Consider the following 72,089-nt stretch of genomic DNA (forward strand, 5'->3'; position numbering starts at 1 on the left):
CTTCCTGCCAAACCTCGAGGAAAACCATGGGATTCTCCCCTCAATGCGAGATGAGGCCCTTTCCCAATGCAGCGTCTCAAGAGAAATCCCACGTTCCCTCTTGAAACTCAAAACGGTACTCCACACCCTTTTAGAAACTCAAGAAGTTCCCCGACATACCCGTCCCCACTTGAGAGGAACACCGAGTTTCCCGACACTCCTCAATCTGAGCCCCTTTGCCCCTCCTCATCTTGAGATGAGGGTCGATTGCCCTGCTTTGTCTGGATAGGAATCCCGACGTTCCCGTCGCAACTCAAGAGGAGGCCGGTCTCACCTTGACATTCGACAGGAAACCTCGTGGGTTCTGTCACAATCCCAAAGACACCCATTTCCCCATCCACTCGAGATAAGGCCTGATTCAAATGGAACCCCGAGTACTGAGTTGCAACACCAAGGGGCACTGACACCCCGGTTGCATCCTCCATAAAAAGCTGCAGGTTGCAAATCCAACTCGACAAGAGGCTTGACACCCCATTCCCAACTCGAGAGGCAAGCCAAATTCCATGCCTCAACACAAGACGAGGCCTGCCTCCCCAGTTCAAACTCCACTGAAACCCTAGTTCGATGTCATAATTGGAGAGGAACCCTGAGGTTCTGGCCTCAACTTGAGATGAGGCACTATGCTCCTGCACCAACTGGAGAGGAATCCCGAGAGGCCCCTTGCAACTCTAATGGAGACTTGACTTTCCTAAGGCAACACGAGTGGGTTTCAGGTCACCTTCGCAACTCGAGAGGAATCCCAAGATTTCTGCCGCGACTCAAGAAACCCCAGGATATTCTCCCCTCAACGCGAGATGAGGCCCCTTTCCACTGCAGCATCTCAAGAGAAATCCCACCTTCCCTCTTGAGCCCCTGAAGGGCACTTGACATGCTTTAGGCAACGCAAGAAGTTCCCCCAACAAACACATGTCCACTCGAGAGGAACACTGAGCTTCCCGCCACAACTCAAGATGAGCCCCGGTTTCCCCTCCTCATCACAAGATGAGGGTCCATTCCCCTGCTTCGTCTGCAAAGGAATCCCGATGTTCCCGTCGCAACTCAGGAGGAGGCCAGTCTCACCTTGAAACTCCAGAGGAACTCCAGGGGTCATGCTGCCATTCAAAAAGACCCCGATGTCCCCATCCACTCGACATAAGGCCTCATTCCCCTGCAATGACTTGAATGTCACCCAGAGTATCAACTCATGACAGGAAGGGAGGACTGTGAACCCCGTGGCAACTCTAAAAATAGACCCTGATCCCTACCTCAACTCTACAGGTGGCCTGACACCTCTTTTCCACCTCGAGCGGGAAGCGGAATTCCATGTCACAACAAGAAAAGATGTCTGACTCCCCAGTGGAATCTCCATAGGGACCTCGAGATCCCTGTCAGAGCTGGAGAGGAACCCTGAGTTTCCCGCCTCAAATCGAGATAAGGCCCTAGTCGCCTGCACCAACTCAAGAGGAATCACGAGAGGCAACTCACACGAGAGGCAACTCACAACTCGAAAGGATTCCTGATTTCCCAGAGACAACATGAGAGGCTCCCTCAGGTCCCCATGGCAACTCGCGGGAACCCACACTTCCTGCCGCAATTCGAGAAACACCTTGGGATTCACTCTTCCATGTGAATTGAGGCCTGATCCCCCTGCCATGACTCCAGAGCACTTCTGCGCTTGCCCCTGCAACTCGAATGTAGACTTGACTTCCCTGAGGCAACACAAGAGGCTGCCTGAGTTCCCCATTGTACATGGAGAGGAATCCCAAGCCTCCTGCTGCAACTTGAGACACACCATGAGATTCTCCAACCAATGCGAGATGAGGCCCTTTTTTCCTGCATCACTTCGAGAGCAATCCCGAATTCCCTCTCAAAACTCTAGAGGAGGTTTGACTCCCTTCATGCAACTCAAGGGGGCCCAGAGATTCCTGTGACAACTCGCGATGAAAACCGAGTTTCCCACCAAAACTCGAGAAGAGCCCCGTGTGTCCCATCTCATCTGGAAATGAGGGCCCATTCCCTGCTTCAACACAAGAGGAATCCCAACTTCCCCTCGCACCACAAGAGGAGGCCTGTGTCAGCAACTGAGTCTTGAGTGGAACCCCGTGGATCCTGCTGCAAGGAAAAAGATGCCAAGTTCCCCTCAGTTCTAGATAAGTCCTGATTCCCCTGCACCGGCTCCAATGGAACACTGAATCTCCGCTCACGACAGGATGGGAGGCCTGTTGGCCCTGCCTATCCTATTGAAAAAGCCCAAATTCCCCTCCTGAGCTCGACCGGAGGCCTGGCACCCCTTTGACAACCCGAGAGGAATGCAGAGTTCCATGCTTCAACACCAGACGAGGCCGGACTCCCTAGTTGAACCTTGATAGGAAGCCCGAGATCCCTGTTGCCACCATAGAGGAACACTGAGTTTCCCGACTGAACTCTAGACACAGCCCTATTGGCGGGCAGCAACTCGAGAGGAATCCTGACGTGCCCCTCGCAACTCCAAAGAGACCTGACTTCGCTGAAGCAACACGAGCGGCTCCCTGAGGTCCCTGTTGCAACTTGAGAGGAACCCGATGCTTCCCGCCTCAACTCGAGAAAAACCACGAGATTCCCCTCAACGCAAGATGAAGCCCTTTTCCAGAGCAGTGTCTCTAGAAAAATCCCACGATCCCTCTTGAAACGCGAAAGGGAACTTGACACCCTTGATGCAACTCAGGAAGGTCCCCGAGATACCCGTCCCCACTCGAGAGGAACACCAAGTTTCACACCACAACTCAAGAAGACTCCGTTTTCCTCCTCCTCAACTCGAGATGAGGGTCGATACCCCTGCTTCATCAGGAAAGGAATCCCAGCATTGCCGTTTCCCATCAAGAGGAGGCCAGTCTCACCTTGAAACTCGAGCACATCCCCGGGAGTCATGCCTCAATTCAAAAAGACCCCGATTTCCCCAGGCACTCCAGATAAGCCTGATTCCCCTGCACTGACTCGACTGGAACCCCGAGGATCGACTCAGAACACAAGGGAGGTGTGACAGCCCCGTGGCACCTCGAGAAAAAGCCCCAGACCCCTAGGTCCACTCGACAGGAAGCCTGACACCTCTTTGAAACCTCGAGAGGGAAGTGGAGTTCCATGTCTCCACATGAGAAGAGCCCTGACTCCCATGTTGAAACTCCATAAGAATCCTGAGATCCATGCCAGAACTGGAGAGGAACCCTGAGGTTCTGGCTTCAACTCGAGATGAGGCCCTAGGCCCCTGCACCGAATGAAGAGGAATCCCGAGAGGCCCCTCACAACTCAAATGGAGACTTGACTTTCCTGAGGCAACACAAGTGGGTTTGAGGTCCACGTGGCAACTCGAGAGGAACCCCAAGGTTCCTCCGCAACTCGAGAAACCCCAGGAGATTCTCCCTTCAAGGCGAGATGAGGCCCCTTTCCACTGCAGCATCTCGACAGAAATCCCACCTTCACTCTTGAGCCTCAAAAGGGTACTTGACACCCTTTAGGCAACTCAATAAGTTCCCCGACATACCTGTCTCCACTCGAGAGGAACACCAACTTCCCGCCACAACTGAAGAAAAGCCCCGGTTTCCCCTCCACATCTCGAGATGAGGGTCCAATCCCCTGCTTCGTCTTCAAAGGAATCCCGACGTTCCCGTCGCACCTCAGGAGGAGGCCTTGAAACTCGAGAGGAACTCCAGGGGCCGTGCCACAGTTCGTATAGACCCCAATGATCCTGTCAGCACGAGATAAGGCCTCATTCCATGCAACGACGTGAATGTCACCCAGAGTTTCAACTCACGACACGAAGGCAGGACTGAGAGCCCCATGGTGCCTCTAGAAATATCCCCTGATCCCAACCTCAACTTGACAGGAGGCCTGAAACCCCTTTTCCTCCGGAGTTCCATGCCCCAACCACATCTGACTCCTCAGTGGAATCTCCATAGGGACACCGAGGTCCCTGTCAGAGCTGAGGAGGAACCCTTAGTATCACACCTCAACTCGAAATGAGGCCCTAGTTGCCTGCACCAACTCGAGAGGAATCCCCAGAGGCTCCTCACGACTGGAAAGGATTCCTGACTTCCCAGAGACAACATGAGAGGCTCCCTCAGGTCCCCGTTGGACCTCGAGGGAATGCACACTTCCTGCCACACTCGAGAAACACCTTGAGATTCCCCCTTCCATACGAATTGAAACCTGATACCCTGCCTTGACTCCAGAGCACTCCCACGCTCGCCCTCGCAACTCAAATGGAAACTTGACTCCCTGAAGAAACACGAGAGGATGCCTGAGTTCCCCATGGTACTTGAAGAGGAATCCCAAGCCTCCTGCCCAACTCCAGAGAAACCACAAGATTCCCCCGTCAACGCGAGATGAGGCCCTTTTCTCCTGCAGCACCTCGAGAGCAATCCCGAGTTCCTGTCAAAACTCGAGAGGAGGCTTCACTCCCTTCATGCAACTCAAGGGGGCCCAGAGATCCAAGTCACAACTCGAGATGAAAGCCAAGTTTCCCGCCACAACTCGAGAAGAGCCCCGTGTGTCCCACCTAATCTGGAGATGAAGGCCCATTTCCTCCTTCAACACAAGAGGAAACCCAACTTGCCCTCATACCACAAGAGGAGGCCTGTGTCAGCAACTGAGTCTTGAGTGGAACCCTGCGGATCCTGCCGCAAGGAAAAAGGACACCAAGTTCCCCCTCAGCTCCAGATTGTCGGGGTCCAGCCCCGGTGGATCCAGGGAATTCGAAGCGGGGACGGCGTCGGCGAGGATCAGGAAACAATTGTTTAATTAAACGTTAATTAAGGATCTAAAGAGTAATAGAATGAGGATAGCTCAGTGAGGAAATTCAGTGGAGAAAAGAGGCTGAATAATTCAGCCAGAAGGTAAGAGAAAGAACGACATGGTGAGACCAAGTTTCGGTGAACAAGGCCCCGCACTTTATTTTCCAAAGTAGTTTTTATACCTTAAGTTATGCATAGAGGATAATGGGGGAAGGGGTAGAGTCATGCAGTAAGCCAGGCTTTCTTCCTGCAAACTTATCATATGCAAAAGTTTAGGTGATTTGCATCATCTTCTGGCCCGGAGGCCTTTTTCTCTAAAGGTGATTATTCTAAAGTCAGGCGCCAGCCTCCAAAAAGCATTAGATAAAGTTGCATTCCTACAGAGCAAAGGTGTGGTGGACTATAACAAGAAAAAGAATTAACTCAAGGGTCCCAGGTTACAAACATTAAAGCTACTACTTACACCAATTATATTAATCAATACACTGCCAGGGACACAGCAGATAAGGGATATGGAAACTTAGCAGCAAACATTGGCCCAACAAGTGAAAATCCCTTCACCAATACAATTTCTAATCAATCTTTTAACTGCTCAAAGGAATCTGTATTTAGACAGTTTAGAACACCTCATGCCTCTCAGTTTGGAGGCTCTGAGCAATCACATGTGGCCAGAAAAACCTATTCAGGCAGGCTAGAGGACTTCCAAGGGAGTTTGTAGGTTGAAACACTGTTACACCCAGGAATTATTAACTGGAGCTGTAAGCTAACTCTTTTTTCAGAGAGAGGTAGTGGGGGACAGCCCCCCGTAAAGTCAGAGGTGTAGGTGAAAGCACAAAGCAGAAAGTAGGCAGACTCTGGTTTGGGGGGTAGATTGCTCGAGAATTTCCAGGGAGACTCCTGAGGCTTGATCCCGCCTTTGCGTATGCCAAGCCTCCTTCCTCATGACCTTTGCCAGGGGCGGAGCTCGCTCCCCACATCTCCCTCTTTTTTATTTCTTAAAACAGCCAGATGCAGCTCAGTCACGAGCTTTTGAATGTTCTGCCGAAGAATCCTGACAATACAAGGAAGAATGATTATGAGAAGCAAAATTAGAACTAAAGATATTAGACAGAATGTTTTTTCCAGAAGTAAAGTTAGAGAAGGTGTGAAATAAGTCATTAGCTGCTCCAGCGGTGGTAAAATCCAGTCGACAGTGTTCCAGGGTCTGTATTTGATTATGAAATTTCCCTAAGTCCAGGCCAATGTCAGAGCTGTTGCAAACACCTGAGATATATTTTTTGATTTTTTCCCATTCATAATCTGTCTCGTTTACCTTTAAAGATGTCACTCATATCCACCGGTAATCAGCGTGGCATGACAGAGCCATTTTCACTTTTAAAGCCTGGAACTCAGTCCCAATATGCATTATTGCCTCTTCTAAGGCATCTACTCTCATCTCCAATTTTCTATCTATAACTTCCTGTGTTGCTAGAGTTAAAGAGACATTTTTAGACATAGCATCAACATATTGGGCAGTATGCACTTGTTGAGTCAATGATATTGCTGCCACAGTAACAGACATAATTGCTGCTATTAAAGCTGATATTGCTAAAATAAGTACCCACAAATTGCCACGATCACATTAAATCTTGTAGTTGTTGTAACACAGCAAGACTATAGTTATATCAATAAGTGGTTACATCATAAGATAAGGTGGACATTGTAACACTACCAAAGAGCAAACATTATATTGAGGGTTTAAACAAGATGAGAGCATGCATTGTTCACAAGTCACTGCATTGGGTCCACCAGTGAAAGTCACATGTACATTAAGTTTTCCAGAATCGTTGGTAAAGAGAAAAACATAAGGAGAGGGTAGACAAGCCAAAACAGAATAAAGTAGAATTATTTTCTGGTTGGAGTTCGAGCTGCAGCAGCCCCGCCGGTCGTGCCAGGATCTCGATGTTTATCTTGCCTCCCCTTCCGGCGGGCTCCTCTTTTGTGATCGAAGCAATGGGGGAACTGGATGTCTGGGGGTCTGCAACATGGCGAATCAACCTGTCTTGGATCTAAATTGGAGAATCTGCATCCTGTGGAAAAATGCAAGCACATCCTCGACCGCTAGTTAATAATGGGTCAGGACCCTTCCATTGTCCGGAGAGGAGGTCCTTCCATTTAACTAATGGTTTTGCATTCAATTGCTCCAGGCACCAATGACGAAGCATTGCAGTAGTTCCAGCCAGATCAGTATTTAGAATATTTATTACGAAAAGAGCAAATATTTATTACGAAAAGAGCATGTTGCAAGATTTGATGGGGACAGCTATACTTAAACTCCCCTTCTTTTAGTTTTTGAATTTGGATTTTTAATGTTTGATGTGCTCTTTCCACAATGGCTTGTCCCTGGGGATTATAAGGGATGCCTGTATTATGTTTAATTTGAAACTTTATACAAAATTCCTGAAAAGACTTAGAAGTATAAGCAGGAGCATTGTCAGTTTTCAAGGCTTTTGGTAGGCCCAAATATGAAAAACAAGTAAAGAGATGTTGTATTACATCTTTAACTGCCTCTCCGGTATGAGCAGTTGCAATAATAAAATGAGAAAAGGTATCTACAGTTACATGAACAAAGGACAGTTTTCCAAATGAAGAGACATGAGTTACATCCATTTGCCAGAGTACATTAGGTTTGAGACTGCGAGGATTAACTCCCATAGGTAGACTATTATAAACAGTGGGGCAGTGTAGGCAAGAATGCACAATCTCTCGAGCAGTCTCTCTGGGAATTTGGAATTGATATCTTAAAGCAGTAGCATATTGATGATGAAGTGAGTGAGAGGCTCTGGCCTCCTCAATCACAGTAGCCACTGTATTTCTGGTTAACAAGTTAGCCAAATCATTAAAGGCATTTTAAGGGCCGGGCAATCTGGAATGAGCCCGAATGTGTCCAATGAAAAATATTTTATTTCTTTTCCAATTTGTTGCTGTAATTTACTTAACAAGTGAAATATGGTAGTTTTACTTTCAGGCAAAACCGCAGTTTTAATGTGTGGAAACAACCTGACAATATACTGAGAATCCGAATAAAGGTTAAATTCCTCATCTGCAAACATAGCAAAAGCCTCTATGACTGCTGTTATTTCAGCTCTTTGAGGTGAAGTTTCCCGTGTTTCTAAAACCTTTTGGTGATTTTTAGTAACTATGGAGCTTTACTGTTTGCTGCCTGTCAGTAAAGGTTATCTGTGCATTTAGAATAGGAGAATAGCATCTGACAGGAAAAGTAACTGGATGTTTGGACATAAAATTCAACAAAACATGTGAGGGTAAATGATGCAAAAATTGACCACAATAATTTCCTATGGCAATCTGCCAATCCTCATCAAACATTAGAAGAGCATCAAGTTGTTCCTTATTATATGGAATTACAATCTCTGCTGGCTCTTTGCCGAATAGTTCAATGCTCCGCTTTTTTCCTTTAATATCAAAGTAGCTATCAATCCCGGATAAGAAGCCACTACATTTTTAGTTTGAGCGGGAAGATGGACCCACTCTAGGGGGCCGTTTTGTTATAAAACCAATTTTTTGTCTGGTTACCCCAATTACACCTATGGGGGTTTTATGGCAAAGGAATTATCAAGCAGTTGTCAATTTAATTTTTAAAATTTACATTTTAACAATATAAATTTAGAGATATGTTAATTTAGGTCTAATGTTTAGTTTAGGTCTCTATAAATTTAAATAATAAATGTATAACCTCCTTATCTCATTTTGATATACAGATATACCTAAATGCAAAATGTATTTATATATGGCAACAAGTATAGACTTATTGACATAATATACTTGAATTAATCTTTATAATTAATGTTAATTAATATATATTACAGCAATACAACACATACACAGCTAATACCAACCAACACAAACCAATGTACTGTAATAATACATGTCACACATATATAATATAATTATACAGTATACAGAACATATATCATCACAGCACATCAATCTATACCAATTAATATCAGCCACACACATTATATTACTGCAATATATATTTAATTATACAGTATATATATAATATGCATATATAGTATACATACTAATTTATATACAAATTAATTAAGTATAGATCTATAAATAGAATTAGGTATACCTTTATTATATTTTATTTATACCCATATCTAATTAGGCAAACTGTAATTAGGCAAATATATTTATATTACGTATTTATAACAATATATAAAGTATTGTTAATTGTACCTCCTGTTGATAACTAAGAAATTGAGAAAACCCTTCTCTGAGTATCTCCTATTTGAGACAGCACGTCCCTCCCCCATAGGGTAAAGGGGAGCATAGGAACTACATAGGCTTGGAAAGTTCCACAGGTATCCTCAAACTGCCAATCTAACATTTTTGAACTTTTAACTACTGTGGGGGCTTGAGGGCAAATGAAACAAAATTTGACCCCTGAAATCTATCAGGGCAACTTGCCAATCATCACTACTTTGTAAAAGACTTGCAGTTGATCCTTATTGAGTGAAATTACTATATTTGCTACTTCTTTTCTAAAAAGTTCCACACTCTTTTTTTCCTCCTTTTATAATTAATTGTGCCACCAAGCGGGGATAAGATAAAACTGTATTTCTTGGGGTCACTGGTAGATGGAACCAATAGGCCTTTTTGTCACAATCACCCTGTAGGTGTGTTTTATGGCAAGAATAATTTAATTTCATCTTTTTATAATATTAATCCTAATTAACTGATCATTTAAAGTCTCATCTACTTTAACAAGAGCCAACTCTGTCTCATTAGTCAACTTAGAACTGGAATTAGGGTCGCTTTTTAAGCAATTAAACAAAGGCTTTAAATCTGCAGTAGTCAGTTTTAAATGAGGGCGTATCCAATTAATGTCCCCTAATAATTTTTGGAAATCATTTAAAGTTAGTAAACGATCTCTCCACAGCTTCAAAGGGGCATTATCAGTTTTTAAAACTTTTGGCAGACCTAAATATGAGAAGCAAGTAAAGAGGTGTTGCACAACATGTTTATAAGCTTCTCCAGTTATCGTTTTGTAATCTAAATCTGGTCTATAGCCTTTTAGATGACAAGCAACCATCTAATCTTTGCTTGAATACTTCCAGCAATGGGGAACTCACTACTCGTCAAGGTTTTAAACTCTCCCTCACCCTTTTCTCTACAGCATTCCCACCCCGCATACCACTTTTTCTAGTCTCAACTCATTTTCAGTAGTATGTGTTGGCCAGGAGTTGGGTCAGTCTTTCCCAGCAATGTTAAGAGACGTCTGTTCCTGTGTCTAATAGCCCTGACATTTTATTTTCTTGAATTAAAAGATCTTTTAAAGGCCTTGGAGCTGTAATTTCCTGCACCCAAAAGGCTAGATCACTAGATCTAAACACTCTGTGGCTCTTAGCTTGAGAAATCAAGTTTTTTCTTGTCTGATAAGGTAAAAGCAAAAGCTGTGTTATTCTTTGACCTTTATTAATTTGCACAGTTTTGGTAGGCGGCGGGATCAAAACTTTAATTTCTCCAATATAATCATAATCTACTACACCATACACCACCCAAATTCCTTGAAAAGAAAGCGAGCTACATCCTAGCACAAGGCCTACAATGCCCTCAGGCAGGGGGCCAGCTACTCCCATTGGAATCGGAGCAACCGCAAGTCAGGGGTTAAAATTGTTGCTAAATCCCCTTACCGGTCCGCTTTTTTCTTAGCCTGGGTGAGACCGCCCCCCCACTCCACCCCCGAGGGGGTTTTCTCCAAGGAGCACTGCATATTGTGCAAGCAGTCTGTTTTAAAATCTCCACTGTTCAAAAAACTTTTTATCTTCCTCAGGCTTAGGCAACACTTTGAGAGGCTTTGGGGGCAAAGTGGGGAACTCTTGGGCCCTGGAAGGCGCAAACGGAGGCGGCAGCAATCGCCTTAAATCAGAAAGTGGTGGATAAGTTTTTTTTTGTTTGTTTGTTTGTTTGTTTTTTTAAAGGTTTGCGCAGAGGGGAGGGAGCTCGCCAGGGCGCGGGGTCCCAGCGTCTCTTACTGTCTCTCTCTCTCTCTCTCTCCTTCTCTTCCTGCCTTTCTCACTTTTCTCTCCCCCTTGCTTTTTTGCTACCCTTCTCTTTCCTTAGTTTCTTTCCCTTTACCCTCTTTCTCTCTTTTTCTTCCCTCCTCCCTTCTTTTTCTCTCTGTATCTCTTTTTCTAACTTCCTTTCTTCCTTTCTCAATCTTGCTGCGTTCCCTGATTCCTTCCTTCTCTGTTCCTCTCCTTTTCACTCTTTAGCTCTTTCTCTATCTTTAGATCTTTCTCGATTTTCTTTCCTTTTTTCTTTTTCAGTTTTCTTTTTTTTTTTTTTTTTTGCTTTTTTTTGCTTGGGTGAGGCCCCCCTGAGGGGGTTTTTCTGCAATGAGCAGGCTCTGTATATTGTGTATTCTTTAAAAGCTCCTTTGTTTAAAAGAAATCTTTTTTATCTTTTTCAGCTTTAGGCAATGCTCTGGGAGACTTTGGATGTAAACTGGGGAATTCTTAGGCCCTGGGAGGTGCAAGCGGAGGTGGAGTAGTCACCTTAAATCAGAAATTGTTGGATAAATTTTTAAAGGTTTGTGTAGAGGGGGAGGGGGGTTCGCCCGGGCGCCCGGCTGCAGCGTCCTGTAAGCCCTCTCCTTCCTCCAGAGGTACAGCACAGTCTCCCTCCTTTTCTTCGTCAATGGCAGAAAATATGATCTGCGCAGAAGGTGGAGACCCACTACCATCCACCGCTATAGCCTCTCCCATAGGCTACCCCACAGCCTCATGATGAGGGTCCAGAACATTTTAAATCATATTTATAGGATAAGTTTTTAGTTGTTTTTTACCTTCACCCAAGTATCTAAATTAACAGTAGCCTCTTTAACAGTTTCAAGATTACTTGTATAAAGAGTTGCCATTCTTAGTTTCAGTGTTACCCATGTCAGAAAATTAAGTATAATAGAAGATAAAGCTTTTAGCTTTTAAAAGATCAGGCTTTTCTTTGGCCTTTTAACTCTAGAAACCGGGTTTTCTCTCAAACCCCTTTGACACTTTCAATAAAAACCGGGTTTTCTCTCAAACCCCTTTAACACTTTCAATAAAAACCGGGTTTTCTCTCAAACCCCTTTAACACTTCCTACCACTACTCGCCCTGTCTGTCCTACAGGGGGGTCCGCGGCACCCTGGGTGGGGGCCTATCCGTCCCATAAATTCAACACTTTCTCAACACTTTTTCAATTCAACACTTTCTCAACACTTTTTCAATTAACACTTTCTCAACACTTTTTCTGAGGTACCTACCTTCGAATCAGCCTGTTCGGGCGCCACTTCCAGCCCCGGTGGATCCAGGGAATTCGAAGCGGGGACGGCGTCGGCGAGGATCAGGAAACAATTGCTTAATTAAACGTTAATTAAGGATCTAAAGAGTAATAGAATGAGGATAGCTCAGTGAGGAAATTCAGTGGAGAAAAGAGGCTGAATAATTCAGCCAGAAGGTAAGAGAAAGAACGACATGGTGAGACCAAGTTTCGGTGAACAAGGCCCCGCACTTTATTTTCCAAAGTAGTTTTTATACCTTAAGTTATGCATAGAGGATAATGGGGGAAGGGGTAGAGTCATGCAGTAAGCCAGGCTTTCTTCCTGCAAACTTATCATATGCAAAAGTTTAGGTGATTTGCATCATCTTCTGGCCCGGAGGCCTTTTTCTCTAAAGGTGATTATTCTAAAGTCAGGCGCCAGCCTCCAAAAAGCATTAGATAAAGTTGCATTCCTACAGAGCAAAGGTGTGGTGGACTATAACAAGAAAAAGAATTAACTCAAGGGTCCCAGGTTACAAACATTAAAGCTACTACTTACACCAATTAATCAATACACTGCCAGGGACACAGCAGATAAGGGATATGGAAACTTAGCAGCAAACATTGGCCCAACAAGTGAAAATCCCTTCACCAATACAATTTCTAATCAATCTTTTAACTGCTCAAAGGAATCTGTATTTAGACAGTTTAGAACACCTCATGCCTCTCAGTTTGGAGGCTCTGAGCAATCACATGTGGCCGGAAAAACCTATTCAGGCAGGCTAGAGGACTTCCAAGGGAGTTTGTAGGTTGAAACACTGTCACACCCAGGAATTATTAACTGGAGCTGTAAGCTAACTCTTTTTTCAGAGAGAGGTAGTGGGGGACAGCCCCCCGTAAAGTCAGAGGTGTAGGTGAAAGTACAAAGCAGAAAGTAGGCAGACTCTGGTTTTGGGGGTAGATTGCTCGAGAATTTCCAGGGAGACTCCTGAGGCTTGATCCCACCTTTGCGTATGCCAAGCCTCCTTCCTCATGACCTTTGCCAGGGGCGGAGCTCGCTCCCCGCACCAGATAAGTCCTGATTTCCCTGCACCGGCTCCAATGGAACACCGAGTATCCTCTCACGACAGGATGGGAGGCCTGTTGGCCTTGCGTATCCTATTGAAAAAGCCCAAATTCCCTGCCTGAACTCGACCGGAGGCCTGACACCCCTTTGACAACTCGAGAGGAATGCAGAGTTCCGTGCTTCAACACCAGACAAGGCCTAACTCCCTAGTTGAACCTTGATAGGAAGCCTGAGATCCCGGTCGCTGCCAGAGAGAAAAACTGAGTTTCCCTACTGAACTCTAGACACGGCCCTATTCGCATGCAGCGGCTTGAGAAGAATCCCGACGTGCCCCTCACAACTCGAAAAGAGACCTGACTTTGATGATGCAACACGAGCGGGTCCCTGAGGTACCCGTCACAACTCGAGAGGAAGCCCAAGTTTCTGGCCACTACTCGAGAAAAACAACGAGATTCTCCCCTCAATGTCAGATGAGGCCCTTTTCCAGAGCAGTGTCTCGAGAAAAATCCCACGATCCCTCTTGAAACGTGAAAGGGAACTTGACACCCTTGATGCAACTCAGGAAGGTCCCCAAGATACCCATCCCCACTTGAGAGGAACACCGAGTTTCATGCCACAACTCAAGAAGATCCCCGTTTTCCCCCTCCTCAACTAGAGATTAGGGTTGATTCCCCTGCTCCGTCAGGAAAGGAATCCCAACGTTGCCGTTTCCCATCAAGAGGAGGCCGGTCTCATCTTGAAACTCGAGCTCATATCTGGGAGTCATGCCTCAATTCAAAAAGACCCCGATTTCCCCAGCCACTCCAGATAAGCCTGATTCCCCTGCACTGACTCGACTGGAACCCCGAGGATCGACTCAAAACATGAAGGAAGGTGTGACACCCCATGGCACCTTGAGAAAAAGCCCCAGACCCCTATTTCCACTCGACAGGAAGCCTGACACCTCTTTGAAACCTCAAGAGGGAAGCAGAGTTCCATGTGTCCACACGAGACGAGGCCTGACTCCCCTGTTGAGACTCCATAGGAACCCCGAGATCCATGTCAGAACTCGAGAGGAACCCTAAGGTTCTGGTATCAACTCGAGATGAGGCCATATGCCTCTGCACCGACTGGAGAGGAATCCCAAGAGGCCCCTCGCAAATCGAATGGAGACATGACTTTCCTGAGGCAACATGAGAGGTTTTGAGGTCCCCGTCACAACTCGAGAGGATCCCTAAGTTTCCTGCTGTGACTCGAGAAACCACAGGAACTTCTCCCCTCAACGTGAGATGAGGCCCCTTTTCACTGCAGCGTCTCGAGAGAAATCCCACCTTCCCTCTTGAGCCTTGAAAGGGTACTTGACACCCTTTAGGCAACTCAAGAAGTTCCCCGACACACCCGTCTCCACTAGAGAGGAACACCGAGCTTCCCGCCACAATTCAAGAAGAGCCCAGGTTTCCCCTCCTCATCTCGACATGAGGGCCCATTCCCTTGCTTTGTCTGAAAAGGAATTCCGACGTTGAAATCGCACTTCAGGAGGAGGCCGGTCTCACCTTGAAACTCAAGAGGAACTCCAGGGGTCGTGCCACCGATCGAAAAAATCCCGATGTCCTCATCCACTCAAGATATGGCCTCATTCCCTTGCAACGACACGAATGTCACCCTGAGTATCAACTCACGACACAACGGGATGACTGAGAGCCCCGTGGCACCTCTAGAAATGATCCCTACCTCAACTCGACAGGAGGCCTGACACCCCTATTCCAACTAGAGTGGGAAGGGGAATTCCACGCCCCAACATGAGACGACGTTTGACTCCCCAGTGGACTCTCCATAGGGACCCCGAGGTCACTGTCAGAACTGGAGAGGAACCCTGAGTTTCCTGTCTCATCTCGAGACAAGGCCCTAGTCGCCTGCACCAGCTCGAGAGGAATTCCGAGAGGCCCCTCACAACTTGAAAGGATTCCTGACTTCCCAGAGATGACATGAGAGGCTCCCTAAGGTCCCTGTGGCAACTCGAGGGAATGCACACTTCCTGCCACAACTCAGAAACACCTTGAGATTCCCCCTTCCGTGTGAATTGAGGCCTGATTCCCCTGCCGTGACTCCAGAGCACCCGGGCGCTTACCCTCGCAACTCGAATGGAGACTTGCTTCCCAGAGGCAACACGAGAGGCTGCCTGAGTTACCCATGGTACCTGGAGAAGAATCCCAAGCCTCCCACCGCAACTCGAGACAAACCACGAGATTCCCCCGTCAACGCGAGATGAGGCCCTTTTCTCCTGCAGTGCCTCGAGAGCAAGCCCGAGTTCCTTCTCAAAACTCGAGAGGAGGCTTGAATCCCTTCATGCAACTCTAGGGGGCCCAGAGATCTCCGTCACAACTCAAGATGAAAGCCGAGTTTCCCGCCACAACTGGAGAAGAGCCCTGTGTGTCCCACCTCATCTGGAGATGAGGGCCAATTCCCTGCTTCAACTCAAGAGGAATCCCAACTTCCCCTCGCACCACAAGAGGAGGCCTGTGTAACCAATTGAGTCTCGAGTGGAACCCCGCAGATCCTGCCGGAAGGAAAAAGGATGCTGAGTTCCTCCATATTCCAGATAAGTCCCGATTCCCCCGCAACGGATCCAACGGAACATCGAGTATCCTCTCACGACAGGATGGGTGGCCTGTCGGCCCTCTCTATCCTCTTGAAAAAGCCCAAATTCCCCACCTGAACTCCACTGGAGGCCTGACACCACTTTGACAACTCGAGAGGAATGCAGAGTTCCATGCTTCAACACCAGAGGAGGCCTGACTCCCTAAATGAACCTTGATAGGAAGCCCGAGATCCCTGTCGCAGCCAGAGAGGAACACTGAGTTTCCCGACTGAAATCTAGACACGGCCTATTCGCGGGCAGTGTCTCAAGAGGAATCATGACGTGCCCCTTGCAACTCGAAAAGAGACCTGATTTCGATGAGGAATCATGAGCGGGTCCCTAAGGTCCCTGTCACAACTTGAGAGGAACCCCAGGCTTCCCACCGCAACTCGAGAAAAACCACAAGATTCTCCAGTCAACTCAAGATGAGGCCCTTTTCCAGAGCAGTGTCTCGAGAGAAACCCCACGTTCCCTCTTGAAACGTGAAAGGGTACTTGACACCCTTGACACAACTCAGGAAGGTCCCTGAGATACCAGTCCCCACTCGCAAGGAACACCGAGTTTCATGCCACAACTCAAGAAGAGCCCCGTTTTCCCCCTCCTCAACTCGAGATGAGGGTCGATGCTTCTGCTTCGTCGGGAAAGGTATCCCAACATTGCCGTTGCCCCTCAAGATGAAGCTGGTCTCACCTTGAAACTCGAGAGCATCCCCGGGAGACGTGCCTCAATTTGAAAAGACCCCGATTTCCCATTACTCCAGATAAGCCTGATTCCCCTGCACTGACTTGACTGGAACCCCAAGGATCGGCTCAAAACACGAAGGGAGGTGTGACAGCCCCGTGGCACCTCGAGAAAAAGCCCCAGACCCTTAGGTCCACTCGACAGGAAGTCTGACACCTCTTTGAAACCTCGAGAGGGAAGCGGAGTTCCATGTATCCACACAAGACGAGGCCTGACTCCCCTGTTGACACTCCATAGGAATCCCAAGATCCATGTCAGAACTGGAGAGGAACCCTGAGGTTCTGGCCTCAACCCGAGATGAGGCCATATACCGCTGAACCGACTGGAGAGGAATCCCGAGAGGCCCCTCTCAACTTGAATGGAGAATTGACTTTCCTGAGGCAACGCAAGCGGGTTTGAAGTCCACGTCACAACTCGAGAGGAACCCTGAGTTTCCTGCCGCAACTCGGGAAATCCCAGGAGATTCTCCCCTCAAAGCGAGATGAGGCCTTTTCCCACTGCAGCATCTTGAGAGAACTCCCACGTTCTCTCTTGAGGCTCGAAATGGTACTCAACACCCTTTATGCAACTCAAGAAGTTCCCTGACATACCTCACTCAAGAGGAACACCGATTATCTCGGCCCAACTCAATCTGAGCCCCTTTGCCCCTCCTCATCTTGAGATGAGGGTCGATTCCCCTGCTTCATCTGGAGAGGAATGCCGACGTCCCCGTCGCCCCTCAAGAGGAGGCTGGTCTCAACTTGAAACTAGAGAGGAACACGGTGGTCTTGCCACAATTCGAAAGACACGGATTTCCCTATCCACTCGAGATAAGGCCTGATTCCCTTGCACCGATTCGAATGGAACCCCAAGCATCAACTCACAACATGAAGGGAGGACTGATACCCTGGTTACAAATTTGAGAAAAGCCCTAGGCCCCCAATTCAACTTGACTGGAGGCCTGAAACCTCTTTTACAGCTCGAGAGAAAAGCAGAGTTTCATGCCTCAACACAAGTCGAGACATGACTCCCTGTTTGAAACTGCAGACACACCCCGAGATTCACGTCAGAACAGGAGAGGAACCCTGAGGTTCCCGCCTCAACTGGAGATGAGGCCCTCTTCCATTGCACCCACCCCAGAGGAATCCCGAGAGGCCCCTCACAACTCGAAAGGATTCCTGACTTTCCATAGGCACCATGAGAAGCTCCCTGAGGTCACCGTCGCAACTCGAGGGAACCCAAAGTTTCCTCCTGCAAATCGGGAAAGACCTCGAGATTCCCCCTTCAACGCAAATTGAGGCCCGATTCCCCTGCCGTTACTTGAGAAGAATCCCGTGCTCCCCCTCGCAACTCGAAGGGAGATTGGACTTCCCTGGGGCAACACAAGAGGTTCCCTGATTTCCCTGTCATAACTCGATAGAAACCCCAAACTTCTCACCACAACTCGAGAAAAACCACGAGATTCCCCAGTCATCGCCAGATGAGGCCCTTCTTCTCCTGCAGGGCCTAAAGAGCAATCCTTAGTTCCCTCTCAAAGCTCCATAGGAGGCTTGACTTCCTTTAGGTCACTCAAAGGGCTCCAGGAGTACTGGTTGCAACTGGAGAGGAGAGCATAGTGCTTAGCTTCAACTCGAGATGAGGCCTGACTCCCCAGGTGAACCTTGAATGCAATCCCGAGATCCCTGTCACCACTGGAGAGGAACATGGAGTTTCTGGACACAAGTCTAGACAAGGCCTATTTCCCCTGCAGTGACTTGTGTGGAATCCCGTGGTGCCTGTCACAACTTGAAATGAGACCTGACTTCTCTGAGGTAATATGAGCGGGACCCTGAGGTCCACGTCGCAACTTGATAGGAACCCCAAACTTCCAACCAATCCTCGAGGAAAACCACAGGATTCTCCCCTCAATGCGAGATGAGGCCCTTTCCCACTGCAGCATCTCAAGAGAAGTCCCATGTTCCCTTTTGAAACTCAAAACGGTACTCGACACGCTTTATGAAACTCAGGAAGTTTCCCGACATACCCATTCCCACTCAAGAGGAACACCGATTTTCCCGGCACACCTCAATCTGAGCCCCTTTGCCCCTCCTCATCTCGAGATGAGGGTCGATTCCTTTGCTTTGTCTGGAAAGGAATCCCGACATTCCCATTGCACCTCAAGAGGAGGCCGGTCTCACAGTGAAACTTGACAGGAACGCTCGCGGGTCATGCCACAATGCCAAAGACACTGATTTCCCCATCCACTCGAGATAAGGCTTATGCCCCTGCACCAATTGCAGTGGATCCCCAAGTATCATGAATAAACATTAAAACCATTTTCAGTGAAAAACATCCATATAGAAAAGGCCACACAGATCCCATATTCACGTCTGCTTTAAATACATCAAGTTTGCCCAAATCACTGAAAATTTCAGTTACACTCTTAAAAAGAAAAAAAAAAAAAAAAGGATGGGAAGAAAAGATATATTCATACAATTGAACAATTGCTGAAATATGAGTGGGGCTGTGGATTACATTATACTGTAGAAACGATATATTTTCCTGATTTTGGAGATTATGTGCAGGTTTTGCTGGAGCATGCACCCATTTTGGATAAAATACATAGAGTATTTCAGATGATGTGGCAAATGTGAGCACTTTTTCCCATTGCTAGGTGTTTTCTGTACAGTTTAAATTCCCAGAAAGTAAATTATGTCTCAAAACAAACAAGTCAATATCGTAAAAGAAAATCAGATTAGAAAGGCATGAAACTTTCCTATAGAGGTCAAGACTTACCCAGACAAAGTTCAAGGGAAGCTGTGATGCTCACTGCCCTTGAAGGAGTCCACATGGAATGAAGAAGTACTGTGGGAAGTCTACTAGTAACCACCATGCCTTGGGTCCTCTGGATGACCTATTGCAGGAGAAACAGATTTTACAAATAAAAGTTTCCCCATAACTTCACAAAAAGTTGTTAGATTACATTCAGTAAAGTTGAATAACTTCCAATGAATTTACAATCATATAAAATACTACAACGTACAATCCCAGTCAATATACAAAAATCATTTGTGTTTCTATAAATTAATAACAATCAGAAACAAAAATTAAGAAAATCCCACTTATAATTGCATCCAAAAGAATAAAACATCTAGCAACAAACTTAATCAAGGACATAAAAGACCAGTAGTCAGAAAGCTAGAAAGCACTGATAAGAAACCAAAGAAAACACAAATAAACAGAAAACTATTTCACGCTCATGCACTGGAACAATGAGGAATTAAAATGTCCATTCCAACCAAAGCCATCAACAAATACACTGACTGCAATCACAAAATAATATTCAATGGCCTTTTTCACAGAAATAGAAATATTCCAAATATTAGGCTCCTAATATTGAACAGGACCTTAAATGGCCAAGAAGACTCTGAGAAAGAAGAACACAGCTGGAGACATCTTCCTCTCCAACTTCAAACTACATCACAGACCTGTAGTAACCACCACAGTGAGGAACTGGCAGGAACACAGACACATGGACTCCAGGAAAGAATAGAGAGCCCAGGAATGAACCTACACGTACGTGGTCAGTTCATGAAAATCAAACCAGGAACAAGTGAAGAGGAAAGGACAGTCTTCTTAAGAAACAGTGACAGGAAAACTGGCCACCTATTCGGAAGAACATCAGTGAAGGTCATCCTCTAGATCATCTGACAGAAATAAAACTGAAAACCTGCCATTTTGCACATGGAGCTCTTTCCCCGACTGAGTCCTGAGATGGCCCTCCAGTCAGCGCTCCGCTGGACACAGGAAACATTTACTTTATCGTCATTTTTCCCTCTTGCAGCGCCGCCCTGCTGGCAGGCACTGAGGCAACCCCGCTCCTCTCAGCCAGGACGCAGCCCCGTTACCCAGAAGCCTGAGCCCTGAGGGCCCTGAGGAGACAAAACTGCCGCCAGCTGGTCACCGAGCCCAGTCTGAAGGCAAAGCATCCTGCGCCCGCGGGTCAGAGGGGGTTTTGTCGCCCCCTGTGGGCCGCCAGAGAAGAGCTGGCAGCCCTGCCCTCACAGATCTCAGAAGGCTCACCCAGAAGCAGCTCTGCTGTGAGCACTGAGACTGGAAGCCCAAACTGAAATGGAGCAGAATAGCTCCATGACCCTCCTCAAAACATGGCTAAAGTACGATCAGAGCCTGTATGGAATGCAGCGATAAAAAGGAACAAATTTGAGTCAGTTCTAATGAAGGGGATGAACCTAGAGCGTATTAAACAGGGAAGTCAGTCAGAAAGAGAAAAACATGGAATCGAAAAGGATGGGTCTGACGAATCTGTTCACATAGCAGCAACGGAGATGCAGACATAGAGAACAGACTTACTAACAAGGGTAGGGAACAAGAGGGAGAGGGTGAGATGAATGGACAGAGCAGCATGGATGCATGTACACCAACATTTGTAAACAGACAACGAGTGGGGATTTGCTGTATGACTCAGGAAACTCAAACTGGGGCTCTATAATAACCTAGAGAGGTGTGGATGGATGGGATGTGGGAGGGATATTCAAGAGTGAGGGGACACACGTACACCTATGGTTAATTCATGTGGATGTATGACAAATCAAACCAATGTTGTAAAGCAGCAATCAATCAACTAAAAATAAATAACTGTTAAAAAAAAAAGTGAAATGAACAGAAACACAAACTTTGCAACTAACACTGTAATTCAATTTAAAAAATATACAATTTTAGAAAACAACAAAGGATCTACATGACCTTTGGTCGGGTGATGAGTTATAACACACAACAAAAAAGTCAACTTACCAAATTAGGAATATAAATTATTTAAAACACTGACTTGTACAATTTTATACATTTACTCTGTGAAGGACCTTATTCAAGAGAACCAAAAGACAAACTGTTAAATGAACCACTGACCATCCACCCTTGCCAGGCAACAGAGAAGAGAAAACACTTGCAGGAGTCATCTTACAATAGGAGGTCCTGGTAAGGAACAAGGAACTAACAAGCTACCACCAACCAGGATTCTGGAGAGGTCAAAAAGAGATGGGAGACTGCAGTCTAGAGGTCCTACCAACTTCCCAGGATCCTCCTCGTTGGAATCAATTTCAGCTGAGTGATGCGTGTGCCCCCAGGAAGGATCCTGATTCAGAATGACTGGCAAGAGACAAACCAGAAACTAACCCAATGACCATAAATCCTTGACAGTGAGCCACGTGGCAGAGCAGTCCTCTCCGTTTCCCTCACCCTCCTGTCTTCTGCCCCAACAGCCCTTCCCAGTGAAGTCTCTCGCTTGGACGGCACTCCTCTTCTCAAACAATTTGTTTGCAAGTGTCAGACAAGAATCCATTCTCAAGCCCTGGAAGGATCCCCCTTCCTTCATCAAAACCACAATCAGGAGAAAATATCTTCCAAATGCTACCTTGTAGAGAAGGCAATGGCACCCCTCCAGTATTCTGGCCTCAGAAATCCCAGGGACAGGGAAGCTTGGCAGGCTACAGTCCAACAGCAGGGCATTTCTGAGGGGAGGAAACAGTCCCAAGGAAGCTGAGGCGCTTGCCAAAGGCCCCAGAGCTTTGGATGGCACAGCCAGAACTGTGGCTGAGGACTCCCAGTGGCCAGGCCTCTTGATCCTGGCCTCTCTCACCAGGTACATGTGTGGAAAACTAGAATCAAAAATATGAGTGAGGGCTTCCCTGGTAGCTCCGTGGTAAAGAATCTGCTTGCCAGTGCTGGAGATGCAGGTGTGATCCCTGCTATGGGAAGATCCCACATGCTATGGAGCCCGTGTGCCACAACTGCTGAGCCTATGCTCTAGGTCCTGGAAGACACAATGCCGAGCTCACATACTGCAACCACTGAAGCCCGTGAGCCTGTGCCCCACAACAAGAGAAGCCACTGTAGTGAGAAGCCCCCACACCACTAGTTATGGCCCATGCTCACCCGAACTAGGGAAAAGCCCACACACGAAGACCCAACACAGCCAAAAATAAATACAATTGTTTTCCTTAAAAATGCATATCTGACAAAGAATCTGTACTCAAATTGTCCAAGAACACTAGAACAAGCAAGCCCATTCATAATTGGTAAAGATTGAAATAGACACCTGGCCATGGAGGGTATACTGATAGTAAACTATCCTACAGAAACATACTCAAGATACTGGTGGGATGCATGCACAGACCCCTTTGGAAGACAGTCTGACAGTTTTTTCAGTAACCACATGGGACTAGCACTGAATTCTATACATGACAAGTGGTGGAAGCCAGGTGTCTTACCATTGGAATGGGAAGTTATAGAGAAACGAAAGGAAAGGTTCCAAGATCCATGGAGACATCATCACAAATCACCTTTAACTGAATATGTTCAAACGTAAGCTGGAATACATGTATATATTTCCGAGTATGGTCAGCTGAGCATATTTAGCTGCTACATGTATGTTTTGCATATCATTCTCTAATGAAAGGGAACAGAAAATGTCCCTGGTGGTCCGATGGTAAAGGATCTACCTACCAATGCAGGAAACATGGGTTCACTCCCTGGTGCTAGAAGATTCCACATGCCCAGGGACAACTAAGCCCCCATACAACTATTGAAGTACTTGGATGCTCCAGAGCTCAAGTTCTGCAACCAGAGAAACTGCTGCAATGAGAAGCCAGGTCATGGCCACTAGAGGGCAGGCTCTGTTCACTACAACTAGACATCTAGCAACAAAGACCTAGCATAATCAAAAATAATTCAATGTTAAAAAAAAAAAATAAAAGGACAGAAGTTCTTTGAATAAATGACTGAGATTAGGGGTAAGGCAGTACATATATGAGCCAGGATAATCTTAAAGTATGAGAAAGTAAAGAAAGTAAAGACAACTATCAAGCTGTCCAAACTGATACAAATGAATGATTACAGTTTTATCTGTATACACTAGCAAATAATAATCTGAAAAGGAATTAAAAAAAAAAAAAAACAATTCCCTTTCAATAATGTCAACATTAATAAAATACTTTGCGATGGATGTAACGAGGATGACAAGACTGGCACACCGGAAATTATACACAATTGCTGAAAAAATATCCTGAATACATGTACAGATATCCCATAGCGATGGAAAGACTTAAGATGGCAATACCATGGAATGCATCTTCAACCAGAAATGAAGATCCAATATGACTTGATCACTCAGAGCTTTTGTGTCATAAAGTTTTATTAAAGTATAAAAGAGAGAAAGCTGCTGATATAGACTTCAGATGGGTGCAGAATACCCCCTGCTGGTCTTTAGCCAGATATTATACAGCCACTGCTAAGTCACTTCCGTCGTGTCTGACTCTGTGCGACCCCATAGACGGCAGCCCACCAGGCTTCCCCGTCCCTGGGATTCTCCAGGCAAGAACACTGGAGTGGGTTGCCACTTCCTTCTCCAATGCATGAAAGTGAAAAGTGAAAGTGAAACCACTCAGTCGTGTCCCACTCTAGTGGTCCCATGGACTGCAGCCTACCAGACTCCTCCATCCATGGGATTTTCTAGGCAAAAGTACTGGAGTGGGGTGCCATTGCCTTCTCCGATACACCACTAGCAGTCTGCTAAGGAAAGAAAGGCAATGTCTCAGAGAATGACACCATGCCCCTCACCCACAACATGCATTGAGATAACATTGGCAGCAGGTGAGTCATCCTGGGCCATAAAATGATTGACATGAATCTTGAAGAAAGGCAGGTTCCCAGGCAAATATATTGTTTCATTAACATAGATTAGGAGAACAAGTTATGAGTAAGACATACTGGTTTGTCAAGTCTGTTCTGAGCCTTTAGGGGGAACCAACCTGAAGACAGAGTCTAGCGGAAATACATAGTATATTAACATAGCTTAAGACAAACATTTCCTTATGAAAAAAATGCGTTGCTTAGCTCAAGATTTGAGAAAAGTTAAGTTCAGGTGGAGCCAGGAATCGTCACGGCAACACAGAATTTTCAGAGAAACCTCCTTTTAAATTTGTATGGAGAAGGGGGAAAAATGTAACACTAGTTTGTTTCCTCCGGCTGCTTAAGAGAGAGAGAAAAAAATGTCTGACACTTGCAGCCTATTCCCTCTGTCTGGAGACCCCCAGCCTTCCTGCTTGTTACCCTCTCGGGGCCTTTAGGAAGCAATACACAAGCTGACCCTAACATACACATGGAATGACAAGGGACTCCAAAGAGCCAGAATTATCATATGAGTCTGCAATTCTAAGGTCCTCTGGTATGCTGTGCTAAAAGTCACTTCAGTCACGTCTGACTGTCAGAGCCGCCAGGCTCCTCTGTCCATGGGAATTTTCCAGGCAAGAATACTGGAGTGGGTTGCCCTGCCCTCCTCCAGGGGATCTTCCCAACCCAGGGACCAGATTCCTGCATTGGCAGGGAGGGTCTTTACCACGAGCACCACCTGGGGCAAAAGTGCCTAAATGGAGATCAGGGAAACCCAGTTAGAAGGGACTCAGAGGAAAGGAAGTGAGGGAAGGAGACTCTTAGTCACACTCAGAGAAGCCCAGTAGGTAGTTCTGCAGGTGGAAGAGAGGAGGAAGCAGGCTGAAGCTGTGTAGAAGATGAAAGAGGGAACTAAAGCAGGGGCCCCCAACCTCGAGGATCTAATGCCTGGTGATCTGAGGTGGAGCCGATGAAATAATACTAGAAATAAGTGTTCGGTCACTCAGCGGTGTCCAACCCTTTGTAGCCCACCAGGCTCCTCAGTCCATTGAATTCTTCAGGCAAGAATACTGGAGTGGTCTGTCATTTCCTTCTCCAGGAGATCTTCCCGACCCAGGGACTGAACCTGGGTCTCCTGCACTGTGGGCAGACTCTTTACCAACGGAGCCACCAGGGAATAAAAATAGAAATAGAGTGCACAATAAGTGGACTGCACTTGAAACATCCCAAAACCTTCCCCCGCCTCTGTCTGTCAAAAAATTGTCTTCCAAAAAAAAACTCCCGAGGTCAAGGAAGGAACTTCAAGTGTACTCGACTGTCCCAGGTTGCTGGCTTAGGGAGATGCTGAAGCAGAGGTGTCCCAAGAGGTAGAACCTCCCTTGTGTGGGTTCCTCAACAGACATCCGATAGCCTTGGTGATGATGGGAAAGATTTGGTTCATTTTTTTTAAATATCCTTGTGGGATAAACTTAAAACTTAGCAATTCTCTTAGAGTCTTCCTAATAAAACGTTTTCTTTCTTTACTGATCTGTGAAGTACCAACTGTGACAATCATTGTTCTAATATACCTCATAGTGTTGCTGACACTATGGATATAATTATGTGAAATTGAACTTATTCAATAAAAATGATGAAGCATCTGCCCTGTGCCCAGCACTTTCCAAGGGTTGGGGAGTACAATGAAAATACTCCATGAGATGCACGGCTGGTAGGCACATTATTTAAAAAAGCCTTTTACATTTCCACCAATAGTTTATTCTCAATGTCAACACTTGTCAATTAATGACCATGCTGGGTGGGAAGCTCATTAAAAACTCAGGAACCAGGGTTCCTGGAAGGATATCCTATTCTCCCTTGTACAGTCCTCCACCCTCTCTGGCTCTCAGTTTCCTCATCTGCAAAATCATGGACAACTGACTATAATTCATCCCTGGAACCCAAGTCTATTGAGGGGAAGGGGGAAATATTACTCCAAGGCCTGGGTGAGAGACCAGATTGAAAGAAAATGTGTCATTGCTGGTTTTCAGTCAAACAGACAGATACAATGAAGGAAGGAGCCCCTGGCTCTGCGGGATTTGCCTAGGGGTCTAGTCTGGGAAATTCTTACACATCAGGAGATGGCTCTGAGCTGGATTTCCACCAACAAGAACATCCATACAAAGGACAAGCCTGCATAGCTCTGTGCCCATCAGCCACAGGAAGAGACTCCTCCAGACAGTCAGCAGTATTTACAAGTGACCTCCTAAGGCCTTCACCAAACTATAGGGGCACTTCTGAGTTTTCTGTTTCCCTCACTTTTCTGACTCTTTTCTTAAAAAAAACACACATTTCTTCATAGAATGCCACAATGAAAGGAAAATAGGCTTTCAATTTTTAGACCTCAATTTGCAAAGAATTTGGAGCTTGTTTTTTTTTTTGTTTTTTTTTTTTAATTAAAGCACCACATAATTTAAAAATTTTACACGTTCTAATTATTCATTTCCCAAACCCCAAACTTATTGCACAGGGTCCCCATGGAAAGGTCCCCTCTCAGCAGGACATTCACAGATTTCACCATGAAAGGGCAGCAAGGTGCCCTCCTCCCTTCTTTTCTGCCTGGGTGGCCACCAGATGTTTAAATCCATCGACCCTAAACAATTTCTAGGGTGCAACTGGTGGACCCTTCCGTTTCCCATCCCAGAAGGTGGTCAAGGGCCTGCTGGGCTGCAAAGTGGCAGAAGCAGGGCTGGGCCAGCCAGCCAGAGTAAGGGTTATGAAGTCCCCGCAGGTGAAATCACCAGGAAGGATAAATCCCTAGGACTTCCAGAAGGCACTAGGCTGCTTGGGAAAACCCACACGGGTCTGAGCTTTATGCGAAGGGGTAAAGCAGTAAAGGCCTTGGCCCCAAAGGCGAGGCCTTTCCACGACCGCCAAGTTAGGGGGCTCCGAGACTGTGCCAACAGAGAGGGCGGAATACGTGGTTCCCTGCTCCACTGAGTCCCAGTTCCCTTAACCTGTGGTTCGCACCCCTCTGCTCCGCTCACTGGATGCCGATCCCTGGGGACCCAGGAGTGCACAAAATGAGTGCTCCCAGCTGCAGTGGTGACCCCTGAGAGCACAACTGGAACCCCCTGCCCCAGACATGCTCCCGGTGCGCCTCACCCCACCCCAACACGTGCTCCCGGTGCACCCCGCCCCCACGCCCACTTTCAGGAGAGGCCCGCGGGCCTTGCTACTGCCCCAGATGAAACACAAGTACAAGCAAAGCAAATCCACCCAACAGAGACAATCCAAGCTTTTTATCAGCTGATCTGTCTATGATTCAGGGATAAAACTACGGCTACAGAAAGGAAAGATGACCTGACCTAGGACAGCCATGATATTCTATAGAACCAGACAAAATTGGTTACAAGGAAACTTCTTTTTTTCTTGGAAACCATAAAGCTGGTTCTTTTGCATATGCAATTAAAAACAATTAGCTTGTTACAAAGGCCTGCCTAGGGCAACACTTGAAGTTAATCCTTGCCACAGAATTCAACAACTTCCCTGGTGGCTCAGACGGTAAAGTGTCTGCCTGTAATGCGGGAGACCAGGGTCCAATCCCTGGGTCGGTACGATCTCCTGGAGAAGGGAATGGCAACCCACTCCAGTGTTCTTGCCACCACCTGCCTCCCCCCACCCTCACCCCCCCAAAAAAAAGCGGCTCAAAGAAATTTTTTAAATCTCAGGTGGAAAACTAGAAGATTCCTTGTCTGTCTGTCTGGATTTATGTATGTCTCAGTGTGAGTCTTCTGTTTTTTGATAATATTGCTCAAGTTCTGAGTTCTTATTTAAATGGAAGCCCTTACAAATCAAACAGTTGGAAATATAAGAAAACATTGACCTAAATGAATTTCAGATTCACATGAACTGGGAAATTGTCAGTATTAAATATCTAGTATTTTTTTTTTTCGCTACTCTACTATAGACATATCTAAGAGTCATTAACATTAAGCACAAAATTTTCATAGTGCCTAGGTTTAGTATAAGTTAAAAATTGCTATATTGTTGCATCTGTCACAAGCTTGTCAACAATAAGGTACCTCTAAACAACAACAAAAAATCAAAAAAATGTAAATATGATATGAGCTTTTAGATAAAATATTAATAATTATACTCTAAAATTTATATTTTTATAAATATATTATTATATTCTAAAATTTTTTCTCAACATTGAAACTCTGGTATCTAACACAGCAGCTGCCTCATGGCAGTCACTCAACAGTCACTTGCTAAAGACTGGACTCAATAATTCCACAAAATGAGGTGTGTACTGATATAACATTATACATGTCCACACTCCATGTAATATCCATGGACTGGAAACAGTGTAAGTACCTATCAACAGGGAACTTGATTAAATACACAGTAAGGCATTAATACAATGGAATATGATGCAGCTGTTTAAACCAATATACATGTCTAGATATAGCAAATTACATGTCTACTTACATGTACCCACTTGTGAACAAAGCAGGGCACAACCACGTGTGCACATTGCAGTGCCACTGGTACCAAAATTGTGTGTTAGTCACACAGTCATGTCGACTCTTTGTGACCCCATGGACTGAAGCCCATCAGGCTCCTCTGTCCATGGGATTCTCCAGGCAGGAATATAGGAGTGGGCTGCCATGCCCTTAAAGAAGACAGTGAATCTTGACTGAAGTGTTTGTTGGGGGAGAATACTCATTTGAAGCTTACAAGAAACTATTAACAGTGGTTATTTGGAGGGTAGGTGGGAACTGGATGGATGGGTGCCAAAAGTGGGAGAAAAAAACTCTACTGACTACCATTTTATACTTTCAGATTTGGGAATCCACATGAACATGGTTTACAACTCAGTACATGAATTTTTAACTGCTCTGTGACCAGAACCCAGCAAATTCTGTTGAATGAATTACAACACACATGAGAGCTTCCTCATCATCTGTTCCCCACTCTGCCACCTACCCTTTCACCATTGCTCCCACTGCCACTGCCCTGGCAGAAGCTTTTTAAAAGTTGCATCATCTTTAAGTTTTAAAGCCATACTTTCTAATGATCCATTTATAGTCATAAACCCCTCCATCACTCTTTACAACTGACAAAGTGCTTTCAAACCTATGATCTAATTGGGTCCTTAGGACAACCTGAGACAGTTTATATGTTTTGAAAGTGAAAGTTGCTCAGTGGCTTTGTGACACCATGGACTATAGAGTTCATGGAATTCTCCAGGCCAGGATACTGGAGAGGATAGACTTTCCCTTCTCCAGGGGATTTGCCAACCCAAGGATCGAACCCTGGTCTCTTGCACTGCAGGGGGATTCTTTACTAGTTGAGCCACAAGGGAAGCCCAAGAATACTGGAGTGGGTAGCCTATCCCTTCTCCAGCAGATCTTCCTGACCCAGGAATCAAACTGGGGTCTCCTGCATTGCAGGTAGATTTTTTACCAGCTGAGCTATCAGGGAAGGAGAAAACTGAAGTTTTGGGAAATTAAGGGTTCTGCCTGTGGTCATGCCTCTGAAAATGGCACAGCCAATCCTGATTGCCTGATGAGGATGGCACCTCCCTCACCATCTTTTTCAACTCTAAAAAGGGAAAAAAGAAAGATGACAGGACGTCTTCCACAGATTTTATGTCAGTCCCATGACACTCTAGGTCGGATTGCTGTATGAGGGGGTCAGTCTGGGTCATGGTCCCTTGGAACAGGACTTGCTGAGAGAGGAAAACAGCCAACTTTTGTTTTTATTGTTATACTCACCCAGCAGGGAAGGAAAAAGGAAAGGAAAATGTTCTTGGCTGACGTGGAGAGCACCCTGACAGAAAATGGGATGGATGCTCTAACTTGCCAAAGACATCCCCAGAGGCCCCATTAACACCATGATACTGAACCAGAGAGATGCTGAACACTTGGGAGTGCTGCTGATTCCCTGGCAACTTTTGAAAGCAAGCTTATGTTTCCACTGACTGAAGCAAGGGGCGGGGGCGGGGGGGTGGGTCGGGGGTGGGGGTCGAGGGAGGGGAATGTCTAAGGATGGAATTAGAGAATGGGAGGATTTGGCTGCTGAGGACGGAGTTGCAGGTTGTCCTGGGTATGTATCACAAAAAGTTTCCCTACATCAGATTTTCCTCTGGTTCCATTTCTTAACCTCCAGACTGATCCTAAAGTCCCAGATTCATGTGATGCTGCAAGTGAATGAGAAGGAGGAGATGCACCCTTCATGACCATGATCTAAACACACTGTTCGAGCTGACTGGGGACTTAGAGAAGAGCAGCAGCAACAGTGGAAATGATGAGAATTCATCAGTGTGCCCCCTGAATTCATCGTCATCTAAGACACAGCATGTGATATACGGAAATTGTGTAATGTGCACTGTCCAGGGCCATTCATAATGGTCTCAGAACAAATGAAGGATTCACATGTTCCCATTAGCAAGAGTCTAACTGGAATAAAAAAGTGACCCAAACAAGCTCCTTTGACCCCGTCTAAGATGGAAGACCCATCACCTTAGGAAAAACAGACTGTGTAGTAACATGATTTATTTACCCTGCATAGGAGAGAAAGCAGAATACTCATCTTCACACAGAAAAAGCAGAGAGGATGTCCCTGGTGGCACAGTGGATAGGAATTCATCTGCCAGAGCAGGGACATTGGTTCAATCTCTGGTCCAGGAAGATTCCACAAGCTGCAGATCAACTAGGCCTGTGTGCCAAAACTAGTGAGCCCACAACACACAACTACTGAAGCCCATGTGCTCAGAGCCTGTGCTCTGTGACGAGGGAAACTAATGCAATAAGAAGCCTGTGCACTGCAACAAAGAGTAGCCCTTGCTTGCCATAACTAGAGAAAAGCCCTCATGGCAACAAAGATCCAGCACAACTGAACATAAGGTTTTTTTTTTTTTTTTTTTTTAAGGCAGATAATTTTTAGTTTTAGTGTTTTTTTTTTTTTTTCCCCAAGAAAGGAACAAGTAACTGTCCATAACTCTTCATCTAATTCTGACACCTTCAATTCACAACAATTTTAATCACTGCAGATAAAGTAAAAATTTCTCAAGGAATATCACAAAATATAAATGCTAGCACCTTAGTTTTATTTTAAACCTAAATTCTCAAATGAACTAGCTAATTTAACTCAGCTCTGATATGGTATCTTTCAAAGTGGGCAGAAGAAGAAGCCAAGATGTGATACATACAAAGTCCATCAACACCTCAATTTGGCTCTGCAGCAGCTCAGCAACCTGGGACAATTAATTCTCTTTCCCCAAAAGCTTATGATTCAGTGCAAACACACATACCCACCCTCTGTTATCTAAGAGACCAGGATGATGAAAGGGAAAAGGAATTCTCCCCAAGATCAACATCTGACCACCCAAAATAGGACTGCCTTCACATTAAATCAATTTTCCACAGTCTCATTGTTCTATTTGTTTCAAATGATGGAAAATCTAATTGCAGTAAAATGTTAATAGCTTCATTGTGTGACCATAGGGCTAGTCAGTTATATATTTAAAGAGTTTGGGGTTCAGCTGTGAGGAATTTTTGGATCAATATCTGGTGTCTTGACATCAGTGTACTATTACCAAGGATTTAGGACATGAAGCAAAAATCCAACAAAATGGAGAACCACAGGACCAAGACTAAAAAGATTTAATTTGAACATGCTATGGCCTGACCCAGGCTGGGGATACTCAGGCTTATACTTGGTGGGTCCAGTTCAATGTGGAGTGGGTGCTGGCACAGATTAAGAGTTGGGTAGGGGAAAAAAAAAAAAAGAGTGGGGCAGGGGGAAACAAAAGTGCTTAGATCCATGTGGGGAGTGAAATATATGACAATCACTCAGAAAATTTTGGCAAATCTTGAAGAGGGGTCAGGGAGTTGAGAACTGTCAGTAGGGTAGGCCTAAGGAAGGAACCCTGGATAATGTATGGAAAGGAAGAATCAACACTTCTCCACAGTCAGATGTACTTGCCCATGATGAGAACAGTTTCTGTGCAAAGAACCTCCAGGTACCATGGAGCCCTTGGCAGGAGGTTAGAAAGAACAAAGGCACTCCCCTAGGCCCACCCAGCAGACAAGAGAAAGATAGCCTCCCCCCCCCCCCCACCAAGGGCACCATAGATGGGGGAAAGAAGGAAACCACCTAATACCTGCACATTGGTTCATTAACCCACATCAGAACTGTCTCCTGTGGTCTGTCATATGGTCCTATAAACATCTTGGTGGGAGACTGGGAGCGATGGGCCACGGCCTCTCTGCTCCCCTGGCTCAGTTGCGACAATGCCACTGCACAGAGAAAGCGATAGTCCTCAAAATATCCCCACAACTCAGGCATCTGCCTCAGACTGAAAGATGCCTTTTCTATCTTCATGCCCAGAGTGATCCGGATCCTTCTGTTCCATGGGAACTAGGTCCTGCCACTAAGGGTTTGCATGTTGCAACTGAAGATCCTGCATGCTGCAAGGAAGACTGAAGATCCCACATGCCACAACTAAGACCCAGCAGGGCCAAGTAAAAACATACATAAGTATTTGAAATCAACAACAGAAGTAGTCATAACACTCAGTGTATTGAGTGCTTACTCTCAAACACCTCACTAAAGGCTTTACCTATGGACATTCCCTGCATAGTTAAATCATGTCGCATCTGCCCTAAGATACAGATGGTACAATGGCTTTCAATTTACAGAAGAGGAAACTGAGGCACAGCATGCCAACCATCAGCCTATCTTGTCCCCTCACTCTGTGAGGAACCTCATGCCACACAGTACAGCCTGAGGACTCCAGAGTTTATGAGCAGTGCTTGTCAACTTCTGGGAGGGCTGTGGAGAGGGTGAAAAATACTTCTTGATCTGGACTTTGGAAGAGGACTCTTGATTCCCTTGCTCACAACATTCATATGAGTCATAGCTATCTTATTATTTTGCTGTAGCACAGGGTATAGCCGATTCTTACCCTAGTATCTTCTTGGACCTCCCAGTCACTGGAGAAAGTTGCCACCTGCTGCCCTTGTGAACAGTTTGAAAACTGAAAAAGGCTAGAAACATCCTTCTGTTCTCTTGAGTGTCTGGAAAGATGGCATCTTGCAAATTGACTCCATGAGGCAAGAGGTTATAGTTCTCATCCATCCTAATGGAAAAAAAGAGGCAAGAGCTGTAGACTGGACACCCATGAGGTGTACCATCTTGAATCGAGAGTCAACAGAAGACTGTGACAGTGTTGCCAGTTATACAACATCTTTTTTATTTTTAAAGTAGAGTTTAATTACAATGTTGTGCTAATTTCTGCTGTAACGTGACTCAGTTATACATATACATACATTTTTAAAATATCTTTTCCATTATGGTTTATCCCAGGAGATTGGATATGGTTCCCTGTGCTAAGGTAGGACCTTGTTGTTTATTCCATATGCAACAGTTTGCATCTGCTAATCCCAAACACCCAGTCCATCCATCTCCCTCCCTCCATTGCCCTTGGGAACCACAAGTTTATTCTCTGTATCCATTTGTCTGTTTCTGTTTTGTAAACAGGTTCATTCGTGCCATATTTTACATTCCACATATAAGTGATATAATATGGTATTTATTCTTCTCTTTGTGACTTACTCCACTTAGTATGATTATCTCTATTTCCATCCATGTTGCCACAAATGGCATTCTTTCTTTCTTCTTATGGCTGAGTAATATCCATATATATGTACCACATTTTCTTTAATAATTCAACTATCAAGGGACATTTAGGCTGTTTCCATATCTTGGCTGTTGGGAATAGTGCTGCTATGAACATGGGGGTGCATGTATATTCCTGAATTACAGTTTTGTCCGGGGATACGCCCATGAGGGGGACTGCTGGGTCATATGGTGGTCCTATGAATTTTCTGAGGATCCCCCATACTGTTTTCCATAGTGGCTACCCCAACTTACATTCCCACCAACAGTGTAGGAGAGTTCCCTTTCGCCACACTCTCTCCAACATTTGCTATTTGTTCTGTTTTTGATGATAGCCATTCTGCCTGATAGGAGATGGTACCTGGCTGCAGCTTTGATTTGCATTTCTCTAAGAATTAGTGACTCTGAGTATATTTTTATGTGTCTACTGGCCATCTGCATGTCTTCTTTGAAGAAATGTCTATTAAGGTTTTCTGCCCATTTTTTGATTTTTTTTTTTTTAATTGTTGTTGAATTGTATGGTCTGTATACTTGAGATTAAGCCCTGGTCTATTGCATCAGTTGCAAATATTTTCTCCCATTTTTTAGGTTGTCTCTCTGTTTTTTGTTTTTGTTTTTTGTTTTTTTTTTTTTACGGTTTTCTTCACTGTGCAGAAGCTTGTAAGTTTGATCAGGTCCCCTTTGTTCATATTTGGTTTTATTTCTATCACCTTGGGAGACTGACCTAAGGAAAAAAAAAGGTCCAATTTATGTCAGAGAACACTTTGCCCATGTTCTCTTCTAGGAGTTTTATGGCATCATGTCTTATGTTTAAGTCTTTAAACCATTGTGAGATATTTTTGTGCAGTGTGAGGGCATATTCTAACTTCACTGATTTACATGCAACTTCCAATTACACATCTACATGACTCACATTAGAGGAGTCACTCTCTGACTGTTTCTCTACCTCACACTGCATGTATCTATCCTTAAGTTTTTCAAAATATGTGAATTGGAGGATGGGTGCGAGTGAACATTTGTGAATCTCCCAAGCCGCCTTCCTTCCCCTAGTGGAGTGCTCCTTGTTTCCTGGGCAAAGGAAAGCCAACTGGAATGACCCAAGATTCAAGTCCTATCACTGCTACTTATCTCTTGTTTGACACACAATGGATTTCTTACATTCTCTAAGATTAAATGTACAATCTATAAAACAAGGATGACAACAGCATCCTTATTTGTTTAATGGTAAGGAGTGCATTTTTTTTTAAAGTAAGTAAAGTATTTGGCACAGAGTAAGCACAGTATAAAACTTAACATTTTTACAGAACCCTGCATAAAGTACCTGTTGGCAAGATAGAGAAGCCAAGAGAAGGAAAAGGAGAGATGGAAGTGGCACTTCAGCCCAAAGTAGGCATTTGGGGGCTCACCAGGGAGTCTCCACTGCCACTTTCTCCTGTGACACTGACCAGAATCCTTTCTCCTTTCTGAGGGGCCCAGAATAACAGAGGAATGATTTGTATGTGGTTGTTAACACACACGGAGAAGGCAATGGCAACCCACTTCAGTACTGTTGCCTGGAAAATCCCAAGGACAGAGGAGCCTGGTAGGCTGTAGTCCATGGGGTCTCGAAGAGTTGGACATGACTGAGTGACTTCACTTTCACTTTCATGCATTGGAGAAGGAAATGACAACCCACTCCAGTGTTCTTGCCTGGAGGATCCCAGGGACGGGGGAGCCTGGTGGGCTGGCGTCTATGGGGTCGCACAGAGTTGGACACGACTGAAGCGACTTAGCAGCAGTTAACATGCATCAGGGCAACACAGCCCTGTGAAATAGAAATCTTGTCGGACTACCATTTGACTCTGTATCTCTGCCTTAACATTTTATAAATATGTCAGAGAAAAAGAGGAAAGAGCTGTCTGACCACCAGAGAGCCAGTGGACAAAACTGCATTTCATTATAAAATCAGAAAAGAAGATAATTTCTTCTTAAGTACTGTGGCTCTTTTTACTTTGGAAAATAAAGTTTTCTTGTTGAATAGTTTTAGAGCTGGTTTCCCTAAATAAAGACATGTAAAAATCTAAGTTTCTCAATATCAAGAAGGTACTACTTCATTCCTTGCCAGTTTTATTTAGAAACTGTACTTCTCCAGTATTTTTTTTTAATTCAACTTAATCTGGCTAAACCACCCAAGCCAACACAAAACACGCCATGTATTCTACACTTAGATATTCTGGCTTTAATATGGAAAACAGGTGTTACCGCGACCTTATGGATGCCCCTCTGTGGAACCTTCTGTCTTCTTTCTCAGTGATGTGAAATCTCAAGACCTCAAAGTTAGTCTGCAGACCAAGGTCATGGCCATTCCAAATATCCTTAATGTTACACCACATACTGGGAAGATGGGACTTATTGTCCAATCACTATCCATTAGATTGCATTTTGAGGTTCCTCCCAGTTCCTCTGTATCAGCCTCCTCCTCCAACTGGAGAGAACCAATGCATTAGGGTTCCACCTGCTGTTTTGTATTGCAAACTTCAGTTGAGCCTATAACCTGAACCCTTATCTACATACATTTCATCGTGACCACATAAACGTTCATGGAACTTCACAAGATTCCAGGAGTCTCCCAACAGACAAGGCCTGGTCTAATTCACCTCTCTGTTCTTCAAAGTCCTGTGAGCACCTTCCCAATCCCTTAATGCCCCCGCTCCCAGGCCCTTCCTCTATAAACTTTTGCTATTTGGAAGAGCCTGGCATTGAGGTCTGCTGGCAGCTGATATGAGTGAATCCAAGTGAAACAAGAGGACAGCTGGGCTGCATTCCACACCAGTCCCATCTTGGCATTTAAGCAGGTGTGCAGGATTGAGTAACTACACATTCCTCATCTAACCTGCACCAGGTGTTCTGCACCAGTTACTAGGATTTAATCTCAACCAACCTTGTTTGGCACATTATGAAGGTGAGGCTCTTGAGGTTCTTGACAAGGTCAGTAACTTGCTCAAAATGACAGGAAGAATGGAGCCAGAATTCCAAGAACCATCTGATTCCAAAGGTGTTTGGATTGGTTTTGACCACTGTCCATCCCAAACAACTCCCATGGCATCCACTTTAAAATATAGCTTTCCTCCTCTATAAGGAGTCCACCTCAATTAGGGTTCCACTTTCTTAATTCAAACTCCAGGAGATGCCATAGCCTGAACTCTTATCCACAGGCATCTCATCTGCACCACAGATCAACTTGCATGGAACTCAACCAGAGAGGGCTCCTGTCCGACTGCCATTCATACTTCTCAGAGTGCTGTGACCAGGGCCTTCTTCCCCTATTACCCCCTGCATAAACCTCTGTTATTGGGAATAGGCTGTTTGTTGCTGGAAACCACCTTGAGCTTTGGCCTAAAACACTCTTCCCTGGTCAAGCATGGGAGCCATCCCTGTTTTTCCAACAGTGTTAGCCAGAGGCACCCAAGATCTCTGTAGACTCAACATGAGGAGCACCAAAGAGCAGAAAATGGGAAGGAGACTAGGGCATCACTTAACATCACCCAGACAGGATTCTGGAGGAGTTCCTGAGCCTGCTGGGGATAAAGGTACCTCTGCTGGCCATGCCAGGTGGCCAAAGGGATGGTATGGGCGAGATGTGGCAGGCTCACCTGAGGAAGAATAGGAGTAATCCTGGACCACGGTGTGGGAGTGACAGGAGAAGTAGCCCAGGCCGGTGAGGTTGAGCCTGGAGCCCCCAGGCACCTCGAGCATGGTGCCCCATGCCTGGTCACACAGCATCTCAATCTCAGCGGAGTAGAAGAGCCCCAAGTCGCTGGCCTCATACCGCCAGGGCAGGTAGTTGTACAGGCCATGCACCTCCTCGTGCAGCGCCAGCATCTTGGCGTGCACGATGATCTCGGCCAGCTCCGCTTGGCAGCCCTCGCTCAGGAGTCTCCACTCCGAGGGCAGCTGGCCGCCGCGGGTGGCCTCCAGCCGGCCTGCCAGGCAGAGCGCGGGGAGCCGCAGCGGGCGCAGCATGCCGGCGGCTAGGGCGGGCGGCGAGAGCCGCCGGGTGGGCTCTGTGCTACCGGGGGCGCGTGGCCAGGGGAGGGGGGGAGCCCTGCGGCGGCAGCGAGAGCACTTTTGGGGGAACCGAAAGTGCGGGGCCCCACCAGCGGGAGGCGCAGCCCTGGGAGCTCGGCTCCGCGCACCGCTGCGGAAGCTCAGCGTGCCGCTCCCTCCTCCGCCGGGATCCCCCTGCGGGGCCTGCTTGGGAGGCTTTTAAAAAGGCACGGGGAGGTCCGGCCACCGCTGCCTCCTGCCCGCCCGTGGCTGGGTCGTGGGCGGCAGCGGGAGGGGCGGAGGCGGGAAGCCGTCACGTGTCGCGGGGTTCTGGGGAGACAGCGCAGTTGGCGCTGGACCAGGAGCCCCAGGGCCGAATTCGGTCTTTGCGCCAGCGCAGAGGTCCGCGGCCCAAAAGTCAGTGTGGGGAGAGGCGGCCCAGCCCTCTTCTGGCGCCCTGCGCACCGACCAGGTGGAAGCTTTGCAGGCACAAAGCGCGCGCTCCAGACATGGCCTTCTTAGAATGATTGTCTTCAATTCCCATGAGTACTCAGGGTACGTTTTTGCATTTTCTGAGTAATTCATTTACACTCAAATGGCACAGAAATCTAACTTTACCGTCCCAGAGTTTACCTTGGAAATTCTGTGTGATCTAATGAACTTTTCTGAATCTCTCTCTCCCTTTCCATCTCTTCTGTTTTAACGATGCTCTTAGGAAAGCCTTCAACATCTGAAAAGCTGTAGGATTTTCCTACAGCTACATGGTCTCATGATTAACCTCATTCCTACGTTCAGATTCAGAACACCCTACACCTGAGAAATAGATTAAGAAGTTTCAAAGATCTTTTCACAAGTCAATGAGTGACTCTGAAGAGACCTAAACTCCACAGTTAAATCTTTATTTCTAAATTAGGCAATTCCTTTTATCTCCCAATTGCCTTAATTATTCTTCATGTAGTAAGAAAAAAAAAAGATTATTTATAAATATAAATATTTTGTATAGTCAAAACATCATATATATGAAATAACATGGATATAATATATATATCATCATGCATATGTAATAAATATTATATTTACAATAAGTTGATAAGCAAAACTGCTGTAAAATGGAAGGCTCTTTGTTCTGCAAGCATCTTATTAACAAGGCTTTCTGAAAGTTTAAGTCTTAGAACTCAGCCAAAGTCTTCTCTGACTGAAAGGAAGAGTTCTTAGGGAATTCGGAAAGTAAAGGTAAGGAGAAAATTGCAGGGGTGGGGGAGAGAAAATTCCAAGGCCTCACATGCTGTGACAACCAAATCTTCCTGTGATCCCCAAGTCTTCAGTTAGGACAATTAAATTCATGCATGCTTCTTGTGACAGGGCAGAAATCCAGCTGGCATGAGGCAGGGACTCAGGAGGAAGAGGCCATGAGCAGCATGGTCTCAGGGAACCAGAAACCCTGGGAGGGCTTTGGGCATGCCTTGAAGTGAAATGGCCAGGACTCCAGCCAGTGTGGCCCAGCTTCTGAGGGAATGAAGGCTAAAGATCCATAGAGTCACACCAATCCAGAATCCAACCAGTGACTCAATGGACAGATGTGTGCTTAATCACTCAGTCATGTCCTACTCTTTGTGACCCCAGGGACTGTAGCCTCCCAGGTGCCTCTGTTCATGGGATTCTCCAGGCAAGAGTACTGGAGTGGGTTGCCATGCCCTCCTCCAGGGGATATTCCCAACCCAGAGATCGAACCCAGATCTCCCACATTGCAGGCAGATTCTTTACCGTCTGAGCCACCAGGGAAGCAGTGACTCAATGGACCAGATTCTTATTCCTACAAGATCATCTGTGTTGGAAGAGGAAAGAAGTAAGAGTAAGAGCTCCTCACGGACAATAACTATCCTCTACATAGCTGGAAGTCAGCCTGGAGCCTTGATTAATTCTGTAGAAAACAGTTATATTGAGGGAAGCAAGTGGACAGTAGTCCTGATGGTATATGACTCCTCCCAACAACCCCACCACCACCATGGGAGATGGTAGAGTTAAGCTTTTCCCACATGGAGAAATGGCATTTGAGGATGGCATCAGACATCCTACGTTAGGACTGCCCATTTGTCTCTCCTTCAATATACAAGTTAAAACGTTTCATAACGTCTTAGTCTGTTCAGGGTGTCATGGCAAAATACCACAGCCTGAGGTGCTTAAACAACAGACATTTATTTCCCAAAGTGCTGGAGGCTGGAAGTCCAAGATCAGGGTGTCAGTGGGATTGGTTCCAGGCTAGTAAACGGCCACCTTTCCTCTGTGTCCCCACATGGCCTGTCTTCTTTGCACATGTAGAGAGAAAGAAATGTCTGGCCCTTCTAAGGACACCGGGCCTATCAGATTAGACCACACTCTTGTGACCTCATTTAACCTTAATCACTTCTGTAAAGGTGCTATCTCCAAATACAGTCTCACTGGGTGTTAAAACTTGAACAGAAAAATTCAGGGCAGAGAGGAGGGGATGTCAACAAGGGACAGAATTCAATTCATAACAGTCATTTAGCAGGTGTTCTGCAGGTTTGTAGAGAAAGAGGGAATATAAAATGGTTTATATTTCTAGCATGCTAACTTAGAGCAAGCATTGCCAAATTATAATATTAACAATAACAACTGCTAACATTTATTCACTGCTTACTATGTGCCAAGCACTATTGTAACATATTGCCTATGTTATTGTAATGAATGCTCCAAACACTCAAAATGGACACTGTTACCATCCTCAGTTTAGAGACAGGGGACTTAGGTACGGAGAGGTTAATTGACTTACCCAGGATCACATAGCCAGAAAGGAACTGAGCCAGGATTCAAACACTAGCATCAGATTTCAGAGTTCATGTTCTTAACTACAGCATTAAAATATGGACAAAACAAGCAATGTTTTAAAGGCACAGGTGGGCCCTTTATCAAGAAACAAGTAGAGAGGACTTCCCTAGTGGTCTGTGGCTAAGACTCCATGCTCCAAATTCAGGGAACCCAAGTTCAATCCCTGATCCAGGAAATAGATCCCACATGTTACAATTAAAACCTGGTGCAGCCAAATAAGTAAATGACTATTTAAAAAGAAGCTGAGTTTATAAATAGTAATAACCTTCACAGAATCACCAGTGATGGCTAAATGAGGGAGTAACTGGACTAACATTAATTTTGTTTTCACCAGCAGCCCTGCTCTATTTTAAGTTAAATTTATTTTAAATTAGTGCTGTAACTTATGCAGACAAGAGAATAAGGAAGTATTTTTTTTTTAATTGTATCTAGTGCTTCAGAGGGCTGGAAAAAGTTTTCTGTTTCTACAGACCTGAAGACCCTGATTATTCTTTCCATTTAGATGAACAAATAAATAAAAATCAGTATGCACAGCTGATGTCTCTCTTGTTGTGTAAACTGGACAGAATCAAAACTCTTCCAGTACTACCCAGAATGCATTTTCCGGATACAGGGGCCTGTGAGGGTTGTCCTTCTCCTGGATTCTTCACAGACACATCAGTCATGTTTTTGCTTCTCTAGAAGGTCTGGCAAAGTGCCTCCCTGATTGGGGTTGTTCACCTGGAGCCCTGGACATATGTGAGCATCCCCTGGTGAGCAGCTCCCCTTTGGGGACCAAGATCTCCAAGGAAGCAGAGCTCAAAGAAGCCAGGATGGGAAGCAAAAATTCTACAACTGGGTTGTGCGTTCAGTAGTGAAACAAGCCACTTCCATCCCTTGATTACAAAACACGTATGTTCTGGCTATGGGGCGAAGATAGCACCATTATGCTTCAAATATACACTATATCCTTCACAGCATGTACAATACCCTTTAAAACTGCACCCCACCCTTTCAGAATGTTGACTCCCATCTGACACACTTGAGTCTTCATTAGCTGTCACACTGTCTCAGTAAGCTTTCAAAATTTGCCCAGTTGTTTCTAGGTGATGGTGTCCTCGGTAAAACCAGTTAATCCCACAGCCAAGGGCACATTGCTGTATTCCCTTTGCCATCAAAGAAGAGATGCTATGAAAATCACTGATCAGAAGCAATGCTATAGGAAATACCACGATGCTAGAAAATGGGTTCTGTGGACAGAGTTCCTGGAAGAAGCACTCTGGGGCAGGAAAGGCAGATCTACACCTAGAATGTATCTACTCCAGTGAGGACAAAGTCTCTGCTCCCTCCAAGATGGAAGAGGTTCAGTGTAGTCACTTCAGTCATTTCAGTTGCTCGATTGTGACTGACTCTTTGCAACCTCATGGACTGCAGCACACCAGGCTTACCTGTTCATCACCAACTCCCAGAACTTGCTCAGACTCATGTCCATTGAGTCAGTGATGCCATCCAAACATCTCATCCTCTGTCATCCCCTTTTCCTCCTGTCTTCAATCCTTCCCAGCATCAGGGTCTTATCAAATGAATCAGTTCTTCACATCAGGTGTCCGAAGTATTGGATCTTCAGGGTCATTTCTTCCAATGAGTATTCAGGACTGATTTCCTTTAGAATTGACGGGTTTGATCTCTTTCCAAACCAAGGGTCTTCTGCAACACTTGACGTACTCCTTTCCCAATTGGGAATGAGTCCGTTGTTCCATGTCCAGTTCCAACTATTGCATCTTGTCCGCATACAGATTTCTCAGGATACAGGTTAGGTGGTCTGCTATTCCCATCTCTTTAAGACTTTTCCACAGTTTGTTGTGACCCACAAAGTTAAAGACTTTAGTGGAGTCAATGAAGCAGAAGTAGATATTTTTCTGGAATTCTCTTGCTCTTTCTATGATCCAACAGATGTTGGCAATTTGATCTCTGGTTCTTCTGCCTTTTCTAAATCCAGCTTGAACATCTGGAAGTTCATGGTTCATGTACTGTTGAAGTCTGGCTTGGAGAATTTTGAGCATTACTTTATTAACAAGTGAAATGAGTGCAATTGTGTGGTAGTTTGAGCATTCTTTGGAATTGCCTTTCTTTGGCATTGGAATGAAAACCGACTTTTTCCAGTCCTGTGGCCACTGCTGAGTTTTCCAAATTTGCTGGCATATTTGAGTGCAGCACTTTCACAGCATCATCTTTTAGGGTTTGAAGTAGCTCAACAGGAATTCCATCACCTCCACTAGCATTGTTCGTAGTGATGCTTCCTAAGGCCCACTTGACTTCACATTCCAGGGTGTCTGGTTCTAGTTGAGTGATTGCACCATCATGGTTATCTGGATCATGAAGATCTTTTTTGTATAGTTCTTCTGTGTAGTCTTGCCCCCTCTTAATATCTTCTGCTTCTGTTAGATTCATGCCATTTCTGCCCTTTGTTATGCCCATCTTTGCATGAAGTGTTCTCTTGATATCTCTAATTTTCTTGAAGACATCTCTAGGCTTTCCTTTTCTATTGTCTTCCTCTATTTCTTTGCATTGATCACTTAGGAAGGCTTTCTTATTTCTACTTGCTATTCTTTGGAACTCTGCATTCAGATGGATATATTTTTCCTTTTCTCTTTTTCCTTTTACTTCTCTTCTTTTCTTGGTTATTTGTAAAGCCTCCTCAGACAACCATTTTTCCTTTTTGCGTTTCTTTTTCTTGGGGATGGTTTTGATTGCTGCCTCCTGTACAGTGTTATGAACCTCCATCCATAGTTCTTCAAGCACTCTGTCTATCAGATCTAATCCCTTGAATCTGTTTGTCACTTCCACTATATAATCATAAGGGATTTGAATTAGGTCATACTTGAATGGTCTAGTGGTTTCCCTACTTTCTTCAATTTAAGTCTGAAGTTTGGTATAGGTCCCAACTACTGACAGAGTAAGCCCTCAGCCTTGGAGTTAGTGAGGCTGACCTTAGTAAGAAAAATTCAGAAACACAAAGTGAGCAAATACTGGTGGGAAAATGGTACCAACCGACTTGCTCAACACCAGGCAAACACCAGCCAAACACCAAGTTTAACCACAAAACTTCAGTTTGTAAATAAAATATCTGTAAAGTGCAATGAAATGAAGCATAATGAAATATATATATATATATATATATATATATATCTTCATCTGTTTTTCTGACAATGCCTGACTAGCACACTATCCAATCAAACCCCTTCACCCATCATTTTAATATTGTATATGTGGAACAGGGCTGACCAGAGACACATGTGGAAAGGCTGAGCAGAGACCAACAACTTAAAAGACATTCTTCCCATTATATCATATTTCCCAGTTGTATGGTGCCTTTCTTGGAGGTTCTCAATGTGCTATGTAAATATTAAATTAGTCTTCCTTCTGTCCCCTTGGGAGGCAGGAAGCCAGTATTATTTCACAGGCAAAGAAGCTGAGTCCCAAGGATTAAATGCCTTGCCCTGTTCACATAACTACAGGCAGTTATGGGTGCTGGGAATGGGGCTTGGGGTTAGGAATCCCTGCCTGGGGTCTCTTGGCTCCCAAACAGCACCTTCCTTAAAGATAATTCTGTGTTCAAACTCTGTGGGAATCTTGTCCTATAACAGGGAAGTTATGGGGTTGCTGACATGCCACATACATTGTCCTTCCCTTGCCTGTTCATACAGAGTACATTTTCAGAAGGCAGGTTTAGGACATGTAGGCATTGTCTATAATATCTTCAATCCATCCAATCTGGGGACCAATATTTAGCCTAAACAACCATTCTGATGCTGAATTCATGACAATTCTATCAGGAGAAGATAGAAACAAGAGGGATGGACTCTTGATAGACATCTCACTCTGTAGGTTTCCATGTGTGCATTTCAGAAAAAGAAGGAGCTAAGAGTGGAGTTGACAAGCACCTCGCAGGAATGCATCACTCTGTTAGGTGTTAAACACTGCACTCACATTTTTTCCTCACTCTGTCACGGTGAAGACTTGGCCAGACCCCTTTTCACAGTTGCCAAAACAGAAACAGGGGGACTAGTTGATTTTTCCAGAAGCTGAGCTGAGGGTCTAAGAATTCCTGTTGCAATTTTAAGTCTATCAAACTAAATCCCCATCATCCTCTCGTGTAAGTTTCTAGATGTCAAATGGAAGTGGTTAGGCATAGATTGAGCATCTTGACACTGCTGTCAATCACATGTACATTTCAACAAATAACTTGCAATATTTCGCTTTCAACTACCATGTGTCAGGCACTATTCTAGGCTCTGGGGATACAGAAGTGAATAAAACAGAGCACCCTCCTTTTGGGGGGGAATATCCACCAGAAATCAAATTGGTGCCATCAACAGGTTGGGGAGAGAAAGGCTTGCCTTGGAAGACACAGCCTTTACCCGGGGAAGAATGGCTTGAGAGCCTTGTTCAACATCCTCGGAAACACCTTCACTTAAATAAAGTCCATGGAACAGACCACAGTTAAGATTTAGCATGGTGGGGCTCAGATGAGTCTCTAAGGAGCCAAGTTCCCCTTTATATTTCAGAGCATAACCAACCCTCAGACTGAGAGCAAGGTGGTTTCATTGACATTGATATCACACTGTTCCCTTTCACATCAGTATCCTTGGAAGCAAATGGAAATAAGCCACAGTTGAGAAGTGGAGAGAGGGTATCTGTGTGATTATTCTAATGCTGCTCTGACTTTCCCTGAGATATTATCAAGGAGTGGTTCTTTCCCACAGGAAGTGAAGTCTCCTGGGGAGGTAGTAGAAGCCATGGCAGGCTGAATGGGATACAGTTCTTAAAAGGGAAGAGCCCTCCTGCTAAAGAGAAGACCCACAGCTGGGTCCACTCTCTATACTGTGAATTCACACACTGTGTAGCCTGGACCAATTCTCACCTCCGAGCACTTGCCTGAGTCCTCAGCTCTTCAGTACCTGTCCTGAGAATGCATGAAGCTGACTGAATAGCACACATGGGAAATTTCATTAAGACCCAAGCATACAGACCACTGTGTGTTTTCAATTTGCTGGTTTGATGTTTTGGCCAGCTGCATAGAAGAGTTAAAATCCTGTTGGAAAGTTTGCTGAGAAACAGGCTCTTATTCCAGAGGAAGGATCTCACAGGATTTTTGGCTTGATGGGACACTGTGATGACTGTTGAGAAGAGCTCAACAGTCAACTCCTTTCAGGAGGAGAGCTCATTCCTGAAACCAGCTTCTATCACAGTAGCTAAAGCAGTGCTGCCCAGAAGTGTAGCTTCCTTTGCTCAGTTCTCTTATCTCCTCTACAAAGGGGAAATGTGAAAGGGAAATATAGAGGGATCTGCCCTCTGAGTACAATACCTACCTCCTTTCACTATGTTCTGACCAACCAGCCTCCCATCACCTAATGGATGGATTCTCTCCAGTATGACAGACACTGTAGAGACAGGAGATTCTTTACTCCTTTTTTACTGCTTTACTACTTCTTGACCCACTCCTTCCTCTATCTTCCCACAAGAGATGAAGATGTACTGATTTTGTTGCCCAGCACCCAGGACATGCCTCAGGTCACATTTGCCAGGAGCAGGCTCATGGTGCCTTGGAGGATTCCATGGATAGGGAGAGCTTTCTTGTCAGCGTCCTTCTGTACACTGTGCAGAAGTTCTCTTCACAGAGCATTCATTTCTTTTCTCCACCTCTTCCACACTTTACAATGGCATGCTAAGTAGGCCAGACTTCTCTCTAGTTCTTTTGCACCCCAAAGTTACATCTGAGTGGGTTGCACCAATATTTAGATTCAGGGTTAAAAACATAAGCTCCTCTTAGACAGTGAGCCTGAATCACATACTTCAACTCAGCTTCTACCAGAACGTTAAGCCCTGTCTGGTCCTAGGGCCTGCTCAGTTATAAATTGAGTGGTACTGGAGTGCCTCTCATTATATGAGAATCCAATGTCTGGGTTGTTTAAAAGAAGCAAAACTTCTTAAAGAAAATTATTCATTAATAAACTGACTACTTATAAAATTAATATCTAACTGAAGACCCATTCTTTCAAGACATTAGTATCCATCCTACCAACATTATAGCAGATAATAAATTCAAGGACAGTAAAAGTGAAAACAAATTGTAAATATTGCAAAAGGTGCAGGATTTCATGAAGTTGAGGAAAGCGGTACCATAGAACTGCTTGAAATATGCCAAGTTAATAATAAATGAGAATATACACAGCTTGTGAAGGTGGTGGTTTAATCACTAAGTCATGTCCGACTCTTGCAACCCCATGGACTGTAGTCTGCCAGGCTTCTCTGTCCATGAGATTCTCCAAGCAAGAATACTTGAGTGGGTTGCCATTTCCTTCTCCAGGATATCTTCCTAACACAGGGATCCAACCTGGATCTCCTGCATTGTAGGCAGATTCTTTACCAACTGAGCTTACAAGGGAAGGCCTTATATACAACTTGACCAGTTAACAATTTAAGAAGAGAAAATAAAGATGTTGACAAAAATACAGAGCATGTGGGTAAAAATTAAAATTTTGAATATTTTTGTGAAAGTGGCCCTTTTCTGACCATATGGCCAAAGTCAAACTTGAAGTCAAAAATATTTTATCCTACCATTATTCAAGTGCATCTAAAAACCATTAGTGATCTGTCTGGCTGATCTATTGCTGCGTAAGAAACCACCCATATATTTAAAGACTTAATAACCATGTAAATTTCTCCCAATTCCTCTGGATGGTCTGGCAGTTCTGCTTTACATGGTACCTTTAAGATTCTTAGAAGTTTTCTTGTTTAGCTGAGAGGATCACTGAGATACTCTTTAAATCTTGCTCATGTTTTCACAGAGACGTTGACCCTGAGGTCATGTTTTACTAACAGCACTCTGGATTTCATCTTCAAACCAAGGCCATTTTTCACTTTGAGAAATTTTCCTTGGAGAGATGAAAGCAATTTTTTTAATCAAACCCACAAGGTCTAGTGCCTTTTCAGTTCTTCTAAATGTGCTTAAAATCTAAACATTTCCTTCTTTAGCTCAAGTAGCTCCTCCTGGACTTTACCACAGGTGTCTAAAAGGAGGCAGATGACACTTTCAACATCCTGTCCAGGAAAATCCTTAGTCAGACCCCAAGTTCATGAGGCGCCTCTTCTAGTTCCCATATTTCCACCAGCATAGTTCCGGTAACTGTTCTGTGGCTATAGAACTCAAGTTCTCTTTCCTGCAGCTTCCAGTAGGATAGTCTTCACTGTGTTTCAGCCTGCACCAAACAGTCTCTTCATCATTCCTCCAAACTTCTCCACTCTACCACCAGGTACAAAATCAATGCCAACTGTGGTGGCAGGACTCCACATGGCTCTGTTTTAGCTATCGACTGCTGCATAACACATCACCCCAAATTTAATGGCTTCTCACAATTTATTAGTCCTTCTTACAACTCTGGGGGTTGACCACAAGGTTACTAGGCTTCAAGAATGTTGCTGGCTTTGAGTTGGATGTCTAGAAGATCTAAAATGAACTCAGAGATGGATGGAAATCAGTACTGGCTGCAGGCTGGGAGCCCAGTTGGGAGTTGGCTTAAGGCTTCCATTCTCCTCCAAGTGGGCTTCTCCTCATGGCTGCTTATGCTTCTTCAAAGCATGGCAGATGGATTCCAAGAAAACAGAGCCCAATGTGGAAGGACTGACCAGGCTTTCACTTGCATTACTCTTCCTAATGCTCCACTGGTCAAGGCTCATCACATGGCTAAGTCCAGAATCAGCGTGTGAGGGGATGCCCAGGGTACAAGTTTAAAGTAAGCCAGAATACTGAAGTGGGTAGCCTTTCCCTTCTCCAGGGGATCTTCCCAACCCAGGGATTGAACCCAGGTCTCCCACATTGCAGGCCAATTATTTACCAGGTAAGCCACAAGGGAAGCCCACAGTGTATATGAACCCTCTAACATGGACTTTATCATTTAACTATTGCAGCACTACAAGGTAAATATTATCAGCCTCATTTATTGATAATCAACTAAAGCAATAGTTTAGAGAGGTTATATTAACTTGCTTAAGTTCTCAGGGTCGTACTGCTAGTAAATGCTGGAGCCAACATTTAAACATTCTATCCTATCTTCTCAATTAGTGATGGAAACCAAGGTTAATATTCCTCTTAGGGAGATACCATGATTCTGCAGTGGAATGCTGACCACATTTTTGACCAGGACGCCCTGCTGTACAAGGGGACTTCCGTGGTGGCTCAGACAGTAAAGCATCTGACTACAATGCGGGAGACCCAGGTTCAATCCCTGGGTTAGGAAGATCCCCTGGAGAAGGAAATGGCAATCCACTCCAGTATTCTTGCTGAGCAAAACAAGAGCAAAAAGCACTGACGCTTGCAGAGGCCACTTCTACCTAGTAAAGTCCCCACATGTAAGATTGCCACCCAGAAATAGAGAGACCCATGGTCCTTCTACTTGGGCATCCTGAAATAATCCCAGAGCTGCATGTTATCCACTTTTAAGTCTCAAACTTCTGGAAATTTTTGTGACATGAGGAAAGCTGCTTTGATACTGCCTGAGGAACTAGTTTCATTCTGTACATTTGAATTACAAACAGAAGAGACTGAAGGAAATCTCTGTAACATGCAGCTCTGGGATTATTTCAGGATGCCTAAGTAGAGCGCACCATGGCTCTCTCTATTTCTGGGTGACAATCTTACATGTGGGGACTTTACTAGGTGGAAGTGGCCTCTGCAAGCTTCAGTGCTTTTTGCTCCTGTTTTGCTCCAGCATGTCTTACATTAATTTTCTACTAGATTCCTGAAAGTCAGATAAAGTAACTTGCACCTTTTAGCATGACACTATGATGGGTTTTATAGCACAGCAGCCAAACAATAGATATTACTACTACTACTACTAAGTTGCTTCAGTCGTGTCTGACTCTGTGCGACCCCATAGATGGCAGCGACCAGGCTCCCCCGTCCCTGGGATTCTCCAGGCAAGAACATTGGAGTGGGTTGCCATTTCCTTCTCCAGTGCATGAAAGTGAAAAGTGAAAGCGAAGTCACGCAGTCATGTCCAACCCTCAGTGACCCCATGGACTGCAGCCTTCCAGGGTCCTCCATCCATGGGATTTTCCAGGCAAGAGTACTGGAGTGGGGTGCCATAGATATTAGGCACCCCTCCCCCCAAAAAAGAGAGAGAGAGAGAGAAAGAAAGAAAGAAAACGAATACCACCAAAACTTAACAGATGGAACAAAAGACGTTCTCAGAGGAAAGTTTATAACAATAAATGTGTACATTAAGGAAAAAGAATGTTCTCAGATAAGCAACCTAATAAGGAACCAGAAAAAGCGGACCATATCAAGCCCAAAATTAATATAAGGAAAAGAACAGAATGGAAATAAATTAAATAGAAACTAAAAAAATAACATAAAATCAATGAAACTAATAAGCTCTGTTTTTTTAATATAAACAAATCTTTAGCTAGACTCATCAAGAAAAAGAAAGGGCTGAAATAAAATTTTAAATGAAGGAGAAGACATTACAAATGATAGGATACAATAACAAAGGATTGTTAGAGACTTCGATGAACAATTATATACCAAAAACTCGGATAACCCTAGCAGATACAGACAAATTCCTCTTTGTTCTCATATATCAAAAAGTTCCTCAAATACCTAAAACACTCTTTTTTACTGTAGGCTTCTTTGAGACAATATGCAAGGTTATTATTATGTAACTTAGGTCTCTTTTCCATTTCTTTCACATTAGAACATTCCCCTTCCTTTCCCATGTCATTGAGTAGCTTGAAAAAACTGGGCTCAGAATTCTGAAGGACTTGCCACACTCTGAATAAGTTATGAAGCCATTTCTTAAGCTGTGAACCACCCCCTGGCCAGCTAGGATTTCTAGAGGCATATCGTTTGATATTGTGGACAATCTGCATTGTCTCACTTAATGAAACTGGTGCATGTATCATCTGTGTCCACACCACCCTACTCCTCCCCTGAATCCACTTAGAACCCCAAGCAATAGCTTTCTTCTCTAGGAGGTCCCTAACAGTTTTCCAAGGAGAGCTGAAAAGGAGAGTAGTGTTTCCATAACCCAGAGAAACAGAAGCCTAGGGTTGTGTAGGCGCTCTGCTGGGAAAGAACAAAAGTTGATTGTCTCAGGAAAACAAACAGCCAACAGTATCTGTGTTCTGGAAGACGAAGCTCCTATCACAAACACATGTAGAGGACTTGCCGAGGTTCAGCAACAGAGTTGCCACATGTCTTCTTGGAAGGCAGGCAGCAAGCAGCAGGCTGAGGTGCTCAGGTGGATTTCATGTGAACCCAAGTTGCTCCTTTCCTTGTACTTACACGCAGCCTGCATCAACAGGTTAGAAACAACAATATGGATGAAGTACCTGCAGCTCGGAATACCTGGGGGCCAGCACCTTGCTCTGGATAATAAGGATCCTGGGCAGGGGGATTGATGAGCTGGCCAGGGGGCCTCTTCTACACACCACCCCAGCAGCAGTGGCAGCTCATCTTGGCCACATCTTGCGTGGCTTCAAGGTTCTGAACTTCAAGGCAAGAACTCATGCCTTCTGAGTTCCCACTCACCTGGGCTACTTTCAGGGTCCAGTTTCCTCCCAATAATCCAGGGGAGCCTGATAGGAATCCCTGGAGGAATCAGAAATGAAAAACTCTAGGATACTCCTTTTGATAAGCTAAGAGAGCAGCTCAAATGCAAACATGTACGTGCTTCAGTCTGGATGAACACACGCTGGCTGGCTGTCAGCTTTGAGCCAGGCTCGGTGCTCAGCACTGGGGTGTATGGAGAATATTCCAGACTACTCCAGACTGGAATATCCCACTCTTCCCAAAGCTGTCAGTCTGGGCACAGTAGTGTTCTATCCATCCCCGACCTTCTGTTTTTTGTTTTTTTTTTTTCCCCAAGTATTTTCAGAATGGATTCCAACTTAAATGTTTCTTCTATAGCTTATACTCCTCTTGCTACTGCCTTACACTATAAATGGATATCAAATCATACTAATTAAATACCATTAGCATCTGTGAAGCCTTTTCAGATGGCAGAGTGGTAAAGAATCTGCCTGCCAATGCAGGAGATGCAGGAGAGCTTGGGGTGATGCCCTAGAAGAGGTAATGGCAACCCACTATTCCAGTATTCTTGCCTGGAAATTTGCATGGGCAGAGGAACCTGGTGGTCTACAGTCCATGGGGTCGCAGAGAGTTGGACAAAGCTTGGCAACAAGTATCTTTTGCATGGGACATTACACTGCTTCACAAACACTGGCCATGAGTAGTAAATTCATCTGTAAATTGATTCCAAATTCACAGATGGATAGTAGTAGGTGGGTGTGTAGAGTCAAGAGATATCAGAAAAAATTCTGACTTACCATTAATAACTTGCATTATGATCTCAGGCAAACCCCTCCACCTCCCTGGAGCCCTGTGTCCTCTCTGCATGCAGCACCGGCAGCTGAAAATAAAATGATCCTTGGTATTTGAAACTCTGGGAGAGGTTACTTTTAGTCATCATCATAGTAGCAGAAGCATTATTTATATGTAGAGACCAGGGGTCTAGATGCTGTTTCTCCTGTACAGCAAAGTTTCACAGAAATAGATTTTCCTGCCCCAAATGCCAGGGGAGGTCATTTACACTGGTCTCTTTCACCCTTCCCTGCTGTACAATCTATGCACGTTGGTCACTGACAGTGAGCCTGACTACTCAGCAAGTTGAGCTATGCTCAGAAGGAAACCGGAGAAGGCAATGGCACCCCACCCCAGTACTCTTGCCTGGAAAATCCCATGGATGGAGGCGCCTGGTAGGCTGCAGTCCGTGGGGTTGCTAGGAGTTGGACACAACTGAGCGACTTCACTTTCATTTTTCACTTTCATGCATTGGAGAGGGAAAGGGCAACCCACTCCAGTATTCTTGCCTGGAGAATCGCAGGGATGGGGGAGCCTGGTGGGCTGCCATCTATGGGGTCTCACAGAGTCAGACACAACTGAAGCGACTTAGCAGCAGCAGCAGCAGAAGGAAACAGCTGGAGCCAATCCACGAGGACAGGTAGAATAAGTCCAGGTTGCTGAACTCCTGGTCATGTGCTCACTTGAAATTCCAGGTAGTCTTGGAGAGCAACCTTTGGCTGTTTATAATGACACAGTCCTTTCTTTAGTAAATTATGTCCTGTGTGTGCTAAGTGAACTAAAATTATTCACTGTGTATCTGACTTACAGATCAACTCCTTTAAGTCCTAAGGAATCAATCACTCTGTTGTTCAATTGTTGTTTAGACCCTAAGTTGTGTCTGAATTTTTGTGAACCTAAATTCCAACTAACTTTACAAGGGTTGTCTCAAATGAAATACCTCACATTGAAGAATAAAATATAAAGCTCCAAAGTCGGAGTAATTATTTTTTTAACTGTATGTCTGAATGCACTTAAAAAAAAAAAAAAAAAAAAAAAGGTATCCTCAAAAGTTTTCCAAAAAAAGACACAAAAGCATAGATGAAGTCAACTTAGCCAGAAAAAACTATAAATTTGGGCACTTTGAGGTAAGTTGAAACAGGTTTAGTATTTCTCTTGGTTTCTAAAAGTCAGTGTCTTTAATTAAAAATAAAACTAAAGTTAGATGACTGGTGTTTTGACATCCAACCAAGTTTTACTTCTGGTACAACTATCCAGACTGAAACACCACTCATGGCAAAACTTGCCCATTTTTATGTGAATGTTTGTTTATACTCAGCTCTCTAAGCTCCACACCATCATGTCCTGTTCTGAGTTAAGTAATCTTGTCCAATGATATGTGGAAGTACACTTATCTGTTCATTTAGCCTCGCTGTAAGTCCTTTCCAAATGTCTGACAGAAAACCTGGATGAAATGTGAAGGCCCCAGACAGGAGCCATCAGACAAGGCCCACGTGCTAACACCCACCACACTCTTCAGGGTTATATGATCAATAAGGTTTCTGAGTGGGCCACCCCAGACTCAAAAGATTCCAATCGGTTTTCTTTGACCTTGGACTTGCCCATGATGTCATGCATAAGGTGAAGAGTCTGAAGACAGGTGACCTGCTTCCAAATACTAACCCCACCATTTCTTGGTGTGTCATCACAGGCAAACCATGTAAATCCTCTGAGCCCCAGTTTCTTCTTTCTACCTACCTACCTACCTATCCATCCATCCATCCATCTTCTACCTTCATCTATCACAGCAGGTTGTGGTAAGGAGGAAAAGAGGAAGTATAAAGAGGGAGACATTTTGAAAACTGCAAATGCACAAATTAATAGCAGTCATTCAGATGATGATAGATGGACAAGGGCTTAGGGCCTAGGCCTAAACTTGGGCTTTCTATTGTCTGAGAGTTTCTGGGATTTGAGGCAAGAGTGAGACAGGGAGCGTGGGCCAGGGGACGATGACTCCCCGGATAGTTCCATGAGGTGGTCCCAGGGCCAAGTCAACATGATTGTCATTAAGTATGAAAGAAATGAGCGCCACATGTCAGAGGAGGAGAGTAGTGGTAACGTGGAATATAAGTTGGAGCTGAGGACCTATTAGACCTGGATCCTTGACTAGAAGGAGGGCAGTGGGAGGAAGTGTGGAAAGAGCGTGAACCAGACCAAATGGAGCCATTTCTGGACCCCTGTATTTTCAATCTCCTTATGTGCTGTTGGATATAAAAACCTTCCATTTCCTGCTTGGTTACCCCTTAAAGTAATTCTTTAAACTGTATGTTTTTTTCAAATTATTCATTTGTGCATCTTTCAAAATGCATAGTAACACTATCATTTGACAAAAAAATAAAAAACCACTGTATGTCTGTTCACATTTGTTTAAGTTAACAGCTAAACCATTTCTTCATCAACTTAAATCATTGCAAAGGATAAAATCTCTGGTGAATCAGAAATAGGAAATTTTAAAAATAAAATTCTAATATGACTTCTTCACTCTTTCCAGGACAATCTAATACCACAGCAATTTGATATCTACCATAATTCATTTTAATATACACCTACAAGCTCATCTTTAGTAGGCAAAAATTATTTCATTTACTCTTTAAATTTGTATTTCCACTCTACTTTCTTCACATATTTTATGTTAATGTGATACATTTTATGCATAAAATCCTTTCATTGATCATCCATAATTATCTGCAGCAAAAATATGTATATAACTTGAATTCAATTTTGTACATTTTAATTTGAAGGTAAGGTTTAAATCCTGTAGCCAAATAGCTCTAGGTATTAAAGAAATAATTCTAAACTGAATTATCACTATAGATACTATTAATATGTGATTTATCACACAGGATTTTATTAATATTAACTATAAAAGGTAAAATTTTATTGGAAAAAACAGTTTTCATCAGACTTACTAAATGAAGATGCATCTATTTCCTAAAACAGATGGCAATCCTCACCAACATTAATCTCAATTTACAATTATTGTTGCTACAGTTGTTGTACACACGATGAAACATTTTTCATGAAAATGAAAGGAACTTTATCATAGTAATGTCCGTTACTGAGCTCCTCTTATAGGGTGATCTATCATCAAAATGATTTTTAATGATCTAACTTTTGACAGAGCTCAACTCGGTGTTCCCTCAAATTTCATGAAAGAAAAGTATTAGAAATCATCTGAGTTGGAAAAAGATTTAATACTAAATCAACAGACTTTCACTTTCTCAAAAAACACTATTTTGTCTGGCACTCAAAAGATCTGTGGGCCCTGGAGAAACTCATCATAGTAAACAGAGGGAGAGAGGGCAGGTCTCACCTTTATTGAGAGGTCTTTGTAGAAAGCAAGACCCTCCACCCACCAGGGACTGCTCACTGCTGCTCAGCTCTCGGCAGAGCAACCTTTGGAAAGCGTGCATAGGCAGGCTGTGGATCTTCATTTTTTTTTTTTTTTTTAATCCACGTATTGATGTAACCTTAGCCAGCATTCACATACCACCAAGCATGTGGGGGCTCAATTGTGAAGGCTACCACTTTGGACTGTCTGGGAGCTGACTCCCACTGACCTGGGAGCTGAGTCTCAGCAGAGCTGGCAACTCTGGACAGCGGGAGATTCCCTGACCTCTCCAGCTGGCATTCTCCAAACTGGGTTGGGGCGGGGGCACAGGGGGGCATTTGTGCATGTTGAAAATGTGAGTGATTCCCAGTGAAGACAGAATCCCAGTTGAAAAACATTTGGGAAAAGCTCCCTTTTATTTCCCCCTCTTAGAGATTTGCAATCAAACCAGGATAATAAAGGCTAAAGAAAGCTGTTTAACTTTCTTTAGCATAGATTTTTGGAAATGAATTTGCTCCTCCACCCCAGTCTTTTCTCCCAAAGAACAAACAGTTATATAGAAAGAGACTAAATCATCTGCTCAGATCCCCAGTGCTCCAGACTGAGTCTACTATGAGGTCTATGTGGTCTGACTTGTTCGTGACAGCTACAGGCCTCTCTAGTTTCCAGGGGATCTGAGATTGGTTGGTTTTCAAGGGCTGTTAACCTGCTAGAGCAGTGTTACCCTCTGCCCCAGTCTTCCTACTGAGGTTACCCATTTTTAGATGGATGTTCTAGTACAACAGGAAGGTTTCTGTGCTACTGATGTAGGGGCAGCACCCACTGCAGCCATGAACTTGAAGCTTTCTGATCAGCTCTCAAATAACCACCAGTGGAGGGTCAGTTTGGTGCCTCCCTAGCCGTCTTTCTGCGCCCATGATGGTGTGGGCTGAGTCAAGAGAGGCGTATAATTAGATGCAGAGTACAATTAAAATCAAACATATGTGAGTGGAATGTGTGTGTGAGAAATAGACTGTGTCTCATCATATGACTGTCTTTATTACATCCAGAGCTACGTGGATTATAATCATCTGGTTTGAATTGTCCATCTTTTCATTGTCAAACATGAAGAGTTTGCTACATTACCACGATGAAGATTAAAATACACAGTTCAAGTACCCACTGGGGAGAGACGTCCCTGACACTGTTCACTACATGGGAAAGAGGGCTGGGTCACCTGACTTGGGTCACATTTTGGAACTTTGCAGGCATTTGATCTAAGACACCACCACTGACAATACACAAGAACAAGTCCCTGCTATCCTTTGCTCCAGGAAGACCCCAGGACTTCAAGTTAGAAATCAGTCAATATGCAATGCACCAGTGCTGAACATTTTGGTTAGCATGGAGATCCAATCAGACTTTCCATTCTGACAGCAGCTCAGAACTCAAACAAATCCGTCATACCTGCTGGCAACAAGGTTGAAGAGTAAGCTGGTGGAGCATCTCTGTTCTTGGAACACAGGAACTGTGAAGCGTTCTGCCTGTACCTTCACTCTGCACACAATCTTCACTCTACACAGAACAAGACAGCAGATGAGAACCGGAGGCCAACCACATGGATGACTGGTCCAGCCTCAAATGGAACTGGTTTGGCTCTTGGGAAGCCTCTGCTCTCACCTGTGAAGCTGCAAAATAACCAATGCATTTTAATAAGCCTCTGCAAACCAAGAACAGAACTCAAAACAGCTGGAAGAAATGAGATAAGGCATCAAAACTAGCTTTTGATCTTAAAACCACTAGAAATTTCCTGGGAAATCATCCTCCCAAACTCCCTTTTATGGGAAGACAGGGGAGCAGAAATCAAACGGTTTGCCTACAGGTAAAGGGGGAGAGCTCTCAGCACTTCAGGTCATGGATTCTAGATGTTAAGGTTCAGAGAAACCTGCAGGGAAGTGCCAGGGAATAACCACCACACAGCAAGTCTGTGAGCAGGATACTCTACATGCTCAGTGAAACCTCCTGGACAAATTTGGCTTAAATATTTTCTTCTTAATGCTTTGTAGGAGGGCTGGTAAGAAGAGCTGGGTGAGGAAAACAAAGTAATGAGATTAAAATTTCTTCCGTGTAATGAGATAGGCAAAATACAACCTCAAATTATAATATGTCTAAGTGTAAGTCTTAAGGAATACAGCTTTCTTTATTAAACAAGAAATATGGGGTCGCACAGAGTCGGACACGACTGAAGTGACTTAGTAGCAGCAGCAACAACTTTTAATTACACTAACATTCCTCCTTTGGTTTCAAATCGTCCTGATCCTCTTCTTAATATGCTCATTGTCTATGCCCTTCATGTGTCTTATGATCATAAATTTAACTCTTTAAAGCAGCTGGATGATATAAGTATGGATCTGTGAGAAGCATACAATAAATATGTCATGTCAAGCTTTCCTACCATTTACCAACTTATTAATTATTTTTAATAGGTACAATTGATGCTAGATCACTGAAAAATCAAGGAGATGATCTTGCTAAATTACGAACTTCTGGCTTCTCATCCTTTATAACTGAAGTACCGGGGTCCAGCCCCGGTTGGATCCAGGGATTCCCTCAGGATGATGGCGTCGGCAATTAGAATAGCAAAGCAAAGAGATTAGAGGCTCATTATAACTGGTTTATGCGGAAAATCAATATAACCCATGACACCAGGTTTGCTCTGACCACGGAGGCCGCAGACGCTCTCTCGAATCGCTGAAGGTGCCCCACCTTGGGCACCTTCTCGAGTGGGTCTTAGAAGCCCGGGCAAGTAAGTGGTCTCAGAGGACTTCCGTGCTCCAATTATTTTGGCCTGAAGGAAGATCAGAAGAGAAAAGGAGAAAAAGGAAACAAGAAAGAATGACACGGGGAGACCAAGCTTTGAGCAAGGCCCGTAGCTTTATTTTCAAAGGGAGCTTATATATCTTAAGTTGTGCATAGAGGATAATAGGGGGTGTGAAATCATGCAAAGTCAGCAGTCTTTGATCCTTATCAAGACCAGGCTTTCTTTTCTGCAAGCTTATCGTATACAAATGGTTCAGGTGATTTACATCATAGAACCGTTCAACTTCAGTTTCTTCAGCATTACCGGTTGGAGCATAGACTTGGATTACTGTGATATTGAATGGTTTGCCTTGGAAACGAACAGAGATCATTCTGTCGTTTTTGAGATTGCATCCAAGTACTGCATTTCAGACTCTTTTGTTGACCATGATGGCCACTCCATTTCTTCTGAGGGATTCCTGCCTGCAGTAGTAGATATAATGGTCATCTGAGTTAAATTCACCCATTCCAGTCCATTTCAGTTTGCTGATTCCTAGAATGTCGACATTCACTCTTGCCATCTCTTGTTTGACCACTTCCAGTTTGCCTTGATTCATGGAAGTGACATTCCAGGTTCCTATGCAATATTGCTCTTTACAGCATCGGACCTTGCTTCTATCACCAGTCACATCCACAGCTGGGTATTGTTTTAGCTTTGGCTCCATCCCTTCATTCTTTCTGGAGTTATTTCTCCACTGATCTCCAGTAGCCTATGGGGCACCTACTGACCTGGGGAGTTCCTCTTTCAGTATCCTATCATTTTGCCTTTTCATACTGTTCATGGGGTTCTCAAGGCAAGAATACTGAAGTGGTTTGCCATTCCCTTCTCCAGAGGACCACATTCTGTCAAATCTCTCCACCATGACCCGCCCGTCTTGGATTGCCCCACGGGCATGGCTTAGATTCATTGAGTTAGACAAGGCTGTGGTCCTAGTGCGATTAGATTGACTAGTTTTCTGTGAGTATGGTTTTAGTGTGTTTGCCCTCTGATGCCCTCTTGCAACACCCGTCCCAACCAGTAATGCTGAAGAAACTGAAGTTGAACGGTTCTATGAAGACCTACAAGACCTTTTAGAACTAACACCCAAAAAAGATGTCCTTTTCATTATAGGGGACTGGAATGCAAAAGTAGGAAGTCAAGAAACACCTGGAGTAACAGGCAAATTTGGCCTTGGAATACGGAATGAAGCAGGGCAAAGACTGATAGAGTTTTGCCAAGAAAATGCACTGGTCATAACAAACACCCTCTTCCAACAACACAAGAGAAGATGCTATACATGGACATCACCAGATGGTCAACACTGAAATCAGATTGATTATATTCTTTGCAGCCAAAGATGGAGAAGCTGTATACAGTCAGCAAAAACAAGACCAGGGACTGACTGTGGCTCAGACCATGAACTCCTTATTGCCAAATTCAGACTTAAGTTGAAGAAAGTAGGAAAAACCACTAGACCATTCAGGTATGACCTAAATCAAATCCCTTATGATTATACAGTGGAAGTGAGAAATAGATTTAAGGGCCTAGATCTGATAGATAGAGTGCCTGATGAACTATGGAATGAGGTTCGTGACATTGTACAGGAGACAGGGATCAAGACCATCCCCATAGAAAAGAAATGCAAAAAAGCAAAATAGCTGTCTGAGGAGGCCTTACAAATAGCTATGAAAAGAAGAGAAGCAAAAAGCAAAGGAGAAAAGGAAAGATATAAACATCTGAATGCAGAGTTCCAAAGAATAGCAAGAAGAGATAAGAAAGCCCTCTTCAGCGATCAGTGCAAAGAAATAGAGGAAAACAACAGAATGGGAAAGACTAGGGATCTCTTCAAAAAAATGAGAGATACCAAAGGAACATTTCATGCAAAGATGAGCTCGATAAAGGACAGAAATGGTATGGACCTAACAGAAGCAGAAGATATTAAGAAGACGTGGCAAGAATACACAGAAGTGTACAAAAAAGATCTTCATGACCCAGATAATCACAATGGTGTGATCACTGACCTAGAGCCAGACATCCTGGAATGTGAAGTCAAGTGGGCCTTAGAAAGCATCACTACAAACAAAGCTAGTGGAGGTGATGGAATTCCAGTTGAGCTGTTTCAAATCCTGAAAGATGATGCTGTGAAAGTGCTGCACTCAATATGCCAGCAAATTTTGAAAACCCAGCAGGGGCCACAGGACTGGAAAAGGTCAGTTTTCATTCCAATCCCAAAGAAAGGCAATGCCAAAGAATGCTGAAACTACCACACAGTTGCACTCATCTCACACACTAGTAAAGTAATGCTCAAAATTCTCCAAGCCAGGCTTCAGCAATATGTGAGCCATGAACTTCCTGTGTTCAAGCTGGTTTTAGAAAAGGCAGGGGAACCAGAGATCAAATTACCAACATCTGCTGGATCATGGAAAAAGCAAGAGAGTTCCAGAAAAACATCTATTTCTGCTTTATTGCCTATGCCAAAACCTTTGACTATGTGGATCACAATAAACTGTGGAAAATTCTGAAAGAGATGGGAATACCAGAACAACTGATCTGCCTCTTGAGAAATTTGTATACAGGTCAGGAAGCAACAGTTAGAACTGCACATGAAACAACAGACAGGTTCCAAATAGGAAAAGAAGTACGTCAAGGCTGTGCATTGTCACCCTGTTTATTTAACTTATATGCAGAGTACATCATGAGAAACGTTGGACTGGAAGAAACACAAACTGGAATCAAGATTGCCGGGAGAAATATCAATAACCTCAGATATGCAGATGACACCACCCTTATGGCAGAAAGTGAAGAGGAACTCAAAAGCCTCTTGATGAAAGTGAAAGTGGAGAGTGAAAAAGTTGGCTTAAAGCTCAACATTCAGAAAACAAAGATCATGGCATCCGGTCCCATCACTTCATGGGAAATAGATGGGGAAACAGTGGAAACAGTGTCAGACTTTATTTTTCTGGGCTTCAAAATCACTGCAGATGGTGACTGCAGCCATGAATTTAAAAGACGCTTACTCCTTGGAAGGAAAGTTATGACCAACCTAGACAGCATATTCAAAAGCACAGACATTACTTTGCCAACAAATGTTTGTCTAGTCAAGGTTTTTCCTGTGGTCATGTATGGCTGTGAGAGTTGGACTGTGAAGAAGGCTGAACACCAAAGAATTGATGCTTTTGAACTGTGGTGTTGGAGAAGACTCTTGAGAGTCCCTTGGACTGCAAGCAGATCCAACTAGTCCATTCTGAAGGAGATCAGCCCTGGGATTTCTTTAGAAGGAATGATGCTAAAGCTGAAACTCCAGTACTTTGGCCACCTCATGCGAAGAGTTGACTCATTGGAAAAGACTCTGATGCTGGGAGGGATTGAGGGCAGGAGGAGAAGGGGACGACAGAGGATGAGATGGCTGGATGGCATCACTGATTCGATGGACATGAGTTTCAGTGAACTCCGGGAGTTGGTGATAGACAGGGAGGCCTGGCGTGCTGCGATTCATGGGGTCGCAAAGAGTCGGACACGACTGAGCGACTGATCTGATCTGATCTGATCTGGCCAGAAAGCCTGTTAACATTTTATGACTCTGATAAAGGTTTGTCAAACATAAGACTTATTTTCTCTAAGAGTAATTATTTTAAAGTTTGGTGCCATCCTCTGAAGGTGTTAGATAAAGTTGCATTCCTATAGGGCAGAGGTGCAGTGGGTTTACAACAAGGAAAGAATTTATTACCTTACGGGTCTAAAGTTGTTAGCACCAAGGCCACTACTTATTTTTTCTATGTACCAACTATATTAATTAATACACTTTTAAGGATACAGTACAGGGGATGTGGAAACTTGGCAGCAAGCACTGGCTTAACAATGAAATCTTCTACTAGTTCTAACAATTTCTAACTCTCCGAGAGGCTCTATACTATTTGAATCTCTTAAGCTTCCTGTGCCTCTTGCGGTTGGGAGACTGTAAACAATAGTATGCATAGCTGTAGGAGTCCGGGTAAACCTGTCAGGCAAGTTAGAGAGCCATCTGAGGGGTTTGGATTGAAACACTCTTATTATGCCCAAGAGGCTAATTAGCTAGAGCTCTAATATGATTTCCTTCAGAGAAAGGTGGTCGGGGATAGCCTCCCGTTAATGTCAGAGGAGTTGGTGAAAGTCGTAAAATAGTAAAACAGACAGATTCTGGTTTTGGGGTAGATGCTCAGGCAGGTCCAGGGGGGCCCCTCGAGTCCTGACTTGCCTTTGCATACCAGCCCTCTCCGCATGACCTTTGTCATGGGTGGGAACTTCCATGCTGGCTCCTGGCACTGAAGGTTGTTAACAAGATTATTCTTTTAATCCCTTTGCCACTCTGCCATCTTTACTGTAGGTTTATGGATGTTCATAACATCCTTGCTTAACAACAATTCTAGGAAGCTAATTCTGTTCATTCATCTCAAATATCCTGTTCATTGCCATCAATCAGGCCCCAGGCCATATCCCAGCCCTCCCGACCTAGTCTTCTCTCCCGACCACACTAGCTCACTTCCATGCAACTTCCTCTTAAATTCCTGCCACACTCTCTTTGATATCACTGAAAATTCAAAACTTACCATCTGACATTGTCATTAATATATAAATATATTATATATTATATATATAATATGTAAAATGTAGTATGTGAATTATACGTAAAATATAATATAGAGAAATTATAAAGAGTCCTTGAAATAAAGAATTCCACTGAATTGGTTCCGGATGACTTGGTATGTTTTTTCTTGTCCTCTACTTGTATGACAGTCATTTGAAATTCAACTATTATTAGAACTGCAAGAAAGAGAGGACTAGGATTTTGCCTCCTGGAGCTCCCTGGTCAGTACTTTTATCCTCCTTCCCTGGTCTCATGCCCCCTTGAGCTCTCCTTTCTCTCTTTATCTCTCTTTCATGACCCACTTTTTTATTCTTTTTATAGGTTTCTCTACAATATTTTCTCTTTACCTTATTTTTTTAAGTATGTTTCATCACCTCCATTCTTTACTGTTTAATCTTTCTCAGAAGCACAAGTACACACACACACACACACACACACACACACACACAAGTTCCCATACAAGCTCTGTGTTTAGGTGCTGTTTGACTGGGCTGTCTCTGTGTTTGACTCACGTTTTCATATTCCACAATATTACCACATGCCAGGAGAGGCAACCATTTTCCTGTCTGCTTCTCCTTTTGACCCACATTACACTAAAATGAAGCAAAAGGAAGGGTCGCAGACAGACCACTGAATGCTTTAAGATGCTGGCCTTTTAGAATTATATCTCATGTTTTCCAAAGCATCAGAGCCCTGGCCAGTCATTTGGCGCCTTCTGCAGGACACAAAGAGCCACAGGCTGGGAAAATCAGATCTGATTTCATGAATCTGATTGAATCTGATTTAATTCAAGGTGGCCACCACACACCCAGAACCACTCTGAATAAACCGTTTCCTGCTGTCAAAATAATTGTACTAACCAAAGCAATATACAGATTCGATGCAATTTGTATCAAATTACAAATGGTGTTTCTCATAGAACTAGAACAAAAAATTTTACAGTGTGTATGGAAATACAAAACACCCTGAAGAGTCAAAACAATTTTGAGAAAGAAGAGCAGGAGCTGATAGGATCAGGCTCCCTGACTTGAGACTACACTACAGGCTATAGTGATCAAAACACTGGTACTGGCACAAAACCCAAAATACACTGCATAGATCAATGGGACAGGATAGGAAGTCCAGAGAGAAACCCACGCACTTGTGGTCAATTAATTTAAGACAAAGGAGGCAAGACTGTACAATGGAGAAAAGACAGCCTCCTTAATAAGCAGTGCTGAGAAAACTGGACAGCTACATGTATAAGAATGAAATCAGAACACTCCCTAACACCATCCACAAAAATAAACTCAAAATGGATTAAAGACCTAAACATAAGGACAGACATTATAAAACTCTTAGAGGAGAACACAGACACAACACTCTGCCACAAATCACAGCAATGTATATTTTTTGACCCACCCATTAGAGTAATGAAACTAAAATCAAAAGTAAGCAAATGGGGGACAATATTTGCAAATGAGGCAACTGACAGATTAATCTCCAAAACATTCAAACAGCTCAAAGAGCTCAATATAAAAAAAAAAAAAAAAAAAAAAACGACCCAATAAAAAAATGAGTGTAAGATCTAAATAGACATTTCTCTAAAGAACACTTACAGATGACCAAAAAGCACATGAAACGATGCTCAGAAAGGATGCTCAACATCCCTAATTACTAGAGAAGTGCAGAAATACTACAATGGGGTATCATTTCACACCGGTCAGAATAGCCAGCATAAAAAATCTGCAAACAATAAATGCTGGAGAGGGTGTGGAGAAAAGGGAGCCCTCCTACAGTGTTCATGGGAATGTAACTAGGTACACCCACTGTGGAGAACAGAATGGAGGTTTCTTGAAAAACTAAATATAGAGTTGCCATACGAGTCAGCAATCCCATTCCTGGTCAATTATCCAGAGGAAACCATAATTTAAAAAGATATATGCACCCCAATATTCATTGCACCAATATTTACAATAGCCAATACATGGAAGCAACCTAAATATCCATCAACAGATGAATGGATAAAGAAGATGTGGTACACACACACATACACACAATGGAGTATTCAGTTCAGTTCAGTTCAGTCGCTCAGTTGTGTCCGACTCTTTACGACCCTATGAATCGCAGCACGCCAGGCCTCCCTGTCCATCACCAACTCCTGGAGTTCACTGAGACTCACGTCCATCGAGTCAGTGATGCCATCCAGCCATCTTGTCCTCTGTCGTCCCCTTCTCCTCCTGCCCCCAATCCCTCCCAGCATCAGAGTCTTTTCCAATGAGTCAACTCTTTGCATGAGGTGACCAAAGTACTGGAGTTTCAGCTTTAGCATCATTCCTTCCAAACAACACCAAGGGCTGATCTCCTTTATGTTTTTTTTTTTTTTTTAACTTTACAATATTGTATTGGTTTTGCCAAATATCGAAATGAATCCACCACAGGTATACATGTGTTCCCCATACTGAACCCTCCTCTCTCCTCCCTCCCCATACCCTCCCTCTGGGTTGTCCCAGTGCACCAGCCCCAAGCATCCAGTATTGTGCATTGAACCTGTACTGACAACTCATTTCATATATGATATTATACGTATTTCAATGCCATTATCCCAAATCTTCCCACCCTCTCCCTCTCCCACAGAGTCCAAAAGACTAATCTATACATCAGTGTCTCTTTTGCTGTCTCGTACACAGGGTTATTGTTACCATCTTTCTAAATTCCATATATATGCATTAGTATACTGTATTGGTGTTTTTCTTTCTGGCTTACTTCACTCTGTATAATAGGCTCCAGTTTCATCCACCTCATTAGAACTGATTCAAATGTATTCTTTTTAATGGCTGAATAATACTCTGTTGTGTATATGTACCACAGCTTCTTATCCATTCATCTGCTGATGCACATCTACGTTGCTACCATGTCCTGGCTATTATAAACAATGCTGCAATGAACATTGGGGTACACATGTCTCTTTCAATTCTGGTTTCCTCAGTGTGTATGCCCAGCAGTGGGATTGCTGGATCATAAGGCAGTTCTATTTCCAGTTTTTTAAGGAATCTCCACACTGTTCTCCATAGTGGCTGTACTAGTTTGCATTCCCACCAACAGTGTAAGAGGGTTCCCTTTTCTCCACACCCTCTCCAGCATTTATTGCTTGTAAACTTTTGGATCGCAGCCATTCTGACTCGCATGAAATGGTACCTCATAGTGGATTTGATTTGCATTTCTCTGATAATGAGTGATGTTGAGCATCTTTTCATGTGTTTGTTAGCCACCTGTATGTCTTCTTTGGAAAAATGTCTATTTAGTTCTTTGGCCCATTTTTTGATTGGGTCATTTTTTTTTTTTCTGGAATTGAGCTGTAGGAGTTGCTTGTATATTTTTGAGATTAGTTGTTTTTCAGTTGTTTCATTTGCTATTATTTTCTCCCATTCTGAAGGCTGTCTTTTCACCTTGCTTATAGTTTCCTTTGTTGTGCAGAAGCTTTTAAGTTTAATTGGGTCCCATTTGTTTATTTTTGCTTTTATTTCCAATATTCTGGGAGGTGGGTCATAGAGGATCCTGCTGTGATGTATGTCAGAGAGTGCTTTGCCTATGTTCTCCTCTAGGAGTTTTATAGTTTCTTATCTTACATTTAGATCTTTAATCCATTTTGAGTTTATTTTTGTGTATGGTGTTAGAAAGTGCTCTAGTTTCATTCTTTTACAAGTGGCTGACCAGTTTTCCCAGCACCACTTGTTAAAGAGATTGTCTTTAATCCATTGTATATTCTTGCCTCCTTTGTCAAAGATAAGGTGTCCATATGTGCGCAGATTTATCTCTGGGCTTTCTATTTTGTTCCATTGATCTATATTTCTGTCTTTGTGCCAGTACCATACTGTCTTGATGACTGTGGCTTTGTAGTAGAGCCTGAAGTCAGGTAGGTTGATTCCTCCAGTTCCATTCTTTCTCAAGATAGCTTTGGCTATTCGAGGTTTTTTGTATTTCCATACAAATTGTGAAATTATTTGTTCCAGCTCTGTGAAGAATACCATTGGTACCTTGATAGGGATTGCATTGAATCTATAAATTGCTTTGGGTAGTATACTCATTTTCACATATATTGATTTTTCCAATTCGTGAACATGGTGTATTTCTCCATCTATTAGTGTTCTCTTTGATTTCTTTCACCAGTGTTTTATAGTTTTCTATATATAGGTCTTTAGTTTCTTTAGGTAAATATATTCCTACGTATTTTATTCTTTCCGTTGCAATGGTGAATGGAATTGTTTCCTTAATTTCTCTTTCTGTTTTCTCATGATTAGTGTATAGGAACGCAAGGGATTTCTCTGTGTTGATTTTATATCCTGCAACTTTACTATAATCATTGATTAGTTCTAGTAATTTTCTGGTGGAGTCTTTAGGGTTTTCTATGTAGAGGATCATGTCATCTGCAAATAGTGAGAGTTTTACTTCTTCTTTTCCAATTTGCATTCCTTTTATTTCTTTTTCTGCTCTGATTGCTGTGGCCCAATCTTCCAAAACTATGTTGAATAGTAATGGTGAAAGTGGGCACCCTTGTCTTTGTTCCTGACTTTAGGGGAAATGCTTTCAATTTTTCACCATTGAGGATAATGTTTGCTATGGGTTTGTCATATATAGCTTTTATTATGTTGAGGTATGTTCCTTCTATTCCTGCTTTCTGGAGAGTTTTTTATCATAAATGGATGTTGAATTTTGTCAAAGGCTTTCTCTGCATCTATTGAGATAATCATATGGTTTTTATTTTTCAGTTTGTTAATGTGGTGTATTACATTGATTGATTTGTGGATATTGAAGAATCCTTGCATCCCTGGGATAAAGCCCACTTGGTCATGGTGTATGATCTTTTTAGTGTGTTGTTGGATTCTGATTGCTAGAATTTTGTTAAGGATTTTTGCATCTATGTTCATCAGTGATATTGGCCTGTAGTTTTCTTTTTTTGTGGGATCTTTGTCAGGTTTTGGTAGTAGGATGATGGTGGCCTCATGGAATGAGTTTGGAAGTTTACCTTCCTCTGCAATTTTCTGGAAGAGTTTGAGTAGGATAGGTGTTAGCTGTTCTCTAAATTTTTGGTAGAATTCAGCTGTGAAGCCATCTGGACCTGGGCTTTTGTTTGCTGGAAGATTTTTGATTACAGTTTCAATTTCCGTGCTTGTGATGGGTCTGTTAAAATTTTCTATTTCTTCCTGGTCCAGTTTTGCAAAGTTGTACTTTTCTAAGAATTTGTCCATTTCTTCCACGTTGTCCATTTTATTGGCATATAATTGTTGATAGTAGTCTCTTATGATGCTTTGTATTTCTGTGTTGTCTTTTGTGATCTCTCCATTTTCATTTCTAATTTTATTGATTTGATTTTTCTCCCTTTGTTTCTTGATGAGTCTGGCTAATGGTTTGTCAATTTTATTTATCCTTTCAAAGAACCAGCTTTTGGTTTTCTTGATTTTTGCTATGGTCTCTTTTGTTTCTTTTGCATTTATTTCTGCCCTAATTTTTAAGATTTCTTTCCTTCTACTAACCCTGGGGTTCTTCATTTCTTCCTTTTCTAGTTGCTTTAGGTGTAGAGTTAGGTTATTTATTTGACTTATTTCCTGTTTCTTGAGGTATGCCTGTATTGCTATGAACTTTCCCCTTAGGACTGCTTTTACAGTGTCCCACAGGTTTTGGGTTGTTGTGTTTTCATTTTCATTGGTTTCTATGCAAATTTTGATTTCTTTTTTATTTCTTCTGTGATTTGTTGGTTATTCAGCAGCGTGTTGTTCAGCCTTCATATGTTGGGATTTTTAATAGTTTTTCTCCTGTAATTGAGATCTAATCTTACTGCATTGTGGTCAGAAAAGATGCTTGGAATGATTTCTATTTTTCTGAATTTACCAAGGCTAGATTTATGGCCCAGGATGTGATCTACCCTGGAGAAGGTTCCATGTGCGCTTGAGAAAAAGGTGAAATTCGTTGTTTTGGGATGAAATGTCCTATAGATATCAATTAGGTCAAACTGGTCTATTGTATCATTTAAAGTTTGTGTTTCCTTGTTAATTTTCTTTTTAGTTGATCTATCCATAGTTGTGAGTGGGGTATTAAAGTCTCCCACTATTATTGTGTTATTGTTAATTTCTCCTTTCATACTTGTTAGCATTTGTCTTACATATTGCAGTGCTCCCATGTTGGGTGCATATATATTTATAATTGTTATATCTTCTTCTTGGATTGATCCTTTGATCATTATGTAGTGACCTTCTTTGTCTCTTTTCACAGCCTTTGTTTTCAAGTCTATATTATCTGATATGAGTATTGCTACTCCTGCTTTCTTTTGGTCCCTATTTGCATGGAAAATCCTTTTCTAGCCCTTCACTTTCAGTCTGTTGTGTCCCCTGTTTTGAGGTGGGTCTCTTGTAGACAACATATGTAGGGGTCTTGTTTTTGTATCCATTCAGCCAGTCTTTGTCTTTTGGTTGGGGCATTCAACCCATTTACGTTTAAGGTAATTACTGATAAGTATGATCCCGTTGCCATTTACTTTATTGTTTTGGGTTTGAATTTATACACCGTTTTTGTGTTTCCTGTCTAGAGAATATCCTTTAGTATTTGTTGGAGAGCTGGTTTGGTGGTGCAGAATTCTCTCAGCTTTTGCTTGTCTGAAAAGCTTTTGATTTCTCCTTCATATTTGAATGAGATCCTTGCTGGGTACAATAATCTGGGCTGTAGGTTATTTTCTTTCATCATTTTAAGTATGTCTTGCCATTCCCTCCTGGCTTGAAGAGTTTCTATTGAAAGATCAGCTGTTATCCTTATGGGAATTCCCTTGTGTGTTATTTTTTTTTTCCCTTGCTGCTTTTAATATTTGTTCTTTGTGTTTGATCTTTGTTAATTTGATTAATATGTGTCTTGGGGTGTTTCACCTTGGGTTTATCCTGTTTGGGACTCTCTGGTTTTCTTGGACTTGGGTCATTATTTCCTTCCCCATTTTAGAGAAGTTTTCAACTATTATCTCCTCAAGTATTTTCTCATGGTCTTTCTTTTTGTCTTCTTCTTCTGGGACCCCTATGATTCGAATGTTGTAGCATTTAATATTGTCCTGGAGGTCTCTGAGATTGTCCTCATTTCTTTTAATTCATTTTTCTTTTATCCTCTCTGATTAATTTATTTCTATCATTCTATCTTCTAATCCATGAATCCTATCTTCTGCCTCTGTTATTCTTCTATTTGTTGCCTCCAGAGTGTTTTTAATTTCATTTATTGCATTAGTCATTATATATTGACTCTTTTTTATTTCTTCTAGGTCATTGTTAAACCTTTCTTGCATCTTCTCAATCCTTGTCTCCACGCTATTTATCTGTGATTCCATTTTGATTTCAAGGTTTTGGATCAATTTCACTATCATTATTCAGAATTCTTTATCAGGTAGATTCTCTATCTCTTCCTCTTTTGTTTGGTTTGGTGGGCATTTATCCTGTTCCTTTATCTGCTGCATATTCCTCTGTCTCTTCATCTTGCTTAAATTGCTGATTTTGGGGTGTCCTTTCTGTATTCTGGCAGTTTATGGAGTTCTCTTTATTGTGGCATTTCCTTGCTGTGTGTGGGTTTGTACAGGTGGCTGGCCAAGGTTTCCTGGTTAGGGAAGCGTGTGTCGGTGTTCTGGTGGGTGGAGCTGTATTTCTTCTCTCTGGAGTGCAATGAAGTGTCCAGTAATGAGTTATGAGATGTCTATTATTTTGGGGTGACTTTGGGCAGCCTGTATCTTGGAGCTCAGGGCTGTATTCCTTTGTTGCTGGAGAATTTGCTTGGTATGTCTTGCCCTGGAACTTGTTGGCCCTTGTGTGGTGCTTGGTTTCAGTGTAGGTATGGAGGCGTTTGATGAGCTCCTGTCAATTAATGTTCCTTGGAGTCAGGAGTTCCCTGGAGTCAGGGTTTGGACTTAAGCCTCCTGCTTCCAGTTATTGGTATTATTTTTACAGTAGTTTCAAAACTTCTCCTTCTATACAGCACCACTAATAAAACATCTACATTAAAGATGAAAAGTTTCTCTACTGTGAGGGTCACCCAGAGAGGTTCACAGCGTTACATGGAGAAGAGAAGAGGGAGGAGGGAGTTAGAGGTGACCCGAATGAGATGAGGTGGAATCAATAGAGGAGAGAGTGGGCTAGCCAGTAATCACTTCCTTATGACTGCTCAGAGATGTTCACGGAGTTATACAGAGAAGAGAATAAGGAGGAAGGAGACAGAGGTGGCCAGGAGGATAAAAGGGGGGAATGAAAAAGAGGGATACAGATCCAGCCAGTAATCAGTTCCCTAAGTGTTCTCCATCGTCTGGAACACACAGAAATTCACAGAGTTGGGTAGAGTAGAGAGGGATTAGGGAGGAGACACAGGCGACCTGGTGGAGAAAAAGGAGAGTCCAAAGGGAGAGAGAGAGCAGTCAATCCAGTAATCTCGCTCCCTAGTGAAAAATGGGTACTGAAGATTGGGTTCTTAAAGGTACAAAATTGGTAACAAATACATAAAAGCAAAAATTAAAAATCTAGAGTAGAGTTTGGAATTTAAAAAATACGATGTTAAAGAAAAGAAGAAGGAAAAGAAAGAGAAAAAATGAACAAACAAAAACAAAGTCGCAAAAATTATAAAGAAAATACAGGTACAAAATTGGTATCAAATACCAAAAAGCATAAATTAAAAATCTAGAGTAGAGTTTGGAATTTCAGATGTACAATGTTATATAAAAGAAGAAGAGAAACAAACAAACAAACAAACAAAAGTCACAGAAATTATAAAAAAAAAAAAACTATAGGTACAAAATTGATAACAAATACCAAAAAGCTAAAATTAAAAACCTAGAGTAGAGTTTGGAATTTCAAAAATACAATGTTAAAGAAAAGAAGGAAAAAAAAAACAAGTTCAAAAAATTATAAAATATATATATATGAAGTTTGCTTTAAAAAAAAAGGGGGGGGTCTTTTTTTTTTTTTTTTGCAAAGTAATAGGTTATAAAAGTGAAAATTAAAGGAATAATAGAGGACTTAAATTTAAAAAAAAAAAAAGAAAGAAAGAATGATCGTAAAAATAGTAAAAATATATCTAGGACTTTCTCTGGTTTTGTTGTGAGTATTGTGGGTTCAGTTCATTTTTGGCTAGTTCCTTGGTCCGACTTATATTTCTCAAGATCTATAGGCCCCTTCCTATGTAGTCGGTAG

The 72,089-nt window shown here is 43.5% G+C and overlaps 1 pseudogene; it reads right to left on the minus strand.

Moving 5' to 3' along the window:
• Positions 1 to 19,249: 19,249 nt before the first annotated feature.
• Positions 19,250 to 37,823, minus strand: LOC132343320 (coiled-coil domain-containing protein 3-like; annotated as a pseudogene).
• Between the last annotated feature and the right edge of the window lie 34,266 nt (positions 37,824 to 72,089).

Source organism: Bos taurus, chromosome 21 (genome assembly GCF_002263795.3).
Source record: "Bos taurus isolate L1 Dominette 01449 registration number 42190680 breed Hereford chromosome 21, ARS-UCD2.0, whole genome shotgun sequence".
Classification (NCBI taxonomy): domain Eukaryota; kingdom Metazoa; phylum Chordata; class Mammalia; order Artiodactyla; family Bovidae; genus Bos; species Bos taurus.